At 40.7% G+C, this 72,089-nt stretch overlaps 1 protein-coding gene across 1 annotated transcript; it reads right to left on the reverse strand.

The window, feature by feature from the left end:
- Positions 1-13,941: 13,941 nt before the first annotated feature.
- GYPC (glycophorin C (Gerbich blood group)) lies at positions 13,942-54,151 on the reverse strand. Its single transcript, XM_009667826.2, has 4 exons — positions 53,998-54,151; positions 53,722-53,907; positions 24,579-24,629; positions 13,942-22,122 (listed from the first exon to the last, which is right to left on the reverse strand). The coding sequence occupies exons 2-4, from the start codon at positions 53,753-53,755 to the stop codon at positions 21,926-21,928; spliced, it is 282 nt and encodes a 93-aa protein (XP_009666121.1). The 5' UTR covers positions 53,756-53,907; positions 53,998-54,151; the 3' UTR covers positions 13,942-21,925.
- Between the last annotated feature and the right edge of the window lie 17,938 nt (positions 54,152-72,089).

Consider the following 72,089-nt stretch of genomic DNA (forward strand, 5'->3'; position numbering starts at 1 on the left):
TTAGATGCTGTGAGCAAAAAGAGTCACCTTTTTAGAGAATACCAAGAGGTAGGAATAGGATCAGGTGTGATAGTATAGGATAACGGTGTCTTTTTCTCTCTTCTCTGGTAGAATAGGAGGATCTCTTCAGATAGGTATTTTAGGACAGGATGGGGAGAGGCCCTGTTGTATGTCTCCACCAGCTTTCATTTTGTTAAAACTTCACCCTCTCCTAACATCTCCTTTTTTGTCTGTTTTGCTGGGAAGCATAATTAGCCTTCAAATGATAACAACTCCATTACAGAAACAGCAAGCCTGCTTAAAGGGGGCAAGAACAGCTCAAGCCCTGCCAGGCAGGGAAGAGCAAATCTCAAGGTTTCTTTCCAGATTTCCCCTCCCACCATGTGGCATCCTGCTGCTACCTCCAGCTTTATCCTCTATGCCTTTCCCTCAAGAAGTTCAATTGCTTTCATCTTTGCATTTACAGATCTTGCAATGACCTGTCACAACATGACCTCCCAGCAGCAGTAGGAGAGATGCCGATTTAGGTCGGGGGTTTCTGAAAGCTCATTCCTTTTATTCCTCTTTCCACATGCTTTTGAAAAGAAGGAGTAAGAGTTTTCAGGCAGAGAGGTAAGACCTCCTGGGCCTTTCTGAAATCCAGCTGTTTGCAGCTGCCTACTGCAGAGCAGAACAGTTCATCTGTATTTTACCAAGCATCCCATGTGCACCAGTGCTTTATGCATAGTAAATGGAAGGAATGCTGCTGTCCTTGACCGAATCTAACGATTGAGTATCAGAGAACTGTATTTAACTCCCTTGCAACTACATATGACTTTAAATATAGATGTCCCTGAGGTCTGCAAGTCTTAAAATGGGTTAGTTAGATATACATGGCCTATGCTTTTTCTATAACTTGTCATTCATTCAGTCTCTTAGTAGCCCAATATTCAGAAAATCATACAAAAATGAATTTTTTTTTTTGGCTGGGTAGTGAGGTGGATGGCTGCAAAAATCACTCCAGATTCTGCGGCCTTCTGTTTGTATTCACAGTCAGCATTAAACAAAAGCCCCTGTGCAGCTACCTAAGGAAGATATTGAAATCCTTTTTTCTTGACTGGAGTCTCAGTATGTGGGTTCCTAGTAGTGTTACACTCCTCACAAAGGAAGAATGCCAGAAAGCCTGCCATGTAGTGACCGTCAGACGGGGCTCGGAGCCCAGTAGCCATTAAGTTTAGGGTTGCAAAATGCTTCGTGTGCTTTGTGCCTGATGCATTGTCCATATTTAGAACAGGATTCCCAGTGCTGCAGTGAGTACTTCATTCAAGAAGAAGGCAGGGATCAGTTGCAGTATTCCTCTAAGCAACATCGATCTAGGATGTATAAGAAGGCAAACTGGCTAAAGGACTTAAAAATGCAGCTGTCTTCATGGACACAAACAAAATATCAGAAGGTGTCAGTGATGAGCTACTAACATGAAGGGTGAAAGACCAGTTTTCCTAACCCCAGCAAACTGGGCAGCGTGCAGGGAGGAAGGGACAATCTTGACATATTTTCAGAGCACAAACCAAGAGGGAGAGGCAAAATCTTGAAACGTATTCCTAGCAATAATTATGATAATGAGAAATGATGTGAGCAAAAAATGTCACTATGATCATTTCAAAGTATTTGCTAGTGAGTTCTTATTTATTTAATTTGCTAAAATTAATTTGCAAATCAGGAGTGATGGAGTGAAAAATACAACTTTTGGTCACAGTACATCAAAATAGGCCATTTCATCTTTTTTTTCATTTTTTTAACCCCAAATCCTTTTCATACAAGAAATTCATCTAGATGGACACATTTCTGCTAAAATTTTTGTTTCCAAAGAAAATAGCATTTTTTTGAAACAGAAAAATGTTTGGTTAATAGAATTTTCTGCTCTCTTTAAAACACAAAAAAACACAAGGAGATAAGCGTCACAGCAGTGTTGTCAGCTTTGAAATGCAAGATGGGAGGTAATGTACATAAAAAGTGTTACCTTTTCTGCTCTATCATGACTACTTACAGAGTTCCATAAGAGGGGCTATGAATTAATTTTTCCAAAAAATATAAAAATGTCAGTAAAATCACATAGTATTAACTATGTTCTGAGTTCTCGGGCTTCAGCTCCAGCTGTCTAGACTTTGTGGGACATGTTCATTTCCATCAAACCACTTCCAAATTCTACACAAATATACCTTGAGTAATCTGGCATGAAGAAAAGTCTCTAAAGACCAACGCATACAATATGTCTATTTGCTTCCTTCCTACTCCAAAGCCTGCTGAAACTAATGAGAAGTTTTCCATTGACTTCAATGGTCTCTGGAAGTGGCCCACAGAGAGGTGGAGTACTTACTAATAGTGATATTAGAAAGACTGACAGAAGAAAAACAGCTTTTGCTAGAAGTATGTGTGGTTGGAGGTAATTTCATTGGATAACTGAGTTATAACTGAGTTATGAGTAGTGATTGAGAGGTCTCACTGATTTATGAAATAGATAAGTGCCATTCCAACTATAAATCTATGTACTTTGCCGTGGGGGCCCAGTCTTCTACTGCTTATTAGCTTACATACTTCAATTTGCAAATAGACAGACAGACATGAAACTTATTTTGGGCATGCTCCTGTCCAATTTGCATAGCAAATAGAACCTGAGATGTGCATAAATAATTCCCTTGACAACTGTATGCAAGCTTTTTAAAACTTTAGTTCTGCCTTGAGACATACAGGTGACTGAGTGTTGTCTCAAGGAATGGAGGAGATTTACAGCATTCATTTTAGAGGTGTTTTCTCAGAAAATAACATCCTAAGCTTGCTTTGGAGCGAGCAAATCACTTCCTTATCTTTGAGAATTTATGATCCAAACTGCGTATGAGTTCAGTGCATATTTTGGGGAGAAGCACTTCAAGTCCAAGACTGTAGAAATCATCTTTTTAATCTCTCCACAGAGGCTGTGCAAATCTTTGCTTGCACAAAATCATTTCTTCAGTGTCCCAGATCATGTTCCTCTGGCTTTACACATTTTAGATGACCGTGCTGTGTGAATAAATGCAATCTAGAGGGAAGGGTATACTTCCATGGAGGTGCTGTCCTTCGCTTGAGGGTTCATTCAGATTCACATTGGTTAGTTAATGACAGCAGGGGCAGCATTTCTCACATCCTTGCCAAGATCCCTTTACTATATTCTGTCTGTCTAAATCCCTTGAAATTGAATGGGAGTTTCAGTTTTCCAAAGTGTGGACTGCATTTGAGGGAGAGGAACCCCCTTCTGGCACACTCTGAGGTGGAACATCTTCCCTCCTACTGTCAATCAAGTACTGTCCCCAAGGCAGCCTGCATGGCTGTTCAATTGGAAAATATTTGTTCCTTAGATGTATTAAAGCAAAATAAGCTTCCTGCATATCAAGCTAGTCTCTCAGAACTAAGCATCCTCAGAGGATCCCAGACCTCTTTTTGATAACTGGTGCCCTACATGCTGTGATGTGTGGTAACCTTCTAGAAGAACTTCCAGCCTTCAGCCACAGGGAAGTCAAATGCTGTTCTTGGAACCAAACCGGGCATGGTAAGGAACCGTGGTATTCCTAGTAAATGTATCTTGTCTGTATGTCAGAGAAACAGCACAAGCAAGACAGAGAGCAAGCGTGAGTGTATCAGGTAGTGCAGACGAAAGGACTGCAATGCCAGTAATGATTACAGAATTTGGGGAAAAAGAAACTTATTTCAGACTGCTGTGTCACCTCCTTTTCAAAATTAATGAAGACTATTCTCTTTATTCTTCAGATGTGGAATGAAGTCCACATTGCCTCCTTTTGGGCCTTCTACCACTCAGTACAGTGTCACATTGTCAGCAAATGTTCATTAAGGAAGCCTAAATTTTCCTTTGCTCTACTTGATCTTAATAGCCTGTTCTGTCAGTTCCCTCTCCAACAGTTAGAACGGTCTGCACTTCTCAGCTTTATTAATCCTTCCTTATAGAGGCTTATAATAATAATATTCTTCCATGCATACTATTTTTCCCTGTTTTAGATACATTTACCATCTGGAAATGTCTAGGCAGAGTTTGAGGATTTTGGATTAGAATTTCTAGCTATTTCAGGCATATACATGTATAAAAATGGTCCAACACAGCCTATGTGTCACAATACCCTCCTGGTTTTGCCTATTTATGGCCTGGAAATCTTGGTTTAAAATCTGGGAGTCCCTTTTATCAGGCATCATCTTGCACTTTTAATCTGCCATTGTGCTGAACCTCTTGCTTGAATAAGCAGCCTGGCTAAGCTAAAGCCAGCAGTAGGATGGACCTCAAAGGCTTAAGGAATAAAGGTCCTTATGACACAGCTCTAGAAGAAGCCATTGTGTTGGCCATGAGGGGATGTGGCCCTTTGCAGGGAGGAAAAAGGAATTGATGGAGTTCATTTGGAAGGAGGAGGTGTGAAGTATATTGTCTAGGAGAGACTGAGGGAAAGTTTATTGACATCAGCCTCTACATCTCTGCTTTTGGTGAGTTCTCAACAATATGACTTTTTACTAACACATCTCTTTCTTCCCACAGTTAATCAGTACCAATTTTCCTTCTCTACTGACTTGATTCAAGCAAACAGCAGCATCTGAAGTGCATATGTGGGAAATTCACACAGCATCTGTCTTTAAAGTGGCCTGCTTTTCTTTCTAAGCAATTTCTGTGCCCTGTCCAGGCTTTGGAGGTTCTCTGCTGGATAATGTAAAATGACACTAACTGAACTATTTATATTGTGGCAAACTGACTACATGATGGGATAATTAGCAGCACTGTATCTGCTGGAGTGAGCAATAACAGTGTAACACATTTTTGTATAAAGCAACAAAAACAACAGTGCCTACAGGTTAAACAGTACCTGAGCAGCTGATAGGCCTTCTGCACCATTATTTCCAGGAGGCACAATCTATTCACTTCAGTCATGTGTGAGGCAGAGTAATGGTGGTTTTATTACTTCTGGCAGTGTTTGCCCTCTATGCAGGTAAACGATTTTTGCAAGGAAATTGGCTTTGGGCAAATAAGGGTACTCAAGATATTTTGCAAACAAGTTCAGTTGTGTAAATTTGTAGATTTGCTGGCTAAAATGGGACCCTTAGATGAACAAGTCCAAGTTCTTGGCCATTCAGTCTCACACTGTTACCCCTGGATGGAGCCCCAAAATTTGCACTGTGTTTTGGCTTAGATGTCACTTCAGAAAACACTTGCAATTTTGACCTGAAGCCATAAAAGTGTGAGTATCGTCCATTTGGCCCACATTTAGGTAGAGAGGAACAATTCCAGCTTTGTGGATAAGAGCCTTGACTTCTTTTATGTGTTAGTACAGACATAGCTGTGGAGAACAAGAACCTGTTATGTTGTGTTTCAGTGTATCTCAATGGTTAATCATACTCATTAAAAATGTTTAATATGAATTTGTCCAATTTCAATTTCCATAAATTGGCTGTTATGCTTTTCTCTGCAAGATTAAAGGAGCATTTTGTATATGCTATTTTCTCCCCAGGAACGTTACTAATGCACTAATCATGGCTGCTTCAGTCTTCTTTGAGATAAGATCAAATTCTCTCCCTGTAAATATTTTTCTCCATCCCTTGAGCTATGTTTGTGTCTCCTCCCTGCACACCCTGCAGCTTTTCAACATCCTCTTCAAAATGTCAACACCAGAACTGGACATGCCATTCCAGTATTCAGGAAGCGTCTCAGGATCAGATGAACAGTGCCAAATGGGGAACTAAAATCATCTCTATCCTTCTCTGCAGTGTTTGCCTGCTGGTATATCCAAGGACTGAGTTTGTTCAGTCATCATATCACCCTGGTGAAGTATATTCTTTTGTTGTGAACTATAAATATGACCCACTGGTTACTAGGCTTCAGTTCCTCACTTACCTTTATTTCAGAAATATTGCATTCCCCTTAGCTAAGACACATTTTGTTTGGATGGATCAAACTTTCAAAGCAAAACCTGTGACTGTCCTTACTGAGTTCTATTCATCATGTCACCCTCTCTGATGAGGAGCGATTTGATATTTACCTCCAGCTCACCAGTGATAACCCATAGGAAGATGGGCTAGGTACTCCACAGCTTAGGCTTGTAATTCTCTGGTTCTAATGCAGAGCTATTTCATGTTTCAAGAAAATGTAAGTGAAGTCTTATTTAACCTTGGTAAAGAATACCTTTATGACTGCAAAAAGAAACAGGAGCGACGTGTAGGTGAAACATCCTGATAATGTTCCATGCTGTCAGCTAGTGTAAAATATGCTGCCTCCATAACTAGAATTTCTCCCATCTCCCAGCTTACAGCTGCTTTATGTTAGTAAAGAGACCTTCCACAAGTTTATCTGGGTTCCATAAGCAAGTCCTTGCAAGATAAGACAAACTTTGGCCTCAAGTCTGTGAAGTATCCATCAGGATACTGCCTTGCAAATTAGTCCTAGTTCAGTCCAATGAGTTTTGACACAACAGTTCATAATGGATAGAAGAGAATAGAGCTTTCAAAAAGTGGAAGCCAAATATCTATCTTTTTCATATCAAGGGTACACATGAGGACAGTACTGAAAATCCTCTAGTGGTCTATAATAGCATGAAGATTAAAATGCTGTCTCTCACATGAAGCCATGGATTGCAAAGTGTTATCTTCCTGAACAAAGCTGCTGCCACAAAGGTAACGTCTTGCTGACTGTATTATGTAGAGCATAGGTGTCAAGTTTTAAAAGAGTCATTTAACACAAGTTTGAGAGCACAAAGAAAAATATCTTAAGGATGTCATTTTCCAGCTAATTTACTCTCACTTTATTTGAAAGTATAGCTGCAGTTTCCCTCCTATAGGACAGGTCATGTTACTTTTGCTGCCTCAAGTAGCCGCTCAGGAAGTGGACTGGGCTTCCAAGTGGCACGGGAACTGAGGAAATTCATCACTTGCTAATATAAAGAGAGACTGGTACAATGCTGATGTCTGACTGAGAAGCACATGCTATACCCAGTAGAAGGTAGGGAAGGAGGAAAGTAGAAGAAAAGTACACCACCCAAAGGATCCTGCTCTCCTAGAAAATTGACCTTAGGTAGAAAAGCCACATAGCATCATGCAGAAATATAGGCATGCTTCTCTAGTTCAGAATGTCCAATTCTCGGCAGAAAAGAGAATTTCTACATTTTTAGGTACTCTTCACTAAAGATTGGTTGCATCTTCTTACTGCAGTAACAAATGCCCATTTCCTCCTTTCAAAATTTCCTCCACCTATGGCTACAAATACATTCTGAAACACCAAGCAAAAAACCCTATTTTGCACCCCTTTAGGCAAAACCAGGTTGACCAAAAAACTTCCTTATAAAAGCTTCTCCCCAGTTGTGGCTATTTACTAAATAGGAGAGTATTTGCAATTTAAGAAGCCACCAGGCAGGAAGATTAGCTTCTTAGCGGAAGTCAGCACAGAAAGCTAGCTATACCCAGTTGCTCTGTTGGATTGCAAACCCTAGGTGACTGGTAGGATTCATGCCTCCTGGATAATACCAGTATTCTTGGGAATGAAACCCAGGTGTGTAGAGACAGAGTTAGTGTTAAAAAGTAAGGCATGTTGTGAGTTTAGAGACTCTGATAAAAAGCTGCTCTGTTTCTTGCTACGAAGCAGTTACTGATAGGAAGGCTGCTTTTGAAGATATGGTTCAATTCTGACTTTAAAAACCCTGATCAGTCCAGGGGTCTTCAGGTCTGATTCTGTTCTCAGTTATTTCTGTGGAAATTGAGAAGCTTTATCAAAACCAGCAGATAGTGTAAGAGCAGAACTATAGGCAGTTTATGCTCCATGTACCTTTCTCTTCTAAATAACCTTTGCTGTGTTGCTATTAAATCATAATATTCCTCTTCAAGGAGTATCTGAAATCACTTTGTTGCAGAACCAAAGGAGTAGCCTAATTTACAGTATTCTTCTTCTGATTTCTGTTTTATTCAGACTTGAACTTAAGTAAAAAAGGGGGAAAATGACCTAAACATTAAAAAAAAAGGAAAATTAATTTTGTGAACATCAAACCTTCTCTCACCAACTCACAAACTCAAGGAGTGGGAGAAGAAAGTTGTTCAGATTCTTAGTTTATGGTTTAGATTTAAAAGTAATGCCTTTACTCTGCAGAGTACTTGGGTTATGGATGATGGTAGAACAAATTCTGTTTTCTATTTCTAATCTTCTTGTCTGTGACTAAATTCACATTTTACCCTCTTTACCTGCCTGCCATAATTTCTGGCTGCCATATAAACAGGATTACAGAACCAGCAGGATGTCGTTCTTAGATTTTTGGGAATTCTGAGCCAGTGAACTGTTTTACATGTGGCCTTTTAACATTAAAGAAGTAAGTTTAATTTTGAGGCACTTTAATAGTGTTTGCTTTTTGAAATCAATTACTTTTCAGCAGTTTGGATTCAGAGCTGAAATCCGTCTGAAATCTGTATTTTTTTTCTCTGTTCAGGTTTCCTACCATTACCTTAAGCTGTTGCTGTCTGCAGAAAATGTGAGCGAAACTGCACAGAGCACCTTCTTAAGACACTTCCCAGCTCAAACCCTGTGCTAGGTCTTGGGGCCTCTGCTATCAGTTAGAATCAATTAGAAGTTATTTCTTTAGTCTTTGAAGACATTATGTGTTTGTGATGTAGAACTTTCAAATTTTTATCCTTGATCTGAATGCTCCTGTGAATTAACTAACTTTGGACAGGCTGTTAATAGTAAAACATTGTCAGTAAGTCTTCCATTTCAAACGGGCAGAAAAACTTGTTTAAGGTACCTCCTATCTTGGAAAGCATTTTCCCCTTCATAAACCTTGAAGTGCTGCAGCAAGCTGGAGCTATCTGCATACAGAAGCCTTCCTATCACTTATGTAAAACTCAGATTTCATATATCAAGGGCTTGTGTGAAAATTGCTTTGAGTGTTAATTGCCCAAATGATTCAGCTTTATAAGAGCCTCTCTTAGGTACTCAAGTATGTCTCATAGCTCTGTTTGCCAGGCTCCAATACGAAGCCAGCTGTGCTCTGCTCCCAGATGTTTGAAGAAGATAATTCTTGCCCATCATTTCAGCCCCACTCCCAGAATCCTGAGAAATTTGTTTAATGAAGTCATTAACGCACAACAGCAGATTTCTTAATTTTTTCTGCTAAAAAATATTCTCCCTAGAATGCCTGCAAGTTTGCCTTGGCTCATAATTACAGTAGCACATTGTCAGATTAACTGTGCTGAGGAGATAAAACAAAAGCTATCAGTTCTGCAAAATTAAGACTCTGCCATATCATTTAGAGAGGGTCAGCTGCCTCTGCTTTCAGATATGCTGTTTGTTTGTTGTGTTTGAGGTCAATTTAATTCTCCAGTTTACCTATTGTAACATGAATTGCTGTTGGAAACTTAGCTAAAATCATACCCAGCCATGGATCCAGCTTTATCAGAACTATTTCTTGAGCTGAATTTGCAACCAGTTCATGGATCAGATTCTTAACTGATTTACATTAATCATTTCTCTTAAAGCTAAAGCATCTATACTGAAGTCAAAGGATCTGTGTTAACTCATATTACCTGCCTGTGGGCTGAGCTAAAACAAGAAAGCGTAGTCTTTTGCAGGGAGACCCTGCCTGGACTTTGCCTGTCGATGTGCAAGTATAGAGAATTTCAAGGAGAGATTTTCTTTGCTATATGATGATAAAATCTATCTGAGCTCCACAGCTTGATCTTCATAGCAAGTGACTACAGTCAATTCCTACTCCCACCTGACTCGGCTGTCAGAATAGCTTCCTCTCAGACTATGTTGTAATTGAGTTTGAACAACCACAAATAGGTGCTGGGTTCATTAAGCCTGTCTTTGTGGCTAAGCTGCTCTTGAATCAGAAATACATAGCTGTATTTTCACAGTGCAGGTTCTAGGATTTATGGGCTCACTTTCCAAAGTTCCCAAGGTACTGTGGAAGCGCTCATCTGCCTTCCTGGGTCTGCGTGTTTGTGTTGGCCCACCAATACGGCATTTCTACCCCACAGGTTGCTCTGATCTTATAACATCTGATCCAGCTGCTGTTCCAAGTTACGGATTCTGCTCAGCATCTGTAGCCTCTTTCAGATGCTGTTAAAGTTATTGAGAAGTCCATTTTTACTGGTGCAATCAGAGGTTACAAGAGCCTCTGGAAAGTATTTGGTCTGTAGCTGATGGCCCTCACAAGCCGGTGGCAGATGTTGACGTAGAGATTACTGAGGTTGCACGCAGATCAGAGAGACCTGTGATAATGGGGCTGCTTGTAATAACGGTGGAATGAAGCAGCTGTTCTGAAACAGAGCCACAGTCACAGAAATGACTTACAGCCACGTAAGTCTGAGGTGACCAGAGTGACTCGAGATGCTTTTCCTCTTTTATGAAGCTAAGCAAGGCATTTGCTTGTGTCTCTATTAAATGATCCATCCAAAATTAGGACATACACACCTGGGGTTACATATCATTCCCTGATCTTGTTCCCACTTGGGTTAATAGGTACAGCGAGGAGAAGTATAACATTCATTGCACTGATTTAGCAAAAGACATTAAGAAAAAGGATTCATATTGGTATCTTGTCCTGTTAGCTGGAAGATGAAATTCTACAGTTTGCAAGGTCGTTTCAGTCAGGTGATATGCAGCCAGGGTATGTTATTTTTAATAAACATATGAAATGTGTTGCTGTTTTCCTGGGCATCAATAGGAATCTAGAAAACACAGGCAGAAACACACAGGCAGAAAGACTGGCCCTGGAGTTCTTTTTATTTCTGCTTTTTTGCATTCAGGTCTTGCCTGTATGTAGAAAATTGTGCTGTTTGGATTAGACTAGTTTAGTAAATTGGTCCAGCCACAGCAACCACTGACATGACAGTTGAATAGGCATGTAAATGCTGTGCACCCAAGCAGCTGCATATACCCTTCTGGAGCAGAGGGCTGTACATCTTCGGAAGGATTGTTTTATTTTACACCATGAGGAATTTCACCAAATAAGCTATACTGGTATAAGGAAAAAAAAAAAAAAAAAAGAAGTGCAAGTGAAAGTTTCAGTGCAAATCTGGGCACAGTCAGAGGCCTTGCTCGTCGAATGAATGGAGTCTCTCATTGCTGTGTTTGCAGTTCCACGTAAACCCTGTTACCTTCTTTGGCTGTTACCAACTTGGCCAAGTCACCTGGGTTCACTCATTTCACAGACTTATTGGGCTAGCTACTTGTTTTTGTCCTGGATTTCTTTACAGGTTTTCCTCATTCCACTGTCCTTAATTGGAAGGACATGGGGACTTCTAACAAGCCCACTATGCTTGAAAGCCAGTAGATTTTATGGCCTTAAGCATTTAACAAGTGATGCCTTTAGAAAGTTGTTCACCTTGGCAAGGTTCCTTTTCTCCTTAGCTTTGCAGTACTGACAGTGCATGTCATCTGCTTTTAACTAACAGTGCTTTTTTCATATGGGAAATATTTTTAATAGGAGTTCTGGCTCTGTGGTACTCCAGAAAACAGTAGAAAATTAAGCTAAGGCTTAATCATTTCCTTGTTAACTTGGTACAGATGGATCCCTTCATGATATTTCAAATAATGCTCTTCTTTTTCCTTATATTTATCGGGAAATGCATCACTTTCATTCTGAAGGGCTTTAAAAGCAAATAAACTCTAAGGAGCAAAGTTTACTGATCTGCTGGGGAAGTTATTGTTTTCCTGCTCCTTAACTCATAGAAAGCTTTGATGTCCCTATATTGTCTATATGATATTGTGCAGCTGAATGGGGCCTTCTCAAAAATGATTTTCTAGCTGCTGTGGGACGAAATATTTATGCTAATTTCTGATTGGGGAAAATAGAACTAAAATGAGAACTCTTAGTTCTCATGACGACCAATGGATTTTAAGGTACGAGCATGTATAACTGCAGAAGATGTCTTCACCTTGGTGGTAGTCAACAGAACACTAAATGCTATTGCTATGCATGGTTGCATGGTTGAGCTTTACTTGAGATAGAGCAGATTTTGGTTTACTTGCAGAATCCAAACAGTTTTCTGGTTCTCTTCAGAAAAGACTTTAGAAATTTCTAGGAAATCCAAAAGGCAATCCGAAGTCTGCTTTGACTATGCCAATAAAAATGATGCGAAGTTCTTGCCAACATCGCAGAAACCTAGTAGTAGCAATAGAACGTGTCATTACCCAAATGCATCCTCCTGCAGCGATGCTCTGATAGATGATGCTGTAACTCTCTCAGGCTTTCTGGAAGAATATTGTCTGAGAGTTTAGAACGCACCGAAGAAATTCAATCTCAAACTTGCACTCCCAGCAACAGGATGGAGAAGGCTACATTGAAAAAATTGCCCTTTTTAAAATGAAATAAAAATCAAGGTTATGTTATGGAAATACTTTGGATAGGGACCACAAAGATATATGTAAAATGTATGATTTTAAGAAACTATATGGCATTTTCTCAGAGGTTTAATTTTCCATAATGATACTAATAAAATGAAACAGATCCCTTGGAAGGTGTGAACTCCTGCCTGGACTCAGAGCTAGGCAGGGGAGGGAAATGAATGATTATATTTATTTTCCCAGCTCCACCTTAACCCATTGCATGTAGAGAGTAAGGTCAAGACCTGGGAATGCATTGCACAAGAAAAATGACTATTAGACGAAATGACACAAACACATTCCACAAATGTTACTGCAGAGGAAAGATGAAACAAAAATACTACTTTACTACTTTTGTCTTTGTGCAGTGTTCACAAATATAGCACAATGTTAACAAATATACAGCACAGAACTGTTGGAAACAGAATAATCTTAGTGAATAATGACCTCTTAGTCATTTGTTTGGTTAAAAATGCCTTTTTTTTTTAACTTCAGAGTGATTATTTATTTATTCTTGATTGCAGGGAGGAGAGAAATGTGAGGAGAGTTAAGGGGTGAAATTCTGTCAGAAACAATTCAACTCTGTTCAGGAAATTGGTTTTTAGAAAATGTATTGTTGGCCCATGTTAAAACAATATTCTGGTAATGTTTTCTATTAAATCTTAACTGTTCTCTTGCTTTGGGTGGGGGGTTCTGCGGGAATGTGACCTACATTTCAGGATAAATACATTTCAGGAGATCTTCAGCTCTTCCTTACTGAAAACCCTTAATTTTAGGGGTTTGGCAGAACTGTTTTCTCAAGTTATAATTTTTTTTGGAGAACAGTCTTACCCTCCACACCTTCCTCGTTCCCCCCACCACAAAGACTGGATCTATGCAAAGATCAGTCAGAATAAAGTAAGAAACTTCCTGATCCGACAACAGGAGAGGACAAGAACTGGACTGGGAGGCTGAGACAAAAATAACAAATTGGAACAGGCTTTCATTACCCATGTAACTTATACCTTGGAGTAGGACAATAAGTAAGTTGACCTGAACAGTCAGATAAAAAATTTAAAGTAATCTGATACTGAAGTATTTGCTCTCCTCCTTGGGCCTGTAATTCATTTTTCATTGCAGTCAGTGGAGCTGCAGAGATGAGAGGTCTGGTTAAACTTAAAGGCAGCTGCCAGATGTTTTCTGGGGGAGGGAGGGAGGAGAGGAACTAAATAGGAAGACTAAGAAAAATAATTCTTAGGGTAGTGGGTATCTGTATGACTAATTCTTGTGGCTTAACTTTTGGCCTGTGTCCGGCACACTGCTGTTCAGGGGAATCAGCTTGGTGCTGATTCTGTGCCGTGCTTTTCATTTTTCATTTGGGAAACTGCTTTCATATGTCTCTGTGTCAGAAGCATCACTCATGTCATGAAAGAAGAAAATCTGAGAGAGTCCTGAGCTCCCTTCATGGAACAATGGTGTTTATCCCTTTCCCAGATAACTAAGAGATGTAATAATCTATCTGATTCTTCCACTTCTGTATTGGTAGGTAAGTTGTGCTGCTGCTGAACAAAAGGAAATGGAGACACGCCAGCTTAGTAGAAGAATCTCTGAGCACAATGCTGTATTTACGCATAACATTACAGGGATATTAGAAAAGGTACGGAGAGCCCTGAGGGTCACACATGCTTTCATGAAACAAAAATTTATGAATGGAAAGGAAAGCAGAAATTGACACTAAAGAACGGCAGAAAGTGTAATTTAATAGAAATACAATACAAAATCTTACTTGAGTTAAATATGACTTACAGCAAGGTTTGTTAAAATGCTATTGATCACTCTATTAGGTGCTAGAACAGATAAAGATGATTGTTCCCAGTAACTGAGAATATGATATTGAGTTGCATTTTATCAGCATATCCATATGTCAAATTGAGAAGGGCTTTCAAGTGAATCTGCCAGCCGTCCCCCTGGGAGATCAGATACTTTCTTTCCAGGATACTAGAAACTGAGAGACCGCTCAAGACTTCTTGATTGTTAGCCAAACATCAGGAACTAGAAAACCTCTCTGTGTGTAGCCCTAATAGAGCCTAAGACTGGCTGCAGAAGATTTGGGTGTTACTCCTTTCTTTTTTTTTAGCTGAAATAAAATGTTAATTGAAAGCTTTGCTGGGAAGCAGGTTCATCATTGCAAGGTTTGGACCTTTTTCTTAGCTGCTGCCATCAGAGCATTCTGTACCAAGGCTCTCATTCCAGCACAGATGATAAAAGAGATGTATAGCAAATCATACGTATGTGTAGGTTGTTGCTTCTGAATTAGCCAAGGGCGGGGGGAAAAATCCTGATGGGTCCACTTTAATTCTGTAACTTATATAATTTTTGAGAGTTGAATTATATAGCTATTTGGTAGCATATATTGCTGAACACTTTTATTGTCATGTATTTCCCTTTTTTGGTATTTTTTCTTTGCTCAGCTCTCTTCTTCTGCTGTAAGTTTGTTGAACTAGTTGGTCATCCATAAAGGATGAATTTGATCCTTACACACTTCCATTATTTCTTGGCAAACAAACGGCAAGCCAATGACCAAACTCCATATAACTACATACCATGCAGTGCCACTGATATCAGTACTACTCAACACATATTTTGGCTGCTGAAGCACCTCCAATAACACTGAGTCCCATTGTTAGATGTGTTATGTAGTCGAGGTTGAATTTCCATAGTGTGCTACCTAATAATGGAGGAACTAGTGGGTGTTCTTCAATCGTCTTACCCGACAGCTTGTCATCCCAGCAAGAACATTGCTAATGAACCATATGGCCTTTGCTGGCTTGACAGCAGTCCTACACATCAAAGCCTTGCTGCATGTGAAAGCCCCATGGCAAAAGCTGTTCTTACCACAACTTCTCCACATGTGGATACTAAAACTTAGGTGGCCCACTCACTTCCAGGGAATGTGATGTCACCACTGTGAAGCATCATTTTGATGCAATAATATATCACCTTAAAAATCATTGCTTTTTTTCCCCCCACTGATTGTAATAATCTTTGAAAAAGGAGCTGCTGGAGGCAAGGTTACAATACATATTATGCTACTTCCTCTGTTTATTCTTAAATTAAGCATATATTATGATAAAATAGAAATTGTATTGAAAGTATAAAGAAAAAAGCAGAAGTATTCATATTTGGTAGCAGTTGGGTATAAGCCAGATCATCCATCAGTAAATATCCATTAAATGTTTTATGAGCCTGCCTAGACTTTTTCAGAACACTGTGCCCCAGATAATAGACTAGTGTACAGGTCCACATTGGCATCCACAGGATAATGTTCTTTTAGAGAGAATTATTCTTTGATTTCTTATTTGAAGTTTGGCTCCTTCTTAGATCTATCAAATACTTCTCTTCCTTTTTAAACACCAGCAGTATATCTTTTAGGGTTTGCATGCTCTATTAATAAAAATTCCAGCCTACCACTTCCTTTTTGATCTACACTCTTAAGAAAACAACATAATTGGCAATTCTAAAAGTTCAAGGTATTTTAAAAGAGAACAAAAATATGAGAACAGTCTTTTAAATGTTGCAAATGACAACTTTAATTGTAAAGTTATTTGCTTCTTCATATTTAACTTTTTTCCCACTTCAAAATATAGTAGATTTATTCCAGCAGTATATTACTAGCTTTCGTAAATAAAAACATCATAGTCAGCTTTAACATGCAACATCAGTAAGCTTTGAATGCTCTGTGTTTTCTCTTCTTGTCATAGCAGTGCTGCCATTCAAATAGACTTTAACACAGTATTTCAAATGCTTCCTTGTAATACATACAGTTTGAAACAACAGAAAAGGGTGTGAAAACATGAGACTGTGCTGAAAGATTAGCCCTTTCTGAAATGGCTGGGAATATAATCTTTGCAGGAAGGATAAATACAGTCAGTGAAATTTATGTCCCACTGACATGGGTTCAGTGAGGTTTTATCCCAGTCACACAGGGAACAGCTGCATAGAATGAAGATCCCTTATTTCCAGTCACTAACAGCGTTACCATCCTGAACTAGTGAAGGACCTCTACTACTACAAAGATTTCATTTCTTTATAGTATAGTTAGAATTTTTACTCACCATAGACCCTTTTTCTTTGAGACCTTTAGCTTCCTATATCCACTACCTGAATTTCTAGACCTCAGATGTGTGTTCACTACTTGTTCAGGAGTTCTTTATTTTTCTTTCTTATATAAACTGCTGCTGTGATGCTTGTGCATCTTCTAAGCACACAAAGCTTTTTATGTGCAGAACTGAGATTTTAGAAAATGTTATAAACAGCTCCTAATTCGTTTAACATGGGTACTCTTTTGGTGTGAATTTATCAGCATTTTTTGACTGGACTGGCACAGGCAAAGAATTCAAACACCTTACATAATTTGAAGAAAGCTGATGTCAGCAGTTACCTTCAGCAAATACACTTTGATTTCTCCAAGCAACAATATCCATTTTGCTTGAGGCAAAACTGCTCTCCATCTCTATTGGCATTTAATTACCTTCTCTCCCTCTTTATCTTTTTACTGATTAATGTCTTGTCTCAGCCTTTCCAGGATTCTTTGAGGAATCCTTGCAGGCTTGACAGTCCCTAGCTAGCATTTTTTTCTTATTTATCCTTCTATAAATGTTTCAGCACCTTTTCCGCATTCCCTGCTGAAAGGGAAGAGTCCTTTTTTTCTCCCTTCCTGCTGTTCTCCCAGTGACCCTAGACTTGATTTAAATGAAAATCAATGATGACGATTCTGATGGATCCTATGGTATTATTTTTAATAGTCCCTGAAAGTGATTTGGTCCTGTTTTTCGAAAGAGAAAATACACACATAGTTACCTTGGCTAGTAGCTGTGTTTAAATTCTCCCCAGGACTATGTTAATGTGCATTGGCACATTGGCCCCAGGAACATCTGGAATGATAGTGGCCAAGCCCTAGAAATAAATGAGTAGTAAGTCCAATAACGGATAGTGAGATACACTGTCGGGACCGACTGCTTCTGGACAAGATTACACTGCTGAGCTATACTGCTGCCACAGGAGCTGGCACTGGCAAGGCACCAGCTTCTGCGTGCAAGGGAGGACTGTACAGGACTCCTCCAAAAATCAGAAGAAATTCCGTTCCTGAGGTTAAGGTACAATGGTAGAATATTAAGTATTTGTAATCTGTTTTCAAAGCTTACTTAATGACTAAAAGAGACAGTTTAAAAGCAGATGAATTTCCCTTTGTAAGCAACAATTTTTTTGAGTGAGAGAACGCGAAAGCTCCAAGGCCCCACTCTTAAAGCTCACCAATATCATCAGAAATGTTACATTTAACTCTCATCATTTCCACATATACTTTTAAAAATGTCCCATGTTCCTACAATACCATATTAATCCTTTGTCTTCCAACTCCAGCAAATACTGGTCAATTTGATGCAAAGTTTTCCTGTACATCATTGAAAAATGGCTCGGGCACAGAGGCTTGTGGCTTTCTGTGCAAAGTGGTATTCAACAGGCTTTCACAGAGCATTAGGGCATCAGTACAAAACTGATTTGCTTGAGAGATCGTCATCCTGCTCCCTTGTTTACTGAACACTAGGGGGTATAGCACTAAATTTAACTAAACAGAGAGCTTGCAGTACTATTTTTAGCCTGGTTTTCCATGAAAACATGGCATATGTGATCACTCTATAAATCAGTCTCCTCTGCTCAACTCACTGATCAGTTTTGATCAAGTCTGACACAGAACTGGAGGTCTGAACCTAAACTTTTGTGAAAATTAGATCTTGGGTGGTGGAGAGGGACAAATTTAATGACTACACTGATTCAGAAAAAACCTGGCCAAGCTTATCTTTTTATCCTGGATGCATTTCACTGCAGAGATACTGACTGACTGGACAGTCCGTGTATGCATCAATCCAACTGCAGCATGTGTCCAGATACCAGGTGAAAAAAGTAAGGTGGCAAAAGAGGAGTGTGGGAGCAGCTGAAGACATCATGGTGCTGACAGGGAGTGTGGTGACAGGGAGCGTGTGTGCGGGAGGCATGGGGGCTCTGTGAAGGAATTGCCATGGGGATGCCATGTGAAGGCAGCTGGGGAGCCTCTGCAGGCAGCGAGGCAGGTGCTGTGGGGGAGATGGGTCACCTGAAAGCCGCAGGAGAACTGGGGATACAACACTGGAGGCATGGAGGATAATCACCTGGTTAGGGGGAAGAAACTATTATTTCCTTAATTCTCCTCTTTGGGAAGGAAATTGATAAAAATCAGTTAATCATTTCTGATTAAAAGCTATGGCTGCCAATTGAGACATCTCAGTGTGGGACATAGTGTTTATTTTAGCACAGCATGTGACTTGCAGAAGGAGGTTTTGCTAATTAGCCCTAAAAGTTATAGGAAGTTTATAGTGCACTCTTTTATAGCTAAATTGAATGACTCAAGACACTAGAGTTATTGTATGAGTAAAAAACAGCAGGATCAGGCCATTAGAGCTCTGCCAGTCATCAGATGTCATGAGTTCTCTCCATTACAGAGCAAAATTTGTCCTGAAAAAGACAAAAAAACAAAAAATCCTTACAAACTAGCTCTTCTCTCTGTTCAGGGTGCTTTAGTCATTTCTAAGTTTGCAAAGTCCTGGAACCCAATGGGACACTGGAAAAAATAAACTAACTGAAACTATCATTCTTGCTAGAATCACTGCTCCACAAACATTCAGGGTGGCTCATCACTAATTGGGAAGCTGTTGCTGTATGCTTGGACAGTTTGTTTGCCTCGATGAATAGGGAAAATGGGATAAAGATATTTAATTAGTTACTAAGAAGGGAAATAGTGAAAGTCCTGTAGCTGCATTCAGTTTAGATTTAGGGGAGGCAATAACACAAAGTCTGGGACTGACTGAACTGGTAAGAATTGGCTGAACTCCACCAGATTCATTTTATGTCACCAGAAAATCTAGCCTCTATAGTTCAGATATCATTAGTGAACATGACTTGTTTGGCTCTGTCCACACTATAATTGAAAAAAACAATCAACCAAAACCAAAAGAGAACTAGATGCAGGTTCTTCTCTGCATCTATGCTCAGGTATCTCACAGTTCTCTAATTCTAATCAGCAGGCTCATGTTATAAAAACTAGATAATTTCATGACTGGGGAGAGAGGAAGGAATCTATTCCCAATGTCCCTCACACCTTGCTCTAAGTTCCCTGAGCATTCAGGACAACTTAGAAGAAAATTTGTTCCAGACTATCACCTGGATAGTATCAGATAAAACTCAATTAAGTAAATATTCTTCAATAGCCAAGCCTAGATCATGTGGGTCGGGATATATAAAAGGGGACAGAAGGTGCTGAAAGGCTGGCCGCCCTCCGTAGGTCCTGCTAGCATTCAAGAAAAGTTTTTGGGTGTTCCTGTGCCTTGTGTGAGGGATATGACAGAGCTCAAGACACCCTATTTGCCCTCTCATCAGGGAAATATTTACTTTTTTATTCAACTGGAAGGTCAAGGATGAATCTTCAGTTTTGCAAACTCGGCCTTAGAGCTAAGATTAGTAAATTGCTGCCAACATTTGTCCCAGAAAAATAAAGCCAGATTCCTTTTTCAAAAGTAGTAAAAACATTAAAATAGTAATGTACTTTAAAAGGAAATAATCAAGTGCATAAAATCAAAATATATGAGCTCTGCTAGTGCTGGATTATGTGCATTTTATACTGTACTAACAACAAAATAAAATGTGCTTGTGCAACAGTATATTATGAAGAAATATCTTAAGCAGTTAGTAAATTTGGCATGATTTTGTTATTCTTTGGATAAAATGCAAACATGCAGGATTAGCCAAAATTTAAGCTATTGGGATTCTAAGGATAATTCAGAGTCCACCTCCTGCAGGTACTGAGAAAAGACAGATTGTGATTGAATAGACAAAAATATCCCATTTCTTCACCAACTCTACTTGGGTCTCCAGTGTCTTTTCTTGTTTAGATCTGTCTTCCCTATAACATTTATGCAGTCAACATTGAATGAGATATGCTGGAGTACAGGAGCTTTCCAAGTCCTTGGTGCCAAGAAGTGAGTATGCGTGATCAGCAACAATGTCTTGAAAGCACAAGTTGTAGGTGACTTTATATATATATATATGTATACACACACATATATAGACCAAATCACAGGAAAAACATATCAAGTTGAGCAGAGCTCATCGGTGTCCTATTTGTTATCACATATTCCTCCTCTTCTATTTTCAGTAGTCCAGGGCACTGTCGCAGCTGGGGATGAACAGGTGCAGAGAACAATTATCCTATTTCCAGAGCTAACTGTGGGCTTCAATTAGGAAGATGGCTTACTGGGGTAAAGAAATTCATCTCCGTAGATTCTTAGGCAAGAAACAAAATCTTTTCATGTGACCTACCAAGACTACTTCGTTTATTTGTTTATATTAAAGCATTGGTAGTCGGTGTAATTCTCATATATAGCACAATGCGAAGGATATATAGAGGACATACAGAGGGAGATATCAACACAATTCAGTGGGACTCACATGAGCTCTTAGAGCGGCATTTTGTTATTGAATTTGTAAAAGCGTTATTGGTATCTGTGCCAGAACTGAATTCCTCCCCCTGTAAATATCCCAAATGCTATTAGCAGGTGTTCAAAATAATTTTCCAATGCAAAATAAATAAATAAATACTTAGGCAAACATATCTTTCTTGAAAAAATCTAGCTGAGCTCCGTTGTTTCAAAAGACCTGCTCAAAACAAGATGCTTTACCTTTTAATATCTATCTATTTATGCATGCATGCAGGGAACCTAACAACTAACTGGAATCAAATTTGTAAGTCTATTGACTATTATATCCTACGCTATAAATTCCAACATTTTGCAATTTGCAAGTTGCCATGCAGAGCAAGTTAGAAATAAGTCCTTCATTCTTAGATTTTCCATGTTTTTCAATCGTTTTATTTCTTTGAAGTGTCTTCGACTTTTATATATATAAAATTCTAAAAATTTAAAAATATCTCGATCTAAATCCCTCAAAAAACAAAACAAACTCCCCTGTGCCCATAAAATTGCACGTTTAAGGGGAGGAGGGAGATATCTGGACTACAAAGCTGTGTTTGTTCCAGGTACCTCAGCTTTATTTAGTTTGATGTTTGTTCTGTGACCATTTGAAATTCAATTTCAGGTGGTTCTGTATAATATCAGCATAGGATGCATCATTAACTCTAAGAGGACGTTTTCCATTGGCATCTGCTATTTTCACCAAATGTCAAGGCTTGACATTTGCTATCATTATCTGGTTTTGGTGTATCACTCATACTGAGATTTTGTTTCTTCTTATCTGATATCCATTTCAACTGAGACCAGCTGTGTTGCTAATAAAATCAACAGGCAAGTATCTGGCATTCAGTTCTTCATGGGTGGAGGAAAAGAAACAACCCAATGTCAAAAAAAGAAAAGAGGTACTTTTCAATTAGGATGCTTGCCTCTGTCCTCATATTATCTTTCTCAGCACTTCTGTTGATGCAGTATTTCTGACTGATTCCCTTGGGGAAATCTCCATGGAAATCCTTGCCTCTCAGATGAAATACTCCTTTTTGCTCTCATCCACTGCTTCTTGGAGAGCAGGGTCATTTTTCAAAGCAGCGTCTGCACTTTCGGCAAACTCAGTTCCTTTTGCCTCGTTGGTGTGGTAGGTGCCTTTATGCCTGTACATGTATCGGAGCATCACAATCAACAGGCAAATGAGGACAAATACCACTGCAGCAATCACACCTAGAGGAAAGGAACCAGTTTAATGCCTTGAGAGAAATCACACACTGTCTGTGTTTTACAGACAGGCAGCACAACTTGAGTTATTCAATAGGTAAAAGTCCATGTACCATAAGATATTCACATATTGTGGCTATCAGAGTCAGAACAGATTCCTCAAGAAACAGCCTGAAGAGTTGATGCTGCCAAAACCAAGACTGCGTACAGATACTGCAGAGATGCAGGGCAAATTCTTGCAAGCTTTCTTTCAATTAATGTCTGGATTTGGTTGAACTAATTGAAGCTACAAGTTCATTCCAAAATGAGGAGACATAAGAGGACATAAAACAAAACCTGACACATTTTTTGCGTCCTTCTGGTAATGTATACCCAGGGGAGTCTGCAGGTGACCTGATCCTGTCCCATTGAGTACATTCAGTTTCAGGAGGAGGAGATTTTCAACAAGTAGCAGGAGTCCTGCCATCTGCCTACAGCTCTACTCTGTATTTCCAGGCTGCCATATCATGCTGTGCTCTAATTAAGAAAGTCTAATTGTAATGAATGTGGAAATGACACCTGGGAGGAAGAAGGGATTCTGGGTAGATCTTCTCTATCGCCTGGCCTAAGCCAATTACTAGCAATGTGTTGATTGGATAAACATTTTTGCAGGCAACCTAAATATGCATATTTGCATATTACATACGCAAACTGTGAATGGAAGCATTCCTACCGAAGGAACGCAAAGCCAGGCTCTGGGGAAGGCTGTGCAGTGAACACTGTGTGTCCTTGCTTCTCAGAGCCTCTTCCTTTCTTTCCTTTTCTACAGTGGAACGTGGAATTAAAGAAGAGTGTTATCACTGACAAGTCCCTATTTCAAAAATTAAGAGGTGTATCCCCTTTCTCTCAGATCAAATAGTTTATTTGAGAACCCTGAAAATAAAGGAAGTATTTTGAATTTTAGTTATTCAACTTGTGTGATTTTTTTATAACTTTTTGGATACAATCTGGAAGTGCTTATAAGCTTTCCTCTTTAGCTGTGATTCTGTACGTGTACGTGAAATTGAGCTGCTTATATATTCATGTGACTCCAGGAGCTAGGGGTTAAGGGAATAAACCAAACACCAAAGAAATACACAATAAGAGCACCAGAACAGCCAACACTGGGAAAGAGGACATTCCTGGGAAAATCCCATATGCGGAATGTGAAGCTGCTGTGAGGATGTAATAGGTAGAAATTCATTTGACTAATTGTAGTCTTCTACCATACAGGCGGCTCCATATGAGCTGGTAGTTTTGGGCTACCTCAATATTCAGTGGACTGGAGAGGGTGATGACTGACTGAATGAGGATGATGAACTAAATGACTACATCTAGTCAGATGCATTGCTCCCTGGAAATGCCTACTGTTCTGCAGTGACAACGAGGGGACTATAGAGAATATTTCTCTTCTTTTCAAGAAGTGGGGCAGGAGCGGGTATCTCCAAAGCTTTAGATTTATTAGCATCAGCAAACTGAGTGGGGACAACATATTAGCATGAAAACAGGGGCTTGGGCTCCTGTTAACCATTAGTAGGGTTAATAGAAATTATAACTTTAGCTTATAAAATATGCCTGTAATGCTATCCCACCTATTTTTATGGTGCCTGAGTCTGGAAAGTGAAGTTACTGCTAGCAGAACTAAAATTGCTTATATAACGAACTTGAGGTTTACAGTAATAACATAGCTGTGATGGGGGCTTCAGCAATATTTAGGGCCTCACTGGCATCCCTGGACACAAGAGGCTTTAATAGGCTTTAGATGTAGCACAATATTAATAAGCCTAAGGGACTAAGCACAAATCAATTTACCTGCTACTTGTTCATAGAAAGCTGAAATTAAAGTTACGGGAGATGGGACCTGAGGGAAATATAGAGAACCTCACCAATTTGCACTAATGATTGGTATACCCCCTTGTGAATGACTGAAATTAGTGTGTTAGCATGGAAATGAACAAACACAATAAAAATAAAAAGACAGGGTTCTCTCCATGAGCACAGCTTTGCTCATTTATTCTGACAACTGTATTTAGTTTGAATGCATGAGAGAACTTTAATAGGACACCAGGAAACACACTGTGGTATATTCTGTAAAAATAAAGGGCCAGCTGGTGTGAGCTAGCATGGTTCAAAACAATAACATTTTGCATTAGATGACAACCTTGGCTGAGTGAATGATGAGGAATATAAAAGGTTGACTCTGGTGTTGGGCCCTCAGATATTTTGCCCTAAAAGGGGGAATGGATAGGGGTGGTTTATGCTCACTATCTCATCTCGTTATCTTGCCAATAGCCCCTTTTTGTAGCAGATTTCCCACTGGCTTAATTAACTCTAATTGTGCCACTCCTGTTGTCTTCTCAGCCAAGCAGGGGTTTTGTAAAATGCAAGCAACCAACCTGCTGTTTTAATTCTAATGGTGCATCTAAGTATGGTCTGCTACTTACCTCCAATAACAGCCACATCTGCTCCAACTGAAGAGCTCTCGATATCTCCATCTATAAACAGATCAGAACATACAAAAGTTAATTAAACAAAAAGGAGTTGGATCATATGTAGCAGCAGTGACTGTACTGATGGTGCTGTATTACTTTAACCTCTGAAACTCAGAACTTAAACAAGATCTCTCGTTAGCAAAGGACATTTATAAAACATCTCATTAGAACTGGCTGTACTGTAGCAGTTTTCTGTCACTGTAACACTGGAAAATAAACAGCTAGCACATTATGCAAACTATCTTTGCCCTCAGGGAAACACCTACTGTTTATTATGAGCACTTACCTGTAACATTCTCCAGTGAATGATTAAATTAAGAGTGTTTGGGTAGTGTGATTATTCTCAGAAAGGTAGTTTTGGGAAAAAAAAATATTGGTGCCCATTTATATTCCTGTTTATGGCTCTTCAGAGTACTCTGGATCCTGATTTGATGTAAATTAATCTGGCTCCATTGATTTCAATTAGTATTTATCTTAGTACCTTATTACCTTTTTTAAATCTTAGTATTTATTTCCTTTTAAACCCACATTTGGAATCAAGACAAGCTTCTTATGTGTGTGGTGTAAAACACAGTTCTTGCTTAGTGCAAGTCTGAATTTGCCCTGGTAAGTCAAATAACATTCTTCACTGGATTATAACTTCTTAAAAAAGATAATTTTGCAATTTAAAAGCAAAAGAGAACTACCCGACCAGGACGTTTAAGAGATAAGAAATTGGTCTGAAAAGTTATAAGCTGCTGAAAGAACAGTTAAAATAGAAATTGCATTTTGATAGTAATTATAGCACTTAACAAAAATTTCCAAAACAACTAATGAATAGCCAGAGCATTTTAGAGGGGGGCAGGAAAGAAAAACCCTAAAAAAGGTGAAGTTTTTTTGCTTCTTATTATCTGAAATAGACCCTAAGTATAAGTAAATTTATGTAGACCAACTTTCTTTCCCAGCTTCTCTGTAGTTTATCAGGGCACAATTCTGATCTCGTTTCCAGCTCCACATCTAATGCCATTGGCATCAGCCCACTTACTCCTGAATTATGTAGATGTCTGAGAAGGTGATGAATGCTTGAAGTTTTGCATGTCGGGTTTATGACAGAGGCCTCTCTTCACCTTCTTTATTATTGCCACTATTTATACAATTAAAAAACCTATTGGTATCCTAACAAGGCAAATAGTCTTACGTGAGGTAATTTTTTCTGTTGATAAACACAGTGGATAGAAAAATTCTCTGGAAAAGGTAAGATGCTAATTCCAAATCTTTCTGTAAATTCTACAGTGGCACTATGGCTGATATCTGGCTCTTCATCTGCTAAATCAGTGATGGATGATGCAAGGGCAAGACACTATCAGGAGCTTTCTCCTTTCTCATGGCTGGTCTCTGATATCAAACTGCAACAACCTGAAGAGAGCTGAGATTCAAAGGATCCCTCTCTTCCTGATCATGGGAGATACTTTTACTGAAGAACTGAATTTCTTCCCTTCTCCCCTAGAGATCTTTCCTATATCTTCTTCCAGCTATACGCTGATGGAAAGATTGAGCACGCCCTGTGCAATTTAAAAAATCTAATTATGTCTAGGACCATTCAAAACCCATGTGCCTCGGAAGAGATTAATTCCTTCAAGGTCAAACTGTTCTGTATTTCTTTATACACCAAATATACACTGCATGCCAAAAAAGAAAGCTCCTATACAGCAATCAAAAATTTAAAGGTGTGAATTCTAAAGCGCTTCCCTAGCCACACAGCTTGCTTCCAAATATTAATTCCAGATCAAATCATCATCCCTTTAATTATAAAAAGGTATGTGAGTATCTCTTTACTCTCTTCTGTCATTCCCAGGTGCCTTTGGGATTCAGATAACAAGCACGTCCTTTATCTCTAGTACTTGCCATAGAAATGCTTTTTGATAGTGGATTACAGTATCATTACTTTGCAGAAAAGTTTAATTTCAATACTGTACTTTCTAAGTTTTCAGAAGAATGATGGCCCAGTCTTGAGCTATCCTGTAGTTGGCACTGCCCTGTTAAGTTGATAACTCTCTGTCATTCAGCAAGCAGTTAGCACCATGATGTGGCATCAGTCACCACAGTTCTCATCATACTGCAAGCAGGAGACTCCATGTTTTATCGTAGAATAGGTCTGTTATCTCTCCAACGGGGGGTTGTCTCCTTTTGTTTTATCCTCTAGAGGCAACTGGTAAGAAACCAGAATTCAGTAGGGAATTAGAAACTGGAGTTGCACAGCTCTGCTCCTGCTTAACTCCTTGCACACACAAGGGTACGTCAAGACCAAGTCCAGTGAATCTGTGGTGTGTTGAGAAAATGGCCTGACAAGTGACTGAAGCAGTGTGCACAGGGAGAAGCAAGAGGTGAGCTCTTTTGACAGCACAGACACTGCATAACGGTACAGGGATCAATGAGAGGTAGTATCGTTGCTCTAAAGGTATATCATTTTAATTAATATTTGAAATGATCGGGTGTTAGGACTCCTGTGATACAACAGCTCTGTACAGCTTCCTGTGCGGTCTGGCATGGGTTGGCCCAACCCTGCTCACAGAAACTTTTTGCCCTGTTTTGTGCCTCTACAGGTCCAAGCCCCAATAGCAGATGTGGTGCTGCTGGCCTGGCCTCTCTACTCCAGCCCTGGCGAGGGGGAGGAGTGTGAGGAAGGCTGCTTTCCAGCTGGCAGTGCTCCTCCCTCTTTCACGCTGAGTAGGGTTGGTGCCTACACAGGGGGGAAGCAGTGGGGCTGAGGAGTACTGGGAGTCAATGGAGGAGGGTGATCTACTGGGAGAATGTGTGCACTTGGGGTTACAAAGGGGGCGAGTGGAGAAGACGAAGAGCGTAAGGACATGGCAGTTACTGCCAATGGCCAGAATTTCCCATGATGTACTCCCCAGATCAATAAAGGAGCAAGGGTGATAGAGCTAAGAGAGAGACCCTCACTATCAGGCTTGCACAGTCCTTGAAATTTCACTTTGTCCAAAAATATTTTGAGACGAGGGGAAGGTATCAGTGTCATTCAAGATTCAAGCAGTATCACCCTTCACTAAATACGACTGAGAAAAACGTAAGGCAGGCACTCATGAAATGAGGCCATCTCGCTGGAATACGGATGAGAGATAACAGTCACCATCCAGACAGGAACACGCTTGTCCAAGAACCTCAGCACCTAGTCTCAAAACTTCAGCTGAGTCTACCTGAGAAATACACTGCACTGCTGTAGGATGGAATCGTAATGTTCCCAGGTAGAAAAAGGCATCCATCATTTTGGAGGAATTTTTAGTTCAGCAATAGCTGTGAGCTTTGACCCTTTTATACCTTGTTCATTCTGTTCATCTTAGTGTGCAGAACACTCAAAGGACTGTGTTTCATAAATTGTTGTTGCACCTGCTTTGGTTGTTTCCCTTTGTTTCAAGGACATCTTTTGTATTAATGACTGCTAAATTATCCTGGCAAAACTTCCCCTCACTGTTAAACTGGCCCTTGTCCATAGCCACAATCTGGTCCTGAATGTGTTTAGGCAGTGCTGTTATTTAGTGCCATTGGTTACTATGACATATAGAAATCAAAAGATTGTGGGAACACTCTTGTTTTTCATAAATCCATAGCTATCCAAATGTGTTGGCTGATTCAAGAACAGAGCATACAAATCAAATCACCTGTCATGGAAAAGTAGGTTTCTAAAAGCCACAATTAAGGGGGGAAAAGAAGTCTTTGTCATGACCTGAAATTCATCACATTCCAGCTCTGCCCGTTAACTTACAGTTAGGAATTTTGCAATAGAACAACAATTGCTACCTGTCTCATTCTCATTAATCAAATAATGCAGAGAAGGTATTAGTCTATGAAAGTCCCAGGAATGTTCCTGACTCGTAAATACTGCAAGCAGATCTCCTGCATAGTTCTTCAAAGGTGAAATGCCAGTACAACTAGATTCCAGTTGTAGCCAGTGGGGAGCTTTTCCTGCTAAATCTGTCAGGAAATTTTGCTCAACTGTCTCCTCCAGGCATGATTTTCCAATAAATCTTAACTTTTACTAATTTTGACAGTTTTTCTTTTTTAAGCTGATCCCATTCCATTTTGGCTGAGGAATACTTGTTTAAAGCAGTAAAATATTCATTTGTGTTCAGAGATCTCCTTGTTTTGCTATACACTTCCCCTGTGAGTTGTGACATTTTGATCTCATCTTTTAAATCATCTTTTACATTTCAGATATGAACGGCTGAAAGCCGTGAGTCACCTCCCCCTGAAAATCATGACACTGTCTTTAAAAACTATTAATATTAAACTTTTTTAATTTGCCCTTTCTCTCACCCTGTAGATACACTCAAGTCTTACTTTCCAGCTTTTCCCTACACTAGCAAAGAGAAAAATGTGCTTTGTAAATGAAAACTGAGGTTTTGGCATAATTTTATGACTCCTGGAAACAGATTTACGTCTCCAGTAAACACGCCTTTAAGGAAAACACAAAGTATTATGAGAATCCTCATAAAGATGCAAGACTTATCCATAAGCATTACCATGTTAAGACATCTAAGTTCATGAACTATTCAACTTATATGATGATGGGAAGGGGCATGTTCATTTTTGGGATATGTAAGTAGTCTCTTCCACCCAGCATAGAAAGCACAGATTTACGTTCCTGCCATTTGTGGAAAAAAACCAATTTGCTTCTGAGGCTACTGTCAGTGAGACCGGATAAATTTACACAAAGGCTCAAGCTTGACCTCCTAATTTTCCAGACATTGTTTTCACCTGCTAAATGAGCTTCTAGCAAAAATCCAGTGTTTACACCCTTGGTAGTTTTGCAGTCAACACTATAATTAGCAATTTCTAAGTACCTACCTCTTTGCTTATTATGGATTTGCATATGGAAAAGGTATGAAAGGAAAACTGTACTTTCCAAGGGGTCACCATCTGGAACATTTGATGAGGAACACATGAAAATCAGCCTACAAGATAGATCTAACCTACTTGTCTGAACTACCAGATCTCTGCTGTGAACATCCACATGAAAAACCTGATGGGATAACATAGCCCTTACCTCAGGACTTCTCAGTGTATCTCTCTCATTTCCCCAAACTAAAGTTGAAAAAGTTTTTGTTTACTGATAAGCAGTGTTGAATATAGAAATAAGAGACTGGGCTTACAGCCTATATACTCATCAATCTCTTGCCGTTGTGGGCAATACTGCACTTTTTGAGTGGGTGAGTTAAGCTGAGTTAGCATACAGATAGCCAGGTGTGATAAGCGGCTTTTACCACACAATTTGCAAGCCACTCAAAGCCAGTCAGGCTGTGCTGCTCCTGCTCCTGCCTTTCAGGATATTTCTACCCACAGGTTTCAACTTTTCACTCATAGCAACCTAAGCTAACCCTTATCACAATGCTCCATTGCTGCCTGCTTGTGGTTATGATCTCAGAAGACTTGGCTGCTCAATTAAATTCAAATGTGTCTCTCTAAATGCTTTCTTGGGCAACCTGTTTTCTCTCTTGATATTTCTGTTCATTGCATAAGTGCTTGAAATTCGTGGATTACCCATCTGCACGATGAGCTGAGCTCCTTAGTGCAGTCCTTTCCTTATTAGGGCTTTCCCAGGCAAGCTAGGAAACATGCTGCAAGGTTTCATCTTTAATCAGCTCACCTAACTACCTTATGAAAAATAATGCCACTGGTGGCACTTCTCCAGGTGAGGCACTACCCAACCTGAGTTAAGGTGTCCACTGACACTCTCTGTCGAACCACTACAACTACTGACTACGTTATTGCAGCAAGTGGTGTGTAAGCAGCCCTCAGCCACAAACGTGTCTTTAGAATCCATGCATTATATGTTTTTCTACCATCTATCCGTGAGCCTCCCGTGGAAAAGGGAATGCAACTCATTCAAACTGAGTTACATCCAATTCATAATTCAGGCCAGACACAAACGTAATTCAGAGAGGGACTGTGACTCTTTTTATTTATTTTGCTTTCGCACATTCATAGATTTGAAAGAAAGTTTTAAATGTATTTCGAAGACTAATTATACACACTTTACTTAGCAATACTTCAAAAAAGTCTAGCAGATTATTGTCTATTTTTTTTTGCTGTATCAATTGATGCAATACAAGATATTTTACAAACTTGTCCTTATTTAATAATGTCTTAATTTTAAAGGAAGATTCCCTCTTGATGTAAAGGATTTGAGTACGGTTTCAAAAACATTCATCACTGATCTAATTGCTTCCACTGAAGACAATAGTAAGGTATTTGATTAAGTTCAGTGCAACACTATAGATTTCTGAAAGTACTGAGAAATCTTCAGAGACCTTCAGGAAGTTTATACAATTATTAAAAATTCTTACTATAGTTTTTACTTTTTTATTATTTAATATTATTTATACACTTTAATAAAATTATATATAATTATAATATATTATAATTATTCCTTTCCCAGGGGCTCTTTTTGTTCTTCATATCCTTTTCTGCAGTCAGAAATTTAGCATTCCTCTTCACTCCAAAAGCAAGTTTTAATGTGTCCCTGTTGCTGACACTGATGCAAGACTTTTCTTACCACATATTTAGTATTGAAGGACTAACGAAGTCTCAACATCTCCATTGTTTATGCAACTGTGGTATGTCCTCCTTGCCCTTTGGTTTACGTTTGTGCCTTGCCAACACATTGCATTCATGAGAAAATCATTAATCTATTAACCTTAGCATGCTGATTTAATTTACAAGCTATAGTTGGAACTGATTCACTGCAGCTGCATGTGTAAAAATGAGTTAGCAAACTTGAAAACTTCATGTTAAAAATATGTTAATTGTTCAAGCAGCTCTCTGGCCTGTGGTAGAGTATCTATCTATCTGTTGCATTGCACTGAGGCCTTTCTGGAGTTAAAAAAAATGTCATGATCTATTTTAATATTTGGCAGTAAGTGGTAGTGCCCCACAAGAGCTGGCATCTCTTATCCTAAAGGGTCATCAGCCTGAACCCATCAATCTGACACATTCTGCTGAAAATCCCATCACCATCTCCCATTAGATATTGAAACATATCAAGGTTGCTCTTCCAAAATTAAGGGACCGTTTCTCATCTGTCAATCTGGACAAGAGACAGAATAATTTGGCTTCCATTTATGCACTTAATTATCATAATGACAGTAATGGTGGATACAACACTAAACCACATGATCTTTTGGGTAAGTAAATCGCCTGTACTCCAAATGTAAGGTAAATTATGTTGGTTAAAAATATCTACAAAATTAAAATACACTGGGCCCAATCCTCTTGCTATGCTAGCTAGCAAGTACTTTTGTCATTAATTCTGAGCAGACAAAATCTCCTCTGATGCTATTAAAATAAAGGTCTATGCAAGACTTTTAACACTTCTATAATGCAACAAGGATAACAGGGCATTATCAAATTAGTTTAATTAGATCAGGGGTGCCACATCATTTCAGCATTTCACATTTGATTCTCGTTTATGCTGTCAGACTCTTACTCCTTTTGGACCATTCCAGAATGTTATTAAACAAATAAGAAAATACAATTTGCCAAAATTTCAGGGAGTAATGACTTCACCCATACGGCTTCTCTTTCTTTTGTGAAGCTGAAATGCACTTGGTTCTTCAGGAAAATCAGAGATAGAGAGATATGCTAAAAGTCAGTTTTTCCCAAAATAATGATATGCAGCTCCAAGAGGAAGAAAGAGGAAAATGCTCATGAAATTTAGGAAATTATTTTAGATGAAAACTAGTATGGATTTTTTAAAACTGAACAGATATTCTGTTTTGAAATAAAAATTTCAACTGGCATAAATTAGAAAACAGAAGACTCTGTTTTAAAGGGTTATATAATCCAAACAAAACATTTGAGTTAAATCAAACATTTCTGTTTATCCCAAAAAAGAACAATTCCCCCCCACTCTTCTTTCAATTTGAACCAAATAGTCTTTTTTTTTTTTCACTTGCATTTACTAGACATACATTAAAGTAATTTAGCTTTTTAGTTCAGGCTGGATGAATATCAGCCACTGATTCTGATGACAATTAAACAAAGTGCATCCAGTAAGAACATTAAAACAGCACTCCTTCCTTAGAAACACTATATGTGCTGTAACCTTAAAGTGCCCATACAGCAAAGGACTTGAGACAGCACTAATTCTAGGCAGGCATGTCCCCTGCAGTGACATATATTTAATGTGGCACATGTATGTGAGTATGTACACTAAACAATTAAGAGAAATTCAGATGGGGCTTTCTGCTGCTTACAATAGCAGGAAGGACGACAAGGTTTCAGGCCAGGGAGTGGAAGCCCAGAATGGTGGAGAAGTTGTGAAAGCAGCCACCTCTAATGGCACTGGAGCTCCTTCACAAATGGACAATGAAGCTTGCAAAAGGATGCTACGGAAATCTTATCTGTAGAGATGGGATGTAGGAAACCACCAAAGTCTACCCAGTGGATGTCTTGTGGCCCATGTATTGTGGTAGGTTTTTCTTGTGTGTTCCTATGCTGCTTGAGGTCTGCAGAGCAAACACTACCTTCTTACTGCACAGAGGGTCTGTGAGATGTGTTGAGCTGGAAGAGGCTCTAAACCCTCTCAAAAAATGCTGCATGTGGCAATTTGCTAGTTGTGCCCTGTTTTGTCGCTTGATGTTTAAACTCATCTATGTGCAAAGAGAATTCCTCACATTTCCATGGAGATATGTTAACGTAACCAGGCCATCATTTACATCTTTCCCCCACAACTGTCAAAGTCGGCTCACACTCCAAATGTACAACATCTTGCTGGGGAAGATAAATCGACCTGTTATTGCTTCATTAAAGCAGGAGTGACAAATGGCATATGAATCAATCCAGAAGGTACAGTCCACGATCAGGCAGTCTTCCTGCATATGTCCTTCCTCCTCCCACCTTTTCCCTCTCCATCAGAAACAGAGCATTCCTTCTGAAGCCTTTTTAATATGGAAGGTTTTGAAAGAAATACTAAATATCCAGAGAATCTACCAGGTAATTTCTACCTGACTTTCCTCCAAAGACAACAATTTGAAGCTCTTGTCATTCTTGCTGAGTCAAATTAGGAGCAAAACAGCCATTTGCTTGTTCACAGAGATCAAAGCAATCCACTGAATGGAAAAAGAGTCACTGATTTAATTGATTAACCACTGCAAATGTTGCAAATGATCACAGGTAATCAAAGTAGCTGAGTCAATCACAGTTCAGAAATAGAAAAAGCCCATCAGACAATCTGTAACAGTATTTAACTTGTAAAATTCTTGAGAAACAATCCATGAAAAAGTACACCTCAGTGACCTAAACTTTGCATGTTAGAAATATCAGCATAAAAATTTGAGCCAGAACCTTCCAGTGGAAAGTCAGAGGTCAAGAGGTTTTAGATGACATGTAGTGTATTGGTAACTCCTTCCTAAACCCTGTCTAAATAGGTATATGCTCTAGTGAGACATTTTAACTGTTTAACTGCTTGTAATTATTTAACAATATGTTCTTTTAATTTGTACCTAACATTCTAAAAGCCTGAATCCCTCTGACTAAGGCAGAATGAATTGTTTGTTAATATCTCAAATATTCTCATCAAATATATTTGACAGCACTGTTAGGCTGATTTTCTATTGGAAGTGTAGGTGTTCCTGCTGTGTGCCTATCTATCCTTCCAACCTTTATAAGTTTTGACTCATTATTCAGCTACAACTGTGTTTAAAGGAAGAACAGGCAAAGATAGGCACTTTGCCTCAATTTTCCTGAAAACGGTAGGCTGAAGAGAAAAGAGAGACCAGATTAGTTCAGCAGTGAAGAAAAGGCAGTGAGAACTCAGCAATTTTATGTTGTGCTCAGCAGCAGCCAGATCTCCAGTCACCATGTGCTTTCCAGTCATCGTGCGTACAGATCCAGAGGAGCTGCAGCAATGTGCTCTTTCTTGCTCAGTGGAGCTGCTGTGGGAGGGAGCTGGTGTTTGTTCGTGGCAGGATTTAGGAGACAGAGACATAAGTCCAAAAGAGTGTTTCATTGGTTCTGTTACTTGCAGACAATTTGTTCAATGAACATTGCCATTCAAGGAAAGAAACACGGCAGGTTTTTTATTAAAGCTGATAAATGTCTGTTAACAGTTCTGAGATAAAAAGGCTGGACCTTGTGTTTAAGTTAAAGGTGATGTGACATAGAAATCACCTGGAACCTAGTGAAAGCACACAGTTATGTAAAAGGATATTTTCCTGACAATTTGAAGAATTTAGCGCCAGGCTGCTCTCCTTAGAAAAGCATAACAACTTTTCCAACACAGGCAGGTTTCTTCCTTTTTCTCTCTTCCCCAACAGTGATATTTTTTAGCAAAGCAGTCCTACAGATGATAACTCTTGGAAATAGGAGCTTTCTCTTCTCTGTCTCTGTCCTTATCTGATATCAATTGTATCCAACCACATTCAGCTCATATACTGGTGCTTGCCTAAGGCCCTATCTACTAAGCACTGCAAGTGGAAATGTCAGGATGTTTAGCATATGCTCTTTAGGGACACAGAGTTCTGTCCCGGAGCACTGATGAGATTAATATTATTAATGGAGATATCTATTGTGGAAGCAATCTTCCAAATGTTTTAAATATCGAGCATATTAACCAAAGAAAATAAGGCACATTGAAACACCTTAGAAACTTGCAAGGCAAATAATAGCTTAGAGCAACAACACTTCTCATTTTCCAAGGCTCCTGCAATAAATATGTGATTTCTTTTACAAATCTTCTCCACTAAAAATACAAAACAAAGCTTGCTTTATTAGCTGAAAAGCATCTGCATAGCGGTCCAAGCTGTCTGAATTGAGTTGAGCAATTTTAGCAAAACTTCTTTATGATCTATCATTCATCTGAACAATTCTAGTCAGATTGTGCAATAATTGTTAAAGGAAAAAAAGTCTTGTTTGTCTCTTATTTTTGGACAGTTGTCTGGCATTATTTGACAAATAGCATATTGAATACATTAACAGAGCCGAACATGAAAATCCTGCATTGATGTCATATACTGAATGATTTTCAGTGAGGTACTTTTATTGCTATGAGATTCATTGATAAGCCATTAGTAATGTTACTCTCTCATAATGAAAAGTGAACAGCACCATGTTGTTGGGAGCTAACAACCAGCTTGGTGAGACGTTTGACCACTAGAAAGGAACCTAAGTGATCTGTGTTGTCTCTGTAGATGCTGCAGAGAGGACACTCATACTTGAAAAGAGATCCATTCAGCTCCATGAAGGTGTGATGGATACTGGATAGGGGGTGGGAATTTCTTTTCCCATCAACCAGATAGCAAACCTAGACTAGCTTAGATTAAAGGCCTGGGTTTCAGGAATCTATAATTAGGGAAAATAAACCCCAACCATAACTGTTGACGTTACCCAACCATCTTCTTTCAAAGACTGTGCTGAAGGCTTGGCCTTTCTAAAAGGTAGTCAAAGCCTTTCCACAGAGATCAACACGCACTGATCAGCAGGGCTAGATCTCTCCGGCAAGTGCTAAAATAGTGCTTTACATTTCTGTATTTGGCCTATGAAGTTGCAGTCATGTTAATGGAAGCAACTTTATCTTGCCAAAATTAGATGCTGGTATATTCCTAACTAGAAAAGAACTCCCCTTAGTTTAGTCTCTTAATAGTAAGTCCTTTTTGTGCTACTGCTCACACGCATATTTGCAGATCTTGTACACTGGGGTGAATCAGTGGATACATATGCACTGCAGTTGAGGAACAATGAACTAACTGTTTGAGATTAATATCCTTAAGGATTTGCGTCCTTTGTCATTTAGCAATCCCAATCCACCCATGCAACAATAAACCCAGCTTGGATCCAAGCAATCCCAATCCACCTATGCAACAATAATCCCAGCTTGGATCCATAGTCCATGATACCTCAGCTTTACATGATGTTCCAAGCATTGTGTCTACTCTAGAGCTTGGGACGTGTGCAATGCCGCTGCCAGACAGGAGAGGCTCCATGTGCCCTTCCCTGAATGGCTCTCTGTATCCAGCTATTGACTTTCACATAACTTGCAGGACCACAGCCACCTCTGAGGCTTCTGCTTCTCTTTCAAATTTGTTTAACATTGGTCAGTGGATCCAAAAGTTATTGATGGGAATTGACAGAGGGATGAACAGATGATGAAGAAGGCACATAGACACAAGAAATACATAAGCCTCATTTCATTAGAAAATTGGACTGAAAACAGAAGAAGCAGTGGCGGAAGTACTTAAATAATATTCATATTTTGGTCACCAATTAAAAATGCCATTTTTGGGGGACTATTTCAAAACATGTAGCCCATGTCTTTATTGGTTTAAACAGCCAAACGAAAGCCAAAAGGACATGATTGACCTTTTTGGTCAAAATGCTACATTTTAATAGTGTGGACTATATTTTAAACCTTTAAAGTCAGATTCAGCTCAGACAGCCCAGGCAATTTCAATGGAAGATTAATCTGTGTCATTAAGCAAAGAAATATGGTCTAGTACTTTTCAATAGCAACAAACGCTTGCTCAGGCACTTCTCTGATCAGCATATTTTTGGCTTACTGTATTTAAAGCCTTTAGGCTGCTTCTTTCCTAAGTACATGAAATGTACATGCAGGAAAGCTGAGAGTGAATTGTTGTGATTTGACCTGGCTGCCATGTTGCAGCTGAAAAGGGTAGTCTTGTTCCTAACCCTTTTCCGCTCAAGCTGATCCAGCAGAAAACCAGCCCACCAAAAAATAAAAAGCCGGGGGGAGATATTTCTCTTTTGGCAGACTGATCCAAGTCACCATATGCTTTCACTGTCGGTTAGTCTGTTAACATGGAGGGGGCTGGCAAGATGCAGACAGAGGGGGCAAAAAGCAGGAATGTTCTTTTTAGGGGTGGGGAGGATGAAGTACATTATATATCTGCTCCCAGAATGAAAAGATCTGCACAAACAGAAATATAAGGAGGAAAACAGCTGGATAATTCCTCACTAGGTCTCTCTGAACAGAACACAGAACTTCAGCTTTTCATATCACAGTGACAGCTGTGAAATATAGAGGCTCCAGAAGGCCGGGGCAAAAGTTGAGAGCATAGTATTCTCTGCATAAGCATATACATTGTAATGCACTAAGAAATAAGGACTCTCTCTCAGCTGTCTAAATAGGCACCCTAGAGCAGAACTGTCACTCTGTGCCTCCCTCCTTGCCTGGAGGAATGTTGCTCTTCCATAGCTGAATCAGCCATAATCATGCTCTGCAGCTGAATAGCTGCAGTAATCATTGCTGTCCCATTTACACTAATATCAAAGCAGAGCACCGTTCTAACAGACAAAGTGAACAACCTAGTGGTATATATGCAAGGCAGTATTTGCAAAAACGCTCTTTGTTAAGCTGCTTCTGCTCCCTTTGAAGTCGGTGGCAAATCTCCCATGCATTCCAAGTGCACAGCTGGGCCAGTGGTGAAAGCTTTTACATTTCCGCTTTTACAAATATTTGAAACAGGAAAGAACCAAGGATTCATTGTCAAGATCATCAGATACAGCCTCTGTCTGTCCTCTCTGTCTTACCATCTCTCAGGTTAATTTACCAATTTACTACCTAACAGCACTGCAAAAATCTGCCTTCTCAAACAATCGTGAAAGAGCCTGCATATTTCTCAAAGCCCTTTCATAACATCCCCAAACTATTTACCATTTCTTGCAAAGACGTCTGCTTTGGAACAGTATCATGGGGTCAAGCTACCCCACTAAAACACCTATTAGTAAAAAGAGAACCAAAAAAAAAAGAAAAAAAAAGAAAAAAAAAAAAAGAATGAACAAATCAACAGCACCAGCACAGCCCTGGAAAATATGAAGTCATAAGCAGAGTTCAGCCAGAGCAGACTCCTGTTAAACCTTGTTTAAGAGCCAAGTTCCACCCTGAGATATGTGTGAACTGCAGTTTATTTCAGGGGGAGCTGTGCTGTACCTCATGTTAGGGCAAGGTTTGTACACAAGTACGTATCTGTTACAAGTCAGAGAGGAGTAAAGCCCACATCCCTTTTACATTTTTTGGTTCACTCTGCATAGAAAGAACAGCAACCTGAAGGAAGTGGATAAAACAGCCTGTACTTTCACAAGGCTTCTCTGTCAACTTTAATTCCCTCCTCCACCACACCGGAATGCTTGTTTCTAAATCCACTAGACTACTTTCATGATATTTGATAGCCTTTCCCCGTCCCCTAACACCACCCCTATGAGAGTTAAGCACACAGACAGAAGCTAATAAGGTTTGTCTTTCTAGTTTCTTTGCTCTTGGGAGTCCCTTTATGAGAGAGTTAGCAAGAACTGTTTCCCAGGATATGTGCCTGCTTTGTAAAGCAAGGGACATATCCAGTAGTCTGAACTGCCCTGAAGCCTTCCACCAAACATTTTTTTGTGACAGCTAGGAGCTCCACTGAATGATGAGGGAAGAAGGAGAGGCAGAGGCTTTCCCCATTCTTCTCATCCCCTTGCATTCCCAGACAGGAGCTAGGCATGACGGTAACCCTTGTGCTGCACTGAACTGCACGGATAGCTTCAGGCAACAGCCTTTTGTGTTGCTGGGGATGGCTCCTGCTGCACAGCTGGCTGTTATAGAGGACGAGTGGATAAAGTAATGGCCACATTTCTGTACGGCTCCTGGAGGCACTGTGGTTACCTGGGGGAGGAAGGCGGAGGGATGCCTTGCTCCCTGACACAAGCTGCCTGTCACAGGCTGTGCCTTCAGCAGTGCTTGGCTCTCAGGGCTGAATTCCTTCAATTATAAGTTAAAAGAAGTCATTCAAGAAGAGGGCAGAAGGGGAAGTAAGTCTCAGTCCTGCCAAGTGTTCAGTCTGGATGTGAGCAGGAGCTTCAGTTATATCATATGAGGAACTCTGGTAAATGCAAAGGTCTTTATACCTGAAGACACCACCTTAAGCACTAACTTCTACTAAAATACTAACTCTGGCTCAAGTAGTTCCTGTGCCTCAGATCCTCAGATGCTTGCTCTGTGCTTCCCCTCTCCCTTAGGCATCTACTTCTTGCTCTAATGGGGAAGATGGACCTATAGCTCCATGCTTATGTTCTAGCACTCATGGGAAGAGCTGAACAAGTATTTAAATCCTGGTTATTTAAGAATGCCCAAAACCACAAGGATCAAATCTGTACTGGAAAGCGCTTTTCACAGATTCTGTAGCAGACCTGAAGAAGTGGCAGTGTCCCTGGGAAAGAGAGCCTCTTTTCCTCAGTGCTGGTGTGACCTAACAGCCAGTGGGCAAGTGCCCAGGGAAATACATGTGCAGGTCTGGTAATGCCACAGCATGGCTTCGTGTGCAATGGCAGTGAAACAAAGGAGCTGCACAGAAAAAATAGGTGCCAAATCACATTATGTAAAGGACAGATTGGAAACAACCCAGAAAGGATGGAGAATGGGAAAGAGAGGGAATTCTTTTCCCTGATTTCCTGAGGTCTGTAGTGAGGCAGGGTAGAGGCTGAGGGACCTGTTTTTTCTCCCCTTGTTGCCTTCAAGAATGAAGTCACTGGCTCCTTTGAAAGGCGTCTCCACCGCCCTGACAGACTAAGGCCACCCTACTTACAGAAAGAGCATGTGGATAAGCTGCCCTCCCTGTCTTTCACTGTAGATGCTTTGGAGAGCTGTATTCATCCTGATTCCTTTGAGATATTCTGCTTGGTACCGGGAAGAGATATCAGACACAGCCGAGAGGAGCCCCTGGGCAGGGAACCGGGGCGGGAGCTGGACGCAACAGAGAGATGGGGCCATCCAGTCACGGACAAGAGGATATGCAGGCAGCTTTCCCCCTCATCCCCGTTCTGCAAGGCACCCTGGCATGTGTAATCATCTGTGGTTGTAGAGCTGTTATGTACCATGGCAACTATTGCAGCCCTGAGGCCTTCTACATCTCTTGTTAGAGGAATTGATCAAAAGCCTTTCCTTCAACAGCAGCAGGATGCACGCCGTCAGTGCCCAGAGAGACGATATACCCCCGGCCATAGCTGGAGAGCCGAGACTATGTGCCTGTCATGGGACTAATTTTGCATCCCTCTCTGTATCTCTCCCCCACAGGATTATGCTCCATGTGGAGGAGAAGATGCATGTGTCCTCTTAAGAATATGGATGCTCGTGCCCACAGACAGCAAGCTGTTACTTTAATATGCCAAACAGTGGCAAATGAAATCAATTGCTAAGCTGGACATCAGCATTCATCAGTGCATCCTCAGCAGACTTGCATCAGCCAGCCACCCACAAGCCCTGGTCCTGGCTAATTGCTGCTGAGGTAGCAGGGCAAGAGTGTAAGGTCACATCTCCTAGGGTTCAAGACCATCTTCTTAGGTGTGAGCTGTAAAGGAATTCACGTAGGTGGAAAATAGCATGTGTTAGATCTGCTGCCACTTCTGCCAAAATGCCCTCTGCTTCGGAAGACCTAGATTAGAATTGATCATAATAAATCTATACTGAGGTGCACTTCTTAAAAATCAAGTGGGTTGAGTGTGAGATGCAGTGTGCTGAAGGGACTCAGCACTTAACAGACATATTCCTCTAAACCTCAAGGAGTTATGCATCTAGGCTGATCTTTCTGCAGCTGTCTGTGTGATATGGGGACTTATTTTTCCAGTCAAGTGTGTGAACAGACACTCAAAGCTCTGCAGCAGCTTTGAGTAACTTAGCACTGACGCACAGGAACCTGATCCAAAGCCCACTGACATTACACCTACACTGGTGGCTCTTGTGGTATCCGTGAATTTCTCATGTGGGTGGCGGGTGCGGCACCTTGCACACCCTGTCAGGTTTACACCACTCACCACATCTGAGGTTGGGAAGGTTTTTCCTCCCATATCCCTGCTTCCCTCCACATCTATAGTAGCAGGATGTATTTGAATTTATGCTAGTATTTAGTATGAGTTACAGTCCTTTTTCTATGATCATCTGATCATTTTTATGAAAGAAATTCCTTGCTGTTGCAGGACATGGGGGCATTACTGACAGTCTTGATCTCTCTTGCTTTCTTCTAGTGGCACATAGTTGCTTTTGCTACTTTTATTTTCTTGTACTAAAAGTGCTGGAGGTAGGGAAGACAAGGTGAGAAGGGAGGCCAGTGTATTGTGGATAATAGCACTTTCCTCTAGCAAATGGACGCTTGCTCACAGCTTGTGAAGATACAACCTGAGCTAGGTCCTTTGGCTACTGTTAGTGATGTACCCACAACAACATAGTTTCATCTCCTGATCACACAGCAGGTATCTTCAAAGCAGACAAATGGGATGAGACAAGACGTCACAATTCTCGTTTGGTGGAGAGGGATCTGAGGTACAAAAGAGATAAAAGTTGTGGGAAACTCTCGGGGAGGGAGTTTGTCAGGGCAGGAAGCATCTTGCTGAGTGTGGCTCTGTGCAGGACTTGCAAAAGTGGGGTCTCAGCCTCTGCTGAATGTGGGAGTCTCTCCCTCCTTATTTCATCGCTACAAGTTTTTATTCCTTAAGAAAAAATTAATTGAATTCCTTAAGAAATAAAGGGCCTTGAAGGGCATCCCTGAATATGACTGTCTCCTCTTTATGCTTTGCTGTTCCAGTTTCCAAAAGTTGTTTCTGATGAGGAAAATATGCCCCTCTCCTCTGCAATGAGTAACAGAGGTGATTTTAATTACAGGACATATGCTCCTCCCTCCTAGTTATTGCTGCAATTTCATATCTGACAAAAATAAGTACCCAGTTCATCAAAAGGCAGCAGCTTGCATTTCCTCTTTGTGCCTTTACAATTGGTCACCCCCAGCAGCTGCTGGACTCCGCAAGGTCCCAGGGCTCAGCTGCACCACATTTGAAAAGAAGGGAGATCTACTCAGTGATTCAGTACTCAGGTCACTCAAAAATGGCACAGTGGAAGCAGGAATGTGGAATTCATGCTCCCGTCTGCTTTGCTACTGGCCTCTGGAGAAAACAGGACACAGGACATGCTTCCTGCCTAGGGAGCATTCTTAACAACCCAGGATAGAAGGCATGTCCTTTTCCTTAAAGGAAACGTAAGTCATGAAGAGGAGTAGAGGGAAAATGTCCACTGCCTTGGGCTGCATTTTACCTTAAAAGCAGTGTCATGCAGTGGTACTTCCTCCCGCTTTCTCACTGGGTGTCATGCAGGGGTACTTCCTCTCGCTTTCTCACCCAGTGCTTAAAGCTGTTGTTTACTTTTTTAGGAAAGATAGTTTTAAAACAAGCAGCTTCATCTATCTCTACCACCCTATTCTTGCTCCAGTCATGAACCTTCTGACACAAGTCAGATGTTATTGAAATGAAAGGTTTCATTCATCCCAAGCGAAGGCAATCAGCAGAGGTAACTCAAGAGGAGAAGGGCTTGACTCATGCTGTTTCCAGCTCACAGTTACACGTCCTCACAATGCAGAGATTAAGCATCTCACAAAGTGTGTGGGAAGAGGAAGAAGAGTCTTTGTCTGAGATTCACAGATTTTAATGGATTCCAGAAGGGGAAATCTTTTACCAAGGAGTGATAGCAAAGTTCAGGAGAAATGCAAAAGCATTTATCTCCACAGTCGCACTCCTGCCTGACAAAGGTGGGAGGGGTGATTTACTCCTCCTAAGTATAAGGAGTCCCTTATGGATCATTGATCTATAGAGAGAATAAGCTCAGGAGCCACAGACATCTTTTCTTAATGTGCAAGCACCTTGAATATGCTGGAAGTATTCTTCTCTGGGAGCATACAGAATCAGTTTATCTTTGTTTGCTCCTCTCCTCCTCCCTTTCCCCCCACCTTCAATGCTGGCTCTCACAAGAGCTCTGGTTACCACTGCTAAATCACTTTACCTTCATTAAAATCTGTGCTGGTAGAAGATGAGCCTGCCTTGAGATAAATCAAGGCATTTGAAATAGACTAATATTAAAAAGTGAAGATCTGCAATCAGCAAATTCTGATTCAAAGTCCAATGAAATCAATATGAGTAATCCCAGATTCCAGGGTGCAATTATCTCAATGCCATTGGTTTTGGCAATGCAATGATAACTTGTGAGTAATGTTGTGAGAACCTTTGCACAAACCTGAAGGAGACAGAAACAGCTGAATATTTATTTACATGCCAAACCCTCAGGTGATGAAGCTGTATGTTTTCAGCAAGAGCTGATCGGAGAACACGTACCAAGGTACGGCAGGAAACAGGGCACATGTGGTGGACACCTCCTGTTATTATCTTCTCATTTCTTGACAGGTAAAAAAAAGAAAAATGGATCATCCAGTTTTTTATACATGCATTGGTCAAAACGGGACTTCTGAAATATCATTAAGAACTCGTACCAAAAAAAGAAACAAACAAGGCTTAGTATTTTACTCTTCTACCTTGCTTCCAATTTCTTGTCTCCTTTTGACTTTCAGAAACCATTTGAAAATAGTTCCACAAAGCATCAGTTGCTAAGTGAGGAACCCTAAGGTCTGGTTATCTCCATTCACCACATACAGCCATTTACAGAATGCCGCTAGTCTGTAATGGATGGCTTTTCATACTTCACTTTGGCAAAACTTACCTGCAAAATATGTAAGGCAGCAGAGAGCTATGTTGCTATATTCAAATCTTGCAAGAACCCCTCATTCTATGCTTGGGTTTACTAGCTTCCACATAAGTCTGCTAAAGCCACATCCTCATTGCTGCAAATGACTTACAAGACAGGAAAAGTGGCTTAGAAAAAAATCTGAAGCTGAGTGGTTTCCTTGGTTTTTATGTTCCTTTATGTGAGTGTGTGCACATGTGCACAGCATCCCTTATTTTTGCTCTTTGTCACACATTGTATCACAGAGTTAGGTTTTGGCAAGTTGAAAAATGTGAAGATTAGAATACTCGTGTTTACATGTATTACCACCTGCTACTTCATTTCTTCCACGGTGCTTAAATGTTCAGACACGTGGCTTTGAAACATGCTACCTTTAACGCACTTTAAAACTCCACTGGATATCCAGTTTGCTTTGATCTCCACAGTCTAGAGACTACCTCAGAGAATACAAATGAGTATGTTTATGGGAAAAAAATTTTCAAGGAGAAAACCCTAAAATGCTTCCAGCTCAATATGCTTTGCCAGATGCTGTCATACTGAAGTTTGTTTTACATTTTATCGTTATACTTCAGAAGACCTCAGTCTCTTTCCAGAATGAGCGACTTGATGAGGTAACTTGTGAAGACGATTGTGGTCAGTGCTGCCTAGGATGAGTACTGAACCGGCAAATAATTAGTTGGTGATTTTTGTTTAGAGAGGAGATGAAAGGAGAGATGATTTCTGTCCTGGGGAATTTACAGAATAAACACAGTAAAACAAAAAAGGTACGATCACATAAGGGAGAAGACCAGACTTTGTCAAGAGAGAATGGGAAAGGATATCAGTGGAAGCTTGTTATTAATGAGAAGGAAGGAGACATTCAGTGGAGAGCTGGAAACACAGAAAGACAGAGCAAAACACAGAAAGACAGAGCAAATCAGCTCCCTTCTGGGCAAGTCCATCTGTGCCATCTCTCACCACAGGAAGTCACCATCGATCATTGGCTTTGCGGTTATGGCTTGTGGGGGGGGGGTTATCTCATGATGTGTCAATATCACTGGAAAGCCCACTTTCTTAAAGGCTGAAGTAACTTCAAATTCTCCCATTTACTCCACTGTTCCTTATTACTGGGGCAGGGATAGGATGAATAACGGCAGAAAGCGACTCAGTGCTCAGAACATAGTGAGTGATTATAAAAAGGAGTGTGAAAAACATGACTTCCTCTTTTCCCAAAGCAAGGGGGAAGTTGGAAAGGAAGTATGGCTCTGAATGAAAGTTTTTTTTTCCTTCGTCTGCCCTGCTCAACTCCTTATGCAGGTTTTCCTGTAAAGTTCCTGTGCATCCTCCCTGTTATCACCAAGGGCTAAATTTCCAGTAGGAACTGGCAGACCAGGCTTTGTTTGTTCTTTAAAATAAAAGATCCTGATGAGTTTGCTGAAGGGAAAATTGGCTTTGTGTGCAACGGAGACTCCAAAAAAGCAAACTCCTTGACATAATTATGGAAATTCAAGGGGGACAGACAATAATAAACTCTCCCAAACATAAGATCCAGGATGTAAAAAAAGTGTCCCAGGTTGTAGATAAAAATTCCTATGTGATGACAGGAAAGATCGGGGGGGGGGGGGGAGGGTGTTGTTTCATAGCAATTTGCAAAGATGAGAGACTAAAGAGAAACCAATGGAGAACAGAACAGGGAGGAGGCGACTCCCAGAGGAAACAAGGCTCCAGCCTAGAGGCTGACAAGGAAAGATTTATGTCTTCCTCGCCTGTGGTTACAGCTTCTCTTCTTTCCCACTGCCAAGATTTGTGCAACGTCCTTGAAAGAAGGGAGGAAAACTGGGACCTGCCCGTGTTTCTTTTGCTGAGATACGAGCGCTTACCTGCAGGCTGAGAAAGGGACAGGCATGAAGCAATAGGAGGTGCACAGGATATCTCTGATCTGAGCTGACCAGACAACCCGAGAGGGCAGGTGTGCGAAAGAAATGATGATCAGAGACTGGTCCACTTTGTGAGAGCATCCTTGCATCAGGGATACATCAAGAAATTAATACTCAGTGGCACATGAATGAGCTATCTTAGAAGAAAAAAGTCTGCTAGCTAGTGAGCTCTGGTTTGTAAAGTGCTCCCTCAATGCCTTAGGAAACAGAAACTTCTGAAAATGTTTAGATTTCATTTCAAAATGCTAAATTTCTGAGCCAAATAGATGCTAAGAAAACTTTGACAATGGAATTCAACAATATACACATACAGATCCCAGAAGACAGAAATAAAATATAAAAATCTAGACTGCATCATTTCAAAGTGGCTTCGGTATTTTCAAAAACTTACACGTGATGCCTGAATTCTTGGATGACATAACTTTTATGTTAACTCTTCACAATTCACTAGAAATATTTTTCCTCTACTTGTTCATACACGTACGTCTTTAATCACCTGTAATAAGGTGATTTGTGGGCTATTTGCTTTAGCTGAAGTTGGTTACCAGGAGCTGCTTTTTCATTCTATTTTAAATGACTGCAATTTTTGAAATATTCAATTAGCAGATGAGGAACCTCTCATTTTCATGTAAATCAGGATGCTTGTTCAGAGAACAGAAACTTATTTGTGTTGGGTACAGAGAATCAATCTTGCTTACACAGAAGGATCCAGGTAACCTGTAGTAACAATTCTGGGAAAGCTGTTCCTGTATAAGTTCATTTTTCCAATATCTCTTTGAGGTAGACACTGAACTACAAAATGAAACTGAACTTATTCTTCAGTGAGTATTCCACTTCCAAAGTAGGGTAGTCATTTTGTAAAGAAGCTCCTTTTATTTTGGCATGAACATATTAAAATGATCAGTTTTTCTAGAGAACTGTACAGGAAGGGGTATTCTGAAGAGTTACATCCATCAAATTCTCCCAGCACAGCGAGGGTCCTGAAGGAACACACTCCTGACTGAAACACTGGCTGCTTGAAGTTTAAGCCTGCACCATTCACACCCTCAAGAATAGTGCAGACTTCACCTTTTCTAACCCATGGTTCTCCCCTTTTAAATAGCTTGGTCCATATGCAACATCTATTTCCTCCTCATTTCTTAAATCGTTTTCATTGCTTTTCTCTGAATCTTTGCCTACTGGGTCATGGGTCCTATAACAGTGCCCAAGATGGATTTAGGCACTATTGTGCTGGTGGGAGTGATTCAGTGTCTATACCACCTAGAACTGCTAGGCTCTGGCCCTATGTACAGTCAACGGAGAGACACCTGAATTTGGTGTCTGCAAAAGATAGTTTGAATAAAGTCCTTCAGCTGATGTTTTACTGTATCATATAAAAAGGATACTTCATAATATTTTCCAGCTCCTTATATACAGCCCAAGCTATCTGCTCGCTTTCTTTCTTGTTACCGAGTTTACGCCTCTGCTAAGCCTTCAAAAACCTGGTCATTTTTCTGCTATTTTTGAAGGCGTCTATAATATAAAAGGAGAAAGATGAGCTTATGGGTATTGGTCTCTGAATAGAGATGCAGTCAGGGTAATAAAATTCTCCACAAACAGAAGTCTGAGTAGTGAAGAAGTATACACCTAGTGAGAAGGGGTGTGTGTGCGCATATATATGTGTGTGTTTATATGTATCCATATAGATATACTATCTATATATGCATATTATATATATAAGAAATCAAATCCATTTGGCAGGTTTGCTGTTGCAAACACTCCCTCTGTTTCTAAATCTAAACACCCACATATATATATATAGACTTTATGTCTGATTCTGCAGTGCTATGAGCTTGTGACACATGTTCTTCATAATGCAAACTGGCTCATAAAACAAGACATTTTAAACATGCAGTCCCCAGTAAAACAGTCATTTGTCACTCATAATGACACAGAGCTGTCTCAGGGCGTGTTCAAAAGCCCCCCTGCAACTTACTGATAAAAAGCTTAACTCCATTTCAGGCCTTATCTGAAGAAAAAAGAGGTAGGCCCTGATGAAATAGCTGTTTTTTTTCCCTAGGATTAAAAAAAGAGAGGGAGAGAGAAGGGAAAAAATCACTTTAAAACTCATATGCAGCAGAACAAGTTTAACCCATTGAGATTTTAAGTGCAGTTTTCTGCTTCATCAGGAAGAATCCTGTGGTGAAACATATGTCAGAAGAGACGAAGGTATGAGAAGTTGGCCTACTCTGCAGATGAGAAGATTAATTAAGAGGAAAATCACTTAGCCAGATGTCTCATTGGTGAAACTACACGTGCAAGGTACATCTGCAGTAAGAGAGCGGCATAGCATAGATAGTGAGCTTGATTTCCATGCCAGCGTTGGAAAGATAGGAATCTGAAGTGAATTAGATCATGCTGACTCTTGGAGAAACTGAGGAGTGCGGATCTTATTTCAGCTACAAATTATGAGCTGCGTGCCTGTTGTTATTACGTTACGGTGTCGTTACTGGATGTAGTTGAGTTATGGGTTAGAAATAAATTATCCAGAAAAGACAGTTCTGTTTTCTTTTCCTGTTCATAAATTGTTGGCAAACCAAACCTGATTTCTCCAAGCGCCACTTTTATTCATTCACCAAGTAGTTTTTCAGAACACTTAGCAGCCGGTGGATTTTTCATGAGCTCGTTACTGGAGATAACACTGTCAAATTCATTTGACTTAGGAACTTAAGTCTTTCAAAAGCAAGTAAAACATAGTCAGTGTGCTGCTGTCCAAATACCTGCCCCACTAAGGTGCTTATGTATTCTTATTGCTGCAGCATCTGGGCGTTTCTCAATTTTTCATGTATTTCCTATCACAACTCAGATATGAGGCAAAAAATCTAAACCAAGATCCTACTAGTGCCAAACACCATACTTAAAAGTTTCCTGATCTTTCTATGAGAAACAGATAAGTCAGTTGCTAAATGACTTCTGAGCTACATTTTTACAAAGCATACATTAAAAAAGTAAAGAGTAGGAGGCAAAGAACCATTGTCCCAGTGGATCTACTGGAATCGATACTGACTCCTACTGCCTGGCTGCTATAAGCAACTTCCCATAGGCGAAAGCTGTCTCTCTAGCTGGGGCCCTGGAAATCAGTCATTTCTCTCCTACCTGTAATCTGTCCTCCCTATGTAGTCTATCAGCCTTTTGAAGAAAGGGTATCTGTACAGCACCTAGCACAATCAGATCCCTATGTTGGCTTGAATTTCTCTATGCTCTAGGAATACTAATCCCTCACTAACAATAGAGACAGGCACTCCACAGAGCAGACACACAAACAGACTTTCATTAGAGAATACAATCCCAAAAGCCTATTTGTCAAAAGGCTTTGCTGATTGGACTCAGTCATTTGAACAGTGATGGATACACGGTATATTCCACAAGAGCCTAGAAAGAAAGGTGCAGCAGCATCAGCAATGAGATGCAGGCACTGAACAATTCAGTAATACTAATAGGCTTAAGCATGTAACCAGCTAAAAACTGAATCTTTAACATCTACTGTGTAAATTGTTTGCTTTTTTTGTGAGGAGCAGTCCCTGGAAATGCTGAGAACTGTGTATTTTAAAAAAGCAGACTCCTGTTTGGACAGACACTCCACCCTCTCCCCCCCAGCTTAGCAGTCTGCCAAAATTTCTGCTGCTAATTACTGAAATTTCAGGTGCACTCTGAGCCTTTCAATTTGCAAACTTTCACATCTACCTTTCAGGGAATGAGGGTGTATGCGAGAAACCCCTGGGGTAAAAAAACGAATTTTCCAATTCGTATGCACTGTGGTGAGAGATATATATACAACCAGAGGTTTTCAATTTACGTAAATGCTTATGAGACATTTTAGAGCTTTCTGTGCTAAAAACAAGAGGTTACTATAATCCATAGAATTCCTCACTTGTAAATGCTCACAGGTTTAATAGTGAAGACCAATATTTCCATAATCAGTGGCTTCCATTTTTGTTTATTAATTACTGTCAGAGACAAGCACTTCCATTGATTAAAGGCAGTAAAATCAAACCTCTGGGCATGCAGGCAGCGGTGGTGTCCCTGGGCACAGGCAGCATGGGAGCTCTGCTCCCCCTCAGCAGCACAGTGCAGAGGCTTTGCTCCTGGGCTGCTGCTGAGCTACAGCTGGCAATGTAGAGAGAAACCATGCAGGTCACAAGGCTTACTTTGCTCCACTGTATTCCTGTCCCTCCTCCTCTCTCTGCAGCTGAGACATGGCCTGAGATTCATTCTGGCCTCCCGGCCTCCTGTCTTCCTTTTGGTCCAATTTCCCTGGGCAGCATAAGACTACACTGCTTCCCTACCAACCTGGAAGGAAGACTTTATCTGCTACTAGGTGATGGGGAATAGCAGCCTCCTCACCTGCTCTCCTCATCCTTGAATTCCTTTGACAGCTGGCACATAGAGCATAAGAGGCCCCAAATAAAATGGTCCCTACATGCCTCATAAAGATTAATTTCTGTAAGGTGCAGAGCACCTTCTCCAAAGAGATGAACATCTCTGACCCCCAAAGATAGCTTTGCATAGCTCAGTGCATCCCCAGACTGAACCTTTGCTCTGGTGACATTTTTTTGGGTGAGCTTTTCACTTCACTTGAGCTGTCTCATTGCCTCAGAACTGGATGCTGAAATGACTCAGAAACCAAGACGACCGCAGTCAAAAAGTAAGAGTGCAGAACTGTAGTCCAAATGCAGTCCACCGGATTTGCAGAATTCCTCAGATTTTTTAATAATACAGGAAGCTACTGCCAGTGCATCCTGGCAGATAGGAGTGGAATAACGGCAGCAGGAGATGCATTTAAAAGTGGCACTCCAGGAAGCTACCATCCCTGCAATGAGGCTAGGTTCCTTTTTTATCACCATCATCATCATCCTCCAAAGTGAAAGCGGAGGGTTGTTCACAACACAATATTGCATTGAATCCTAGCCAATGAAAATGAGGCCCAAATTCCATTTTTGGCTTGGTAGCAGACTTCTTACTTAGGTATTCCATTTTATTCCACCCACATACCAGTGTCCATTAACAATGAACAATGGAATTAATACACTGCACATGGCCTCACACAGGCAGGCTGACTTACTGACTAGCCTGCCTCTCTATTGAGGCAATGACTGGAACAGGATATCTGAGCTGGGCATGGGAATTGCCTGAGGCTAGATGGTGTGGCACCCCCATAGAGGCAAAATACCTTTGCAAGGTTCACAGACATGAACGTTTCAAATCTGAAATGGTAGTCTTTCTATTCTGCTATCACCTGGGTTGTCAGGATCATACTGTATTTACAGAATGAATAAAAATCCCTTATCAGCTGTGAGTGAATACAAGAAGATAAGAAAAGAACAGGAGCAATTAGGTAACTTAACTCTGTTCTGTTTATATCAGTAGGCAGCTGCTCTGTGGTCTCACCTGCAGGTAACCAGCAAAGAATTAATATGTTCCATATGGTCAAAGGCTTCGGTGACACTTCAGGCATTTTCACACCCATTTCAAAGATTTTGACTGTGGTTATGAACAAATTTATTTTTTCCAAAATACTCTCGTTCTCTGCCAAACATCTGCTGTCCATGCTCTGCAGTGCCTGTCAATATACTGATCGTTTAGTATCTTCTCACTCACCAAAATTACTGAAATTTTACTACAAAATGAGACTCTTCCCCAAACTCTACCCTGAAAACCTCAACTGTTACAAAAACAATGCACCAAACTTGCACTATGTGGGCATATAGTATTATCAGACTTGCCTTTAACTTAATTTTGTTCTTGATCTGTAAATTTGATCTATGTGATTCAAAAAACAAAGAGATGCAGACTGAAACAAGATACAGGAACATCCTGTCTGAAACAGTACGGGAAATTATGAGAGCAAGCAGAGAATAGACAGTTAATCAGAATTTTAGCTAGATTGCAAACCACTTATTTTTACTGGCAATCATATGAGCTTTAAATGGTTCAAGCTCAGAATTTCTGCCCAGGTTTTGGATATTATAAGAAAATCTGACTCATCGGCTGTTCTACATTCTGAACAAAGATAAAAATCTACAGTGATATTCTCCTATAAGAAGTAACACTTCACCTAGATACACCTTAGGGCCTTCTTTGGGGTTCTCTGACAGTTTGAGTCTATCTGAGAGGTGTAATGTACTGAGGACTGTTTAGCCAGTCCTGAACTCTTCAGCTGGCCAAAGCTGTCACTAAAGGATGCAAGCATGGGTCTGGGCCCTTGCTAATATCGCCCAGTGAGCAAAATGCACCCCGATGGGTCACTACCACCCTCCTGCACACACACTTTCAGAGGACCAATGGCAGTAATTTACACCTCTAAACCCTACCTCTCGGAATCCTGAACTACCCTGGATGTTTCTTTTCTGCTAATAATAGAAAATAAGCTTTAATCTGTTAAACTGCTGAATAAAACAAAACAAAATAAGAGATAAAGCTAGCATCTAATTTTTCAGGTTTGTTTGAATTTGCAAAAAAGACCAAAGGGACATTAGAAATTGCTGGCCAGAACTGCAGAGATCCTGTTCACTGTGCCACTTCTCCTGCATCAGCCTGTCTCCTTCAAAGCTTGGAAAATATTGTCAGTGTCAACGTCCAAACAGACCAAATATTCTTATAGCAATCATTGGATCAAAACTTGAACCACAGGCAGCTCCCAGCAATCCTGTCTGTACTTTCTGCCTTCACTGCTGATACCATGGTATGATAAACAACTCTGCCATTGGGAGTTTGTTTACTAAAACTACTATCTCTGAATTAGAACAGGAAAGATTATATACCCAAGTCATAAAATAGATATGGAGCCACATCCTGCTATTGCAGCACTGCAAACCCAGAGTTTTCCCATCGAATTTTCTCAGGTTATCAAGTCAGAATCCATCCCCTTCCTCTGCCCTTTCTTTTTATGACTATACCAAAATGAATACTACCGTGGCACAGCTAAGTGTGATCACTTGAACTGTTCAGGCCAAATTCTCTCTTTCCAAATTTATTGAAATATGCGGAGTTACGCCAACACAGGACTTGCCCTCCTGTACCCTTTCTTGCTGAGAAACTAATTTGCTTGTCCTTAAACCTACGTTTCCAAATTTCCAGGAGCAGAAACGCTTTGTGACTTCTTTAAATATAGACTGTCAGTTTGTGGCTTGCGTCTCATATTACACACAGACAGCTCGAGACTCTGAACACAAGCTGGGCAGCACCATTAATAACTTAGAAAAGAGGTAGTAAGCTTTCGAAACGCTCTCCACTTTCATTCCTGAAGGCGGGGGGGGGGGGGGGGGGGCGGGGGGAGTAAGGCAAGGGAAGACATTTAAATGAAACTTTTTCTAAGCCAGGATTTAGACAGAAACGTTACCAATTTTGCTCTGTTGCAGTCAGGAGTCGGAGTTTGCACAGTCTGTTTCAGCTTTGCAAACACGCGCGCGCGCACACACAAGAATAAGAGAGGGTAACAGTTTCAAAACAACTTTTTTTCTTTAGGATAGGTTTCAGTACTTTTTTTCTTTCTCTTTTTTTTCTCTACTGCACATGAAACGCATTTGACAACCTTTTGCTTAAGCAACAAACTTGTAAATCCATTCTTACTGTAAAGGGGGGGGGGAATAAGGGTACTCACGTGGTGGAGATGTCGTATAGTTTTGGTAACTCATAATTTACGCCTTTGAAAAGTGCCTTATTTGTGCTGACAGTCTCTCTTCCCTGCTCAGAACTGACGGCGGGACTGAGCAGGACAGCTGGAAGAGCCCTGGAAAATGCTGCTCTTGTTCAGACTCTCCTTGCCGGGCTCCTGACCCCTTTACAACTGGAAAAGGAAACAGCACATGTGTCATTCTCTTTTGCCTGTGCAGCTCACATGAGCGGGGAGGGGCACTCATTTGCAGATAGCACTAACTGTTTTCAAGTTTTGCGAGCTGGATGTATTCCACCCCTTTGCTTTTACTAGCCAGCAACCAGTGGAAAGAAAATACTCTTTTCGCTCTCAGCCAAATCCAGATGCACCTCTCAGATCCACCTCCCAAGCCAGGACTCAGGACTGTTGATATTACTTCTTTTCAGTGCAAAGCGCAGCGCCGAGTAAGTCCCTCCCAAAAATGCTTGTCATCAGCAAAAAATGGATGAGCTCAAAAGTAGCGCTTTTAATTTTCATTGACCAGAAGCATCTGCAGCTCTAGCTAACCGATTCTGTCCTTTAACGGGTGTAAATTGAGAATGGCATTTACTGGGTCAGAGCTGTTATGCCAGTGTATAGCATGAATCTGAGCTGTGTTTAGAGAAAGGAAGCGCTTGTGGCCGAGGCACTGGCTGATATGCAGGTAACTCCAGTCCTGGCTTCCTGCAGCATCTCGGGCAAGGCATTTAATCTTTCTCTACCTCAGCTTGCCATCTGTAGAATAAAGATGATACGACTTCTTTCTTTCTAGTCTTGGTTTTTTTTTCTTTTTCTTTTAATTCTGCAAGCAAGCGTTGTTTGTACATAAGAAATATTTGTCGGGAGCTCAGGATGAGATAATTTATTCATATTCTTGGGCAAGCTTTTCAGCATGGACTGGGCTCCTGGCTTTGTTTGGAGCTCTCCGTTTTGCTATCTGTCGGGCTGTCTGCACGTTACGCCGCCATCAGCAGCGCGTAGCTGGAAGCGGGCCTACACTGTCAGTCTGCGGTTGACATGGGTTAGCACTTGTAGGTCCTACCAAAATACAAGTCATTCATAACAAGTACATCTCAGGGACTATGAAGAGTGGCCGAAGTTTTCCTTTTCCCAGTCTGAGGGAGCCGGGATGAATTAACCGGCTACCGGTGCTGCAGCAAAAACACCGCAGCCGCCGGGATGGAAGCGGAAAAAAACAGTCATGAAATTCAGGCCGAGGCTCATCCTGTTTTGCAAAAGCGTGGCAGGATATTTCTGTGAAATCATCCCAGTGACCTCCCGCAAGAAATCAGTGCCGTGGACTTGGTGCACGGTATTTATTTCCCGGCCCTGGGGTGGAAGGAGCGAGGCCTCACCTACCTGCCAGCGCCAAATGGCCGCCGGCTCCTGTGTGCAAGGGCAGCCAGGGCCCCCGCTCAGCACTTTCCCCGCTCCGGGCTCCCAGCCGCGAGCCCTGCACGAGGGAGCGACAGAGCAAAGCAAGGCACCACGCAGAGAGGGGGGAAAAAAAAACAAACATAGAAACTCCCGGTGTTGCTCCGCTGGCTTCAGTTCTGTAGGGCAACACTGATGTGCCGCAGAGTCGTGCTGAAGATGCCGACTGGGGATTTTTACCAGTCTCTTCCTGCCTGTGAAGCGCCAGGTGGGCGGCCGGGGTCGGGGCTTTCTGCCGCGGGCCGGGAGGAGCGCTGCCACGCGGCGTCATCGCCTCTACGTCTGTCGCCATCCTCCTCGCTGAGGACTTTTGGAGCTGCTGCGGAGGGGAGACTTCCCGGCCGGCCGTGGCCGAGCGGGAGGCCGAGGGTGGCGATCCCTCGCCGGCCGCCGCGGCGACGTGCGCCCCCAGCCACCCGCCGCCCCAGCGCTCTAGGGGCTCCCCAGAGGCCTTGGGGCGGACGAGTGAGGACGGCAGGCGCGCAGCCAGGTTTGGCCGCCCTCCGCCCTGCCGTTAGCTCCCGGCGCGTAACGCCGCTCTCTCCGTGTGAGGCGCAGACGGGCCCCCCCCCCCCCCGCCTTTTATCAACAGTGAATAAAACTTGAAGGTCAGGAGCCCACAGGTATGAGCGTGGAGGCCACAAAGAAACCTCACTGGAATAATTTAGTTGCCTCTGAGTAAGCGAGTTCTCACACAGGGCCTTGCCTAATGATGAAACCAGTCGTGAGGCCGCAGGCATGCAAATTTTAAGGTGAGGATACATTCCTTCGCCTAAAATCCTGCTTCTGTCCGAGCCCAGAGCAGCTGCCTTCTCGGCTGAGGTGGGCAGCTGAGCACCTGAGGACACTTGAACTAGATAGCCTCGGTCTTAGGGTTTTCCAGGGGGTTTATCTGGCAAGGATGCTCTGTTCACACAAATATACACAGCCTAAGGTCAGAAAGCAAATCTAGGGTGAAAACAAACTGTTTATTTAAGAAATGGCTGTTGCGTGAAATGTCTCCTGCCTACTTGCTAGGATACTTACTGTGGTTACAAGACTTCCTAAACGGAGAAGCTTCAAATCCGTGCTTAGGTGAGGATCTTCCACGCTAAAGAAAAGGCTGGGGGGGCAAGTAGCAGTCGTCCTCTGAAATGGGGTCACCATGCAGCAAGTATCCTCTCCTGCAAGACTTAGAGAGCCACAGAGGCTTAGCAGGAGGCATGTGGTCCTGCTGTCGGCAAGGAGGGCTGTCCTAAGCACCCTGGCTGTTAAAAATCCCCTTGTTTTGAGGGAGAGTGAAACACCAAAGTTTGTCTTGGCAACATTCAGCATCACAATAATTGTTTCTATTTCTGCACCTATCTATCTTCTTCGCTCTTCTGTAGGCCACTTTCCTAGCACTAAAATTAATGGGAGTGATGTACCCAAGGTTACATAAGAGGTTTAATGTTCTGGCAGAACAGAGCACAGACTGGAAAACCCCCTTTAACATCTTGGTATCTTCACTTTTCTTAAGACTTTTCTCCTTGCTTGTTCAGTAGTCTGAAAATCCTAAGAAGTTGGAGAACCTGGGACCCAAGTTTTTTACTTGCCCTCAAGGAGAGCATAAAAGAGACCCTCACTGACCTTGCCCACTCATCATTAATGGGAAATATGTGAAGTTTGAAAGGGAAGAGAGCATGTCTAGCTCCACACAGTTCAGAATGCTTCCTGAAGAGCCTGAGATGAGGGCACTAAACAAAGAGCAGTAAAGGGCCCTCTGCCTCCCCTTGACCCCTCATCCCACCACCCGGAGGGGAGCAGAGGCAGCAAAGGAACTGGGAGCGAAAGATAGGAGCAGGGAGGAACAAGAAATGTGATTAGTCATTAATTTCCAGCTTGTCTGAACTCTCTCCTAATCTCTAGATACAGCATTTGCAAAAACAAGAAAACAAAAAAGGCCGAATGGTGAAGGCAACAAGATGGTAGCTGAAACATTTTTTATCTATAGCCTATGGTATTTATACAGGTTCCTCCAGATTTGTGGGATAATGCAGGTATGCTGGGAAGTCTGTGTGTCAGCTTTGTGGCTTTCATCAGCCAATTACTTGGTCTTCTGGGGCCACTATGTCCCCATTAACCTACAGAAGAAGTATCAGTTTCCTGCCCTGGTGAATACTTTTGTATCTGCAGCCTTTGAAAGCTCAGAGTGCTTCACCGAGCAAGGAAACCAAAATTCTCTTTTTTTTTCCGCTAATGCTTTCAGATGTGACAGTCCTTTCACGTATATAAGTGTTAGCTTGAAAGTAGGATGTCTTTTGCCTCTGATACTGCAACTCACCCTCCTCTTCTTAAACATAGCCATGGAATGAATTCGTAGTCAGGCCCACATGGCTGTTCTTTTTGATACCATCTTGCTCCAAGGTAAATGACATTTCACAGTCTCTCAGGCTTGGCAAGCTGATGCTGTATGCTGCAGCTGTTATTCCCAACAGGAAGGGAGGGTTTAGGCTGCACTCGAAGGAAAATAAATAAATAAGCTGAAGTAAAAAGTCTCTATCCAGGAAGTTTTGCCTGACAACAATAGGAAATAGGACTAGAAATCGCTGTCTTTGCTGGATTTTAATGACAAGACATAATGCTAAATCTGTAGTCTCAGCCTACAAAAATCATGACAAGATTGAGACAGGCTGAGGGGAAAGTTCCCAGGAATATCTCACTGTCCACCCATCCCAGCCTCTGCTGTCCTCAGAGAGGATGTTTGTATCCACCACATGGACCTTTGAGGAGAAAGAGATGCAGCTTCAGCATTGCTTCACCTGAGGAGCCACTCAGAGTGTAACAGTTGTTGAAGTGGTTCTGATGATTCTTCCCCAACTGCGAGTTCAAGATGCCCCTCATGCCTCTACCAAAGGCTATGCTTGTGTAGGCCAGCTGTGCGTCCCATCTGGTCCATGTGCTGCGGTCACCAAAGGCTGCTGGCAAGCGTGATGGTGATGGTGTCAGCTTTCTCGTGTACTGTGCTGGCTATACACGGTAGGGTGTCTCAAGCACCCTTGACTGGTGAACATTGTGCAGCTGGGGTGGTTCCCAAATGTTGAAGACTTACTGCAGGTCAAGGAGAGCTACGGTTGTGGTGTAGCAGGAGCTATGCTGAATCACGAATGAAGGATCCTTCATACGAGAGATGTTTCAGGAAAGCACTTGGCTCTGCATACCCTGTGAAGCACCATTTCCTACTGATTACCTTCCCCCATCCCTGGAAGGAACAGTAGTCTATTTATGCGTTACCTCATATTGTAGGATCTTCCCTTTGACTTCAGCAGTTTTGTTTCCTTCCCGTTTCCCAGTCATTTTTGTGCTAGGAGGGTGGGTGGTATTGGCCATAGACTCCTGATCCCCTGAGTAGGCCAAACTCAGTTCTGATGTAATGTCACAGGGGATGAAACCTCTGCGACCACGCAAAAGGATCAAAGTGGGTCTATTTCCCAGGACGGACTATGGTGCAAGCATAATCCATGTTTTATGGGATACCTAAGCTGCCGGTGACTGTAAATGCAACTAGGTTGTGAAATCCTTCGGGCACAGAACAGGATTCTCCCTCTGCAGTCATAACCATAATTGTTACTGAGTAAGCCCTTGACCCTCACATAAGGCCAATATAGAAGGATTTACTCTGGAGACAGGAAATCAGCTGGCCTTCCTATTTTGCATCTCAGGCATACAACTTTCTTTTTACCGCCCTCTGATTTCTACTTGAACCTTCAGGATTTATTCCTATCCTTGGAGCACAACATACTCCCTACTTTGCAATGATTTTGCAGTTAAACATTTTAGTGTTTAGTGCACCCCCACTTAGGCTGTAAAGCTTATTCGGGGCAAGTTCTTTTATAGTGTCTGTAAAACATCTGGTTTTGGAGTAAACTCTCCGGTGTGACTACACTATATATCGTTTTGAACACATGCCATCACTCTGTGTAAGACACAGTCAGTGAAATGGGTATGTGAGCAGACTGTCTTCTCTACAGCACTGTGCTTGGCTTTCCATGAATAGTAGTTCATTTAATGTCACCATGGAGGGAAAATAGGTGGAGTAATGAGCTCAATGGACAAAGTATCACAGATTCTTTGTGACCATCTCTTATGTCCAAAGATCAGGAAGGGTTCCTCAAAGCCACTGAATTCCTCCCTCTATTGCCCTCTAATGCCCAGCACCACTGAAAAGCCCATCATCTGCTTGTACTATATGAACAGGATGTTGACAGGTTGCTTGATAATGCATAGTACATGTTGAGGACAGCAGGACAAGTTAGGTAAATGTGGAGTGGTTCGTCATAATATCAACATTTACTGACCTCAAAATATCTGAGAGCAAATTTTGGTACATGAATTTCTCATAACAAAAGAACTGGAAGGTAAATAAAAGAAAAAGTTACTGAGCTCAACTTTAAAGCAAACAAGAGGGAGGACTTTTTCACACAATACAGAATTAAACAGTGAAAGTCATTAGAGGTTCTGAATACCAAAAGGATAAATGGATTCAAAAGACAAATTTATAACAGAAATCTCTATCAGGAGAATTCCTACCTCTCTGGTATGAAGACACACAGTCTCTGAGAAGAGTGATTAAGCTGCAGTAGCTGGAAACATGTACCAGGAGAAGTTTCATTGTAAAATTTTCTGGGCCTTATAAACTTTACTCAAGCATCTAATACCGGCTCCTGGGTGAGACAACATGCTGCCTTAGTTAGACCTTCAGTTTGACTGAATACCGCCATTCCTATTTACAAAGTTTGTGCTGTATTATCAGTATGATAATGGCAACAAGTTGTTTCTTTTTAGGTCATTGCAAAACTGAAAAATGGCTGAAAGGGTGAATGTCTGAAATCCTGACACTCGTGGAATCTGACATGTTTTGTAACCCAAGTCTTAAATTATACCTTCACTCCAAAGGTTACTTATTCATCACCTGTATTGCTCATATGTAGCAAGAACTGCGGGCTTGTTTCAGCCCTCCTTTCTGGGAGGCTGTATCCTGACACTCTTGTGCTTTAACAAGGGCTCCAGCCTCTTTTCTACCCTTTCTAGTCTGGATGGATCAGGCATGGAGGGAACTGAGTGTCCTGCCAGCCAGCTTGCTATCACACCTCCAAAGCTGAGATCTTGTCTTATCATGGTGTGAATGCTTTGACCAAAGCAATGGATGGGCTACATCCAGTCGGATGGTGGAAGATATTTCCTGAAGTATAGTAGCACTGAGGCATTTGTGGTCATTTTTAGCTTGTCAGCTACATTTTTGATGATTTTTTTCTGGAGAAAAGGACACCAAGTTGTGACTACTTTCTTCTGTAAGTGCAAGAGGAAAAGGCTCTTTCTTCCCTTCCCTTCTCTTGTTTACCTCAGGTGAATTCCCCAAGTGAGTGTATCTATGCAGGATTGCAGGCTGAATTATCCTACTAAATTAATGCTGTCCTTATAATTTTTGAAAGTACACATTATAATAACTGTGCTTGATATAGTCCTCATTGTATTGATGTTGAAATTCTCTGACTTAGTATTGTCATCAGACTGCTTTACGTAACTTTGGATTAATTAAAAAAGCAGAGATACTTCAGTGTCTCAACCCACTCTCTGAGCGTAAGGCTGGCATGTGATGAAGACATAGTTACACTATGAATGAAAACACAGCACCACGAGGATGTGTGTGATGACTCCAAGACCCTGTCGCTGAGCACTGCTCCTATCACTGTTTTAAAAATAGCTCCATAGAATTCCTAGAACAAGGGAGGCTTGAAGTTTTTTTCTCATGACTCTATAATTTTAGCTGTTGTTATTTTAGAATAAGCTTAAACTTGGATAGTTTTTTTTCTTCATTCTGCTCCTTGCCTGAGCAATCTTAAAGATATTTGGGTTTACTGACTTTTATCAAGTTGCTTCCTTTGTTAAATGATTAACTAAATAACCAAGGGATGTATTCAGCAGCCCTAATGGAGTTCATTAGAATTGCACCAGTAACTTAGCACTGTAGTGGAAAGAAAAGGCTTATAAACTATTAGCACAGATCTGGGTCTTCTCAGGCTTTCCCAGGCTGCATTCCCCTGCGATCACTGGCTATAATGACCGTGAATCCATAGGCCTTTGGAGACTACTCCTAAAGGGGAGAGTGGTTACCATACCCTGCAGGTAAGCAATCATCCTTTTAATCCTTTAAATAAGAAGTTTGGGAGCTCTGAAAGCAACGATGAACACTATTATACTGATAGAGCGTGTGTTTTTTTTTTTTTTTAATCTTGTTCTGAACAAGGACTAAATGAATAGACATAGGATTGTGACAGCCCTGGTTAAATCTTGGTGTAAACTTAAACTTACATTACAGAAATACTTTCTCCTAATCTGGTGCTGGTGTATGCTTGGGAAAAAAAACAAATACATTTTTTGACCATCGCCAAATGAACACGCATGTCTTCCCAGCTCAGTCATGTGACTAGACTTCCTAACATCCTGCAAACAGTTGATGCCATTGCTTTCAAAGAAAATATTTCACATGAATAAAATGCAAGCAAGTGAGAAAGCAACTGTAAAACCGGAGCTCCGGGCGGACCTTAAATGCCAAAACGAAGCATTAGACATGTGATCCCTGCTGCCTTTTATAGACAAGCGGGTGCCTTACTGTCCTTTGAATTTTAAAAGCCCCCTACCCACCCCTACTTAACTGATTTATTGTAGTTTGCTCAAATAGTGAAGCATTCATCTCACTTAGGTCTGAGGTTGCTAAGCCACTGATGATAAATTGGTTGTACAAATTTTGTGGAGGGAGTGAGAGAGAAAGAGTTCATAAAAGTGTAACTGAATGCACTGGATGTGGCTGTGCCTTTTACTTGTGCACGAGTTAAAGAAGTTTTTATATAAAAATGGGTATAGCGCTCTGCTGTGAGGTGAGTAAAGATTTAGAATGGTCTATTCTAATAATAAATTGCACACAGATCATTTTTTTACTGCAGCAAAGGCAGTTCAGCTGTATCAGATTGGCTCTACTTCAAGATTTTTGATGTTCAGCAGGAGAATATACAGCTGCAAAAACCAAAACAAAGTGAAAAACTCCCAAAACACAAATGCTGGAACTACAGCAAGCCCAACTGCAACAACTTACCAGACTCAATCACAACTAATCAGGCTCTGGGAAACACAGTGAATGCTTTTACTGACCAAATTATCCTCTGAGTTTTGTTTTGTTTTTAATGCAGAGTGCGAATGTTTCACTCCAGATATAATGTCAGGGACTTCCTTGAAACTCATTTAAATGACATGTGTGAATGGGGTTGCAAATTTCAGCGATTGTTTCTGCATCACGTTCATTTTAAACTCCCACAGATCTATTTTTACTGTCTCCACATTCCTCTTGGACGTGGAAGGCATTAAAGTTCAAGGAAAATGGGAGACGCTGAAAGAGAATATGATGTAGAGATTACTTTTGCTGGCACAGTGAGACTCTGCCAGCTTCCTTTCTTCTTGTGAGTTACAGCAAACTCTACTGATACATACATACTTCACTGTAAAATCTGTAATGCTTTATGTAGAAAGAGCTTTCCTCCTTATTAAATCAAAAAGCTGCCCAGGAAGTTATAAGTCAGGTCAATAAACATAACTGCAGAAAAAAAATCTGAATAATCTAAACAAATCTTTTCTCTGCCTAGAAGATTAATATGGCTTTCTGCTTGTGAAGTCAGGCTGAAAAATGATCTGGCTGTGACAGGGAGGGTTTTGGAGTGGGATTGGTTTAGACTGGGATATTTTCGGAAAGATCTTAGTTCAGAAATCTCTTAGATCACTGGGTCCTGTCAGTTTTTCTCAAACACTCAAAGGAGAGCTGGAGACATTCTGTGTAGCACCAGAGCTCCATGGGAATTCAGACTAGAATTAGGAAAGCATTTAAGAGTGTCCTTATGGCTACCTTGATTTAAGAAAACACAAAGCACATTCTTAATCTTAAGCACATGCTTAGATCTCTTTCCCAGTTGGAAGCCTGCTTGCGGATCTTCCTGATTATTTAATGCTTCATATAAATATTCATATATGAACACTTCCTCAACTGCGTCTCCCAAATTAAATTTCCTGATTATAGTCAGACTCCACAATGAGTGAGTCTATTGAAGAAGCTGTTTTAATGGTAAGGGGTTAGTCTCATCTTACATAACTTCAGTCACTGAAATATTAGTCGTGTAGTCTATTCTAGTCCTCTGCATTCCCTCTAGAGTTAAAGGAGAGGATAGAGATTTCCAAAAGGTGATTCATTCTATAGCTAAAATTAGGTATGATGAACCACATCACATCCAACAATTTTATCTCCCCTCAAGGAAAAAAAATTCTTTTCTGAGATCCAGACATAAAGGGTTCTGTTGCATTTATAGTAATGTTTAAATTTTCTATATGCACTCTAATAACTTTCAAACTCTTCACAGAGGACATTCCTCTTGTACTTAGCAAATACAAATAGACAGAATCCCTGCCTTTAGCATCTAAAAATGCTGATTTTCTTTGGAATACTGGATAGTCAAATCCTTGTTTATTAACATTAATGAATTATATGCACCGTGTAGTATGAATAAACACTCTATACTAAGGGACACTTCAGTATCCCATCGTTTGAAATTTCATCTGCCGTCATCATTGGTTGTTCTTTTTGACTTCAGGCGGTCATTGTCAGAAATTTTTTGAAATGTCCTAACTGTGGTTTAATTGAAGTGATGTTATTGCATATTATACCTAATGACATAAAAATTGTAATTACTTGAAGACTATAGTAATTGCAGCTAAATATTTTTTGATTTATTTTATTTCATTTACCATTTCTTAAGTTTTTGACATTAATTCAAATCCTGACCTTCCTCTGAAAGCATTTATTGATTTCTAGTCACTGTAGTTCGTGTTAATATTTACATGAGTGAGACTGGTTGCTTTCAGCTCTAATGTGTTCAGAAATTTGCTCAGCAATATTTTATTAGTACTGCCTTAGTGGAGTATTTGGAATACTTTAGATATGCTTTTTGATAGTGAAATTAAGCTATACAAGTTCTAGTCTAAAGATTAAAAGTATTTCAAATGAAGTAGTTAACTTCAACTAAAGAAGAGTAATTGCAAATACTTAACAAGTTGTCCCTCTGCTTATCATATATTAGATATCAGACCATCTTCTTGCAAGTTTAGAACTGAGGATAATCACTAGGTAACTGAATTTCACTAGCTACTATTAAATAATGCTTTTTTTTTTTTCTGTAGTACCTTCAAAGTTGCAGGATTTTGCTGTACCTAACCTAAAATAACAAATCTTTGGGCTATGAGATCACACATTTGATATCTGAGCAAATATTGCTGTATACTTTTTGCAGATACAGAAATAAAGGAGAGAAGAAAGTATGTGGAGATAGCTAGGGGATCTGAACACGGTTCCCATTTAAATGATCTAGCTTAGAATATCTCAGCTAAAATTTAAAAAGGAAAAGAAAATGAGAGCATACTGCTGATATCTGATCTTGCTGAAAAAAGTGCTTGGATATTGTCTATTCAGAAAATCATTCTGCTTTGCACTCATTATGGGGACTGGTGTTTTATCCTAAGACATTCAAAACCCACAACTCACGCCTGAAAATATCGGAAACATCTCCACCAACTAGCATTATCCTTTTTCTCTTTCGCGTTACCCAATACTTCTTTTGCTGCTAGCCCAAGCTCGGTATTACCTGACCTCTTAATCTTCCCATCCAGTTTCTCTTAAATCACTGAGCATCCAGCACAACTATCCTGCTGTCACTCTGGCTTAGAAACGGACTGTGTTCACAGCTGCATCCAGTTAGCTGTACCTTATAACAAATTGGCTGGGCCTTCATAAACAACTAACCCCGTTGCTATCAATTAACACGTATGTATTGTCCACTAAATTCACTACTGATTTACTTCTAGTGAATTCAGTGGACAATATATACATAATAATTACACACACATTTGTTACAAAAAATATAGTTATATTTATGTGCAACTTTTTAACAGTGTCAGGTCAGTGTCTTTCAAGTTTGGGGAGGTTTGTAGGGAGACTCAGTAATTCTGTTCATGGGCTTGTCCTAGTAGCAAAAGAACGACTGAAGCAATTCTCCATACTCTGCTCACTAGCTGATATTGGAAAATTGCATAATTTCCTAGCAGAGAGCCAACAGTTATTTGAATTCCTTAGAGGAATAGAAGAACACCTACACAGTACTGACAGATAAGGTTGGAGATTTTGAGATTTTTATTCACCAGAGAAAAAATGATTTAAAAGCATCCTGCATTGTGAATATTATATAGAAGCATACCCATAATATTGAAATATGAAGGGTTTTTCTCCGTGTAAGAGTTGCACTAGTTTAACCTAAATTAGCTAAAAGCCATCATGATGCCATTGAATTTCTGACAGTAAAATTGTGCACACAACTGTGTCAGACTAAAAACAATATCAGCATCATTTTCTTGTAAGATTTGTGCAAACACAATTAGATGTCTCTGCATGTCCACTTAATTTTTTAATGATATCTTTGCCACAGATAGACATTGATAAGCCTTTATTTTTTAGCCTTCAGCTCTTCATAGTGCTCTTCTATTTAGGTTATGGCATAGCACGGTGGTTAGACCTCTCCACTAGAGCAAATGAACTCCAGAGGTCCCTTCCAACCCCAACTACTCTGTAATAATTGAGCTTCCTGACTGCATATTCTCAGGGTGAAAAAAGGGCCTGGAAGTACTCCATCTTTCTGGGCAGATGTTCTGTACACTAAATGATTATGCCTCTTCCTTGCTCTTTCACCACAGGGCGCCTGTTTTCAAGGGGGGATTTGGTGTTGTGAATCCAGAACTCTTGCAATACAGGCCTTGTTCGGGTTCCTATTTGGACTACCCCTGTGTCCCCTGTTTCTATTATGTGAGGTAAACATGAGATCCCATGCAGTGTGGAGACAGTCTGACCACCCTACAAATGAATGTAGATTTTCTTTTGAAGGAAGGAGGGGTGGTGCCTCCCTTTGGCATGCTAACTTGCTTTTTGGTGTCATTTAATTTTCCTCCATTGACTGTACAGGGGTTTTTGCCACCTTACTTAGACTGTCTGAATTCCCTGGGAAGGCAAGATGACTACTTAAAAACTAAATGTGTCCTTTTGCTTAAAAAAAAAGAAATCTCATCAACTGCAGATCTTTGTAAAAAATCTGAGATGAACCCCCAATGGCTGAACTCACCTCTTCTGGGAACTGTGGTAACTTGAGCTCATTCTGTCAACATTTCAAGGAAAGCAAACTCCACTGGCCTTCCCTCTCTCCAGCTAGTGGTTTTTTTGTTTTTGTTTTTGTTTTTTGCATTTTCCCATCTCCTCTTAAGAAGCATGCACTCTGTTTCCTCTGTGCCCCAGAAGACAGCGTATCTCTTTTGCTCTGTGATAAGAGTGCGAGGAGAGACATCTGTTGCCTGTATTCACCTCTCTGCAGAGAAAACCTAATGCTTCACAGAATGGGACCACCAAATCTAAAGTAATGGCCTTTGAGATTATGGTCGTCGGTACCATATCTCACACTGTGGTAACTAAAATTCCCTGTTTTTGGCATTGGCCATCCCTAATGGAGACTGCAACAAAAACAAAGACTCCACACTGACTGAAACTGAGCTTTATATTACACCACATGTAATGGGTGGGCCATTCCCTGTTACAGATTTTTGTAGCTAAATGACATGTCTTGACTGACCTGAAGGACAGCCTTAGAGGATGCTGTAAACCAAGGAAATTCCAACTGTTGATTCAAGAAGCATCATCATGAAGGAGCTTTTTCTTTTACATTTTGATAACATGGAGTATAGATATCTTTGAATATATTGGGTTTATGATTCATACAAGGCGAAGGCCTTGCAGCAGAAATGCATCTGTTTAGCTTATCAGAAAGAGGATCAAAAGGTACTACAGTTGTTTCTTGCAAATATCTCCATGGGGAGAGAAAAACATGTGCTAAAAAGGGTTTTGAATCTAATGGGGTAAAATGTAATGAGAATTGATAACTGTGCATTTAAGCACGAGCAGTGCAAGTGAGAAGTGAGGTGCAATTTCTTAACAATCAAGATTTGCAACAGTGCACTGAGAAAAAACATGAATTTTCTGTTTCTTGAAATTTTCCAACTAAAAGTAGATACCTTGTTGGAGGATTTATGAGTCAAACATGAGTTATTAGTTCAATATCATTTTGGGTGGCCTCGAAGATATTAATCTGTGAATCACCAGATGAAAATCTATGGCCTGTATACTGCAGAGTATCAAACTGCATGGTCACAGTATCTCTTCTGTCCCTACAGACCATAGGTCGATGAAACCATCTGTATTAGCTCACTTCTGAGTTCTGTGTTGTAGCACTGCCCAGGAAATAACTTCTGGTCCGATAGTCCCTGTAAAGCACCTTTTTGGTTTTGCTTCTATATGTATATAAGTAGAATTGAGACTTTAAATTGAGTTCACAAGCACAGAGGGTGGGGAGTGTCACAAGGCGAGCTATCAGTGTGACATTTTAAAGCTGCTGGCTGACGCCAGAGTGATATGCTAGCACATACACAAAGCATATGGGGAGGTAGGGGGCATATATCAGAGACAGCAGCTGGCATAACAGGTCTGGGATGGCTTCTACTGGGAGAAGAAAATAGACTGCAATTCCAGGCAGCGTGTCTTAACTCTTCTCTCCTTGCCTACAGAGATTTTTATTTCTCATATTTGTTCAATTGCAATAATTCATGTACAAGATTAGCTCTTTTGCTGTATGTTAGTTTTGGGCCTAAAGTTCTGAGATGCAGCCTGTTTTCTGTTATCTCCCTGTAAAACTGGTATAAATCTATTGGATTTGTGCTCAGTCCTTTCAGCTCAAAAGAACAGAGTAACTTCGTATTTATCACTGACGTAACTGAGAGTGACATTTGGTGTCACTAAGAGAGCGGGCCAAATTCTCTGCTGATGTAAATTGATAGAGCTCTGTTAGAAACAGAAGTGATTCTGACCTGGGCTTCATAATACTTAAAAACTACCCAGAGAGAACAATTGGGTAGGAGGAAATATTGTTTTCTACTTTATTCCACGACCTCAGCACAGCTACTTTTCTCAGCACGAGCCCAAGTCATCAGAGTTTCTTGCTGTAGAGTCATTCACTACAGGCTTTCTCTAATATCCTGCTGTGGAAGAGAGTGTGATGCCACGAGCTCTCCTGCACCTGCAGTTATGGCTTCTGAACAGATTGGTGTAACCTGGAAATCACAACACATTTGTCATTGCAATGTAACCTCTTCTTCCCTGGTGTTACAAAATGTGCTGTATCAAAAATAACCACTTTGTTACTCTTCCAACATGCTCTCAAAAGTATAAGGCATTTCCAATAAGGCAATGCTGACAAAACATATCGAAACAAAGTGGTCGAGGATGCTTTGGAGTAGAAAAGTGAGAAGCAGAGGTAATGCTCTGGTAAAAGATAACAAGATAACAAGTAATAGCAATACTAGTTCTAGTAACATTAGGAATCATAAGAGGAGTAGTGATCAGTGATAAGATTCGGTAATACTGCAGTGCTGCTCACTGAACAAAGATCTAGCAAGGAAGAACTCCCGGAAAGGGAGTGGGAAAGGAAATCTCACAATCCATTGATTTAGAAACAGGTGACAGAGAAGCAGAGAGAGACTATGGCCATTTTGTGCAGAGTAGGGATGTGGTAAAACAATCCAGGCTGCCTCTGAAGGAAAGAAGTCTGTTGCCTGTCTGTCTCATTCAGGGTGTCAGCAAGCAGGATAGCTGTGTTAATGTTGTGTTGAGCTCTGCTAAAAAGGAAAGTAGCCCTGGCAAAGCGCTGTAATTCCACAGCTTTATTGCTTCTGGACATAAACTAGCTCTGCGTGGCACATCCTCACACAGTGTGGGCGTTTTCTATGTCACTTGTAAAAGGTCACCCATTAGGTTCAAACTTGTCACTCCTGAGCACTGTTCAAGTACCTGCACCTCAAATGCGGCCATCCTCTTGTCTAATGTAATTGGAAAGCCAATTTTGGCTTGAATTACTTGGAGTAAAACTTTACGGATGTTCATGAGCTGAATTGACTCCCTGCTATTTCAAAACCATCTTAGCAGTGAGAACTGGGATCCGGCTTCTCTAGTCCAGCTCTAAGGAGTGCAAACTATACACTTTTTTCTCTCCTCCTTTTTATTTGTAACCTGTGCCGTTCACACTCTGTGTCTGGTCTGTCTTGCAAGTAGTGATCACCTGAAGTTACACTCCTGTCGGAAGTGTTTATCTCATTGGAAGGGCCGGACAAGCAGTGCAATAAAGTAAAATTACATTACTATGGTAGCTTGAGTACTAGTGACAGTGTAGGAAAGTTTTAGCAGTGAGAATGGCTGAAGAAGTTTTATAGCTCCCCAATGCCTAACGTTGTAGCAATTATTCAAAAAATCTGTTATTTCTTTTTGTTGTTTCCTTTTAATATCTGCTCTTCTGGGGGGATTGAATTCCTCTAAATCCTTTATTAGTATTCCTTTTATACTTCATGAAGTCCTCAGATTTTCTAACACCTGGATGCTATTTATGAGGCCACTGTTTTGAAAGCTGAGGGTACCTGTTTCTGTATTCACTCAGTCTAGTTTACACAATCTGTAATTCTACTGAAGTTTCTGAAAGGAGCTTATGTCAAAGTAATGCCACCTGTCTGAGAGCTGAGCTGCAGACTTTTGAACCAAACTGCTCTTAGAAAACTCTTCTTTCTAGTGTACTGCAGGTGTTGCTTTGGCATCAGGCTTCAAAAGTCTGAGCTGTACGCAGAATAACTTTCCTCCGTTGGATAGACCCTGAAAACGAATGAGGCAACCAAGTAGACCTGGTGGCAGTCTTTGAAAAGAAGATAACTCCATGAGCCAGTAAGCATGTCAAAAGCAATAAACAGGTTTATAGGAGATGGAATAGGTAAGGGAACTAGTCTGGAAGACCACAGACGTGGCTTCTCTTCATCAGTCTAACATGGCTGTCTTAGATGCCTAATGACATGAGCGAATACTAAGAAACCCCTCAACCCTCATAACATGGTGATGTCTTGATTTGTGAAAATGTTTTTTTTTTTTTCGTGCTACCAGCAGTGAAATATATTTTTGGGGGGCAGTGAATAAAAAGACAGAGATCAAATCAGAAGAACATGTCATTGAGAATATTCTGAGAAAAGGGAAGCAACCAAGGACAGTACCAGTGATGAAGCTGGATATTAGTTCTCCAGACACAGTTGCTGATGGATGCCTTCCTTAAAGAAAGGTTCCTTTGCTGAGGTTAGGGCAGATATTTTATTCTTCCTTTATGTAGACGATCGCATTATATTTCTTCATATATAGTTACGCCATTGCTTATCTAAGTGCACTGATATTTTACCCTTTGTAACATCTATATAGTAACATGTAACTTATCTTTTGAAATGTCATTGATTCCTCCTTTTTTCTCAGGTATTTTTAAAGTCTTTGAAACTCTTGGGCCTCGATGATTCTTTACCAGACAGTTAGAAATTCCTGTCTGTGCACAAATATCTGAAATAAATAGCAAGACCCCAAATCTTTGAAAACAAAATATGGCAAAAATGGCAAAATATACAAATATTGCTATTCAATATTGCGTAAATATGGCAAAAAATCACTATCTGATCTGTGAAGTTTGCTGATAAATTAGTTAACTAGGATGCAGCTCATGCCCAGATGAGGTAATTGGAATTACACACTTTATGCAAGCAAAAGAGTAATTCTATATGCAAAGTAGTCATCCAAGTGTTCCTCCTATTTTTGTGCAAGTATAGGTCCAGCATTTATCTTGTTCACAGTAGGACCACGTTCAGTTTCTGGGAAACTTGTTCTTTCTTGTGATATATCGTCTAGAGTCTTATGATTATAGTCTAGAGGCTAGAAGACCAGCCAGCATCTCTTAGAATGTATTATGCAGTTCAGTTCCCCTACGTGCTCCTTTACGGTGAAGACTGACATTAATTCTATCCACTTATATCTCAGCTGATTAGCTGCAAATCAATCAAATCCAAAGTCATAGTTTCCACTGTGGTAGATTAGCATCATGCTAGTAGAAAGCTGTTAAAATTTACAAAAGCTGAAGGCTCTGCTTAGTGCCTTTTGATAAAGTGGAGTATACTGCCACTTCAAATGGAACAACTTAAGTATCTGGTCGGAAAGATACACAAAGGAAATGTCTGCAAACAAAAGGAGAGTTGAAGTTTTTTTTTTGTGCTTTGCCTGAATATGTTAGCCATAACATAGCGAGGAGCCAGGTGGAGCAAGACGTATGGTTGCTGCCTGCTTTCAGGGTGTCCTTGGAAATGAGAGACCATCTTGTTGTTTTTTCCTGTTGAAGTAGACAAATCTCATAAAAGCAGATCTTTGCTTTTGGTGCTTTTTTGGAGGGAGAAGATCCATTGAAGGAAGGAGCAATATTCAAGTGAATTCCCAGAGAGAAAATAGCTGGGTCACTCTAAAGACCTGCACTTTCCCTTAAGGTATCTGAAAGCGGCAGTGAAGCCACCTAGCAGTTTCCTTCCTAAGTCCAAGATGTTTATCCTCCTGAGTTTTTTGGAACCCTTCCCCTTCTCAGACCATAAGCCAGTTCTTCTTCTGAAAGCCCTGCACTCATCAGTCATCGTCTGTTAGTTATTGAAGACTGGCTCTGGTCTATGGGTGCTATTAGTGGTTTTATGTATATCTGACACTAAAATATTCTGGAGGATATAGTCATAGTATTACTTGTTCACAGCCTCCCCAGTTCCCTTTGCTCCCCCCCTACCCTTGCCAAACTTAAATTCATTTCAAAAGAAGTTGAGAGGTTTTTGTTTATATTTTTATTTGTTTGCTCTTTTACTATGTCTTTCTTTTG

This window comes from Struthio camelus, chromosome 6, assembly GCF_040807025.1.
Source record: "Struthio camelus isolate bStrCam1 chromosome 6, bStrCam1.hap1, whole genome shotgun sequence".
Classification (NCBI taxonomy): Eukaryota; Metazoa; Chordata; class Aves; order Struthioniformes; family Struthionidae; genus Struthio; species Struthio camelus.

Coding starts and splice junctions, on each gene's coding strand:
- GYPC (XM_009667826.2), bottom strand. CDS start 53,755: ATGAGTTACCAAAACTATACGACATCTCCACCAC. Junction 24,630..53,721: donor CTATACGACATCTCCACCAC/GTGAGTACCCTT, acceptor ATCTGTTTATAG/ATGGAGATATCGAGAGCTCT. Junction 22,123..24,578: donor AGATGTGGCTGTTATTGGAG/GTAAGTAGCAGA, acceptor CCTTTCCTCTAG/GTGTGATTGCTGCAGTGGTA.